At 40.1% G+C, this 60,948-nt stretch overlaps 1 protein-coding gene across 2 annotated transcripts; it reads left to right on the top strand.

Annotated features, from left to right (window-relative positions):
• The first annotated feature begins 10,854 nt into the window (after positions 1-10,854).
• On the top strand, positions 10,855-59,291 carry LOC126094529 (myogenesis-regulating glycosidase-like). 2 transcript variants are annotated; one of them, XM_049908948.1, is made up of 5 exons: positions 10,855-10,882; positions 44,841-44,993; positions 53,279-54,735; positions 57,345-57,501; positions 58,514-59,291. In XM_049908948.1, exons 1-5 carry the CDS (start codon positions 10,870-10,872, stop codon positions 58,708-58,710), a joined length of 1,977 nt encoding a protein of 658 aa, XP_049764905.1. In that variant the 5' UTR covers positions 10,855-10,869; the 3' UTR covers positions 58,711-59,291. The 2 variants fall into 2 exon arrangements, with proteins under 2 accessions (XP_049764905.1, XP_049764904.1); XM_049908947.1 differs by lacking the exon at positions 10,855-10,882 and adding an exon at positions 37,848-38,056.
• The last annotated feature ends 1,657 nt before the right edge of the window (positions 59,292-60,948 follow it).

A 60,948-nucleotide genomic window follows, 5' to 3' on the forward strand; every position in this document is an offset into this window, starting at 1 on the left:
TATTTGAGCTTTTTTTTCAATGTTTTGAAATTGTTGTGTAAGCTACAAAAATGCATATAGACGAAGAGCGAAAAGACTACAACAATAAAAATACATAAATTTAGAGACGAGCAAACATAATCATTATTTTCTCCTGACTCTGCATTTGAGAGCAATAGGAAAGTACCTAACTGGTATACTATGCAGTAGACACTCTCTTTTCATCATAATTTGTAGCTCGTTAAGTGTCACAGTACAGATGGTTGCATCATCAAGGAAATAAGACGTTCTCCGAATGTAACTTTCTCTAATGACTCAAGTTATCGGACAAATCACTTTGACAATCGAAACACGGTTACTTTGATACACTGACAAGAGCATAATAAATTCTCGCGATGTTACATCCACTTAAGTCAAATAATCCCACCACCGAATGTGATATCGATGATAAAGATTCATCAGTTAAGTAATCTATTTTGGGTTAATTTCTGTGTCAAAATGTCGAGATAAGCGCTCACTTTCTCATGTGTCATTTTATCTCCGTATCTACTACTACTATTACTATAGCGCTGTAGGCGGCTCTTACTTCGATAGCTTGCTCTGATTAAATGTAATCCACGTTCGGTGTCAGGTTGTTGCACCGTTTAATAGCACAGATATATCAAGTGGCGCACTTAAAAACAAAAGTAAATTTTTGTGTAAAAAAACCTTTCCCACGTACAACGAAGTACTGTCACCGCATTTCACGTCTTCCGATGTGCTGAAGAAAGTTTTTACACGTTGCTGATAATGTGAGAGATTTCCGCTTGGTGCAGTGCAGAGAGCTGACGCTCGTAAAACCATCTGCGTTCCAGAGTGAAAGAGGTTGAAGATTTATTGTCAGGCTGTACTCATTTGATCACCTGTCAGCACTACTTGAGTTTCCGTAAATATGTATCCCACAGTCAGTTCTTTTTATGTATAGTTCTTTCAGTCTCTGTCTGGGCTGTCACACAGCTCCTAAATGACTGTTCTTCAACCATACAGGTATTACATAAAACTAAGTGGAAAATACAAATACAAAATGATGAAAAATGCAGATTTCATTAATAAAAATTGATGATTCAGTTGCTCTGGTTAGATTGGAGGTGATCCACTCGTGGTTTGGTAATGAGTCCCAGGTAAACAAAGGGATGGAATAGAATAGCGGGAAGGAAAATGGTGTGGGATATGCGCACACAAATACTTGGCATCTAACAACATGGTCACAATCACTTTCTTCAGCTATCCTGATATTGAAAAACGTACGTGTTTTTTCCCTCAGATACATCATGGTGTGGGTTCCTGTTGTCATGTCCTAGTTCATGAACCACGGGCAACGTATGAGTGGCCAAGTAAGTGGTCCTGACAGTTGGGATACCAGTTACTTTGGAATAAGGCTGGGCATCTGCCACTTACACAGTTTGTTAAGTATGAACACCGGAGACGTCGACGATATGCTAAATGGTTCAAATGGCTCTGAGCACTATGGGACTTAACATCTGAGGTAATCAGTCCCCTAGAACTTAGAACTACTTAAACCTAACCAACCTAAGGACACCACACACATCCATGACCGAGGCAGGATTCGAACCTGCGACCGTAGCGGTCGCGCGGTTCCAGACTGAAGCGCCTAGAACCACTCGGCCACTCCGGCCGGAAACGAGATGCTATACAGCGCCAGATTTTCACATGGTGGCCAACACTAGAACTTACTTTTTGCAGCGTAAATCGGTTCCGCGTTAACGCATCAGCTTATCTACCAAGTTTTGCTGCCATACGGTAATTACAGCTCACACTAGACTTCGATGGGTAGCTTCACCTTAATTATAACCGCCTGGTAATTACGCGATTATCCTGTTTGGATTTTCCGTGGGTTTTCGAAACCTTCAGGCGAATTTGTGAATGGTGCCTACAAAAAGGCTACAACCAATTTATCTAGCTCTCAATCTCTGGTCACCTTAATGTAAATGGACTTTGAGTAGTGACCGTCTTCCCTTCTGCCTAATGTTGAGAATTCATTTGCTCCAAAATCTGAGCAAAACTCAAACAATGAGAGGAACTGATGCCGTTAGCCATTATATTACTGAGACCGCTTCACAGTGCAAGTGTTAAGTGCGATCTGGTATGTAATGCGAGCTTGGACGTATTCGAATAGCCAAGTGTTTCTATGCTGAGTGACTTAAAGTGTCCGCTATTTCAGACCATTCCTAGTACATTTTGTAATCTGATGGACAGTAGAACCAAACTGCGAACTGTGTAGGCAGTCTGTAAAGGCTATGAGCTGCCTGCCTCTTGTTTGTGTCTTTATTCCTTAAACCGACCTTGGTATATAATTAATGCCTTTCTTCCTTTCATAATAAGCTGCAACTGTATGATCACGCGATAACTAAACCTACGTCTCTGGTGCAGTAAATTATCCTGCCACGTCTGAAAAGCCACTGAATTCATTCACTGCCCAGAGGTCTCGGCTGGCAGCCGCCAACCCATCTGCCACGCCACATTTCTATTTGGCATGCCCAGATAAGTGGGACTGCATTTGGAGTGTACATCCTTTGCGTAGTTTCACATGGGGATGTATCGGCTACCAATATTTCAAGCCAGTCAACTGCCAGCGGCATGGGTAGATTGCTGATGGATTCTAAGATCTATTTCTTTCAGTAAATGTACCCCTTCATGTAAGTTAAGAATAGCACAGTTTGAAAGTAGTTACACAGTAATGCCACCGATTGCTAATGTGTCCTTAGTCTTGAAGAAAATGGAAGACATATTTAAAAGAGTTTTATATTCAAAGAGTTCTGCGGAGACCTCCTAACTCAATTAAAAGGCTATACAGTGATACTATGATGATAAAAATAAAGGCGTCCCGTTAAATTCCAAAGAAAACTTCTCGGAGACAATCAATTACCGTTGAACTGCACAACATATTCAACTGCAGTGAAACTGTTGTGTCAAGCAATGACTTAAGTGCCTAACACAGCTCGTTGAGGTTTGACCTCAAATTCAGTCTTACAAGAGAAAATCAACTTGTGAGAAAAGTGGCGTGGATTCTCAGCAATCGACTCACGCTGCACATAACAGCAGTTGGAGTCAACTGTTCAAATCAACATTCGATAGGGAACAAGTACTACCCGGCCTAAGACCCAGGAGCTGCGAGTCAAGAGAAGAATATCTTGCCCGGCTGGTGCAAGCGTCTTTTAAGCTAAGTAACAATCTCGGCGTCATTCTTTTCTTCCCAACGACGTTAAGTCTCCAAGTCTCAATACAGATGTGCCATTCTTTTCTTCGCAAGACATCAGTCTCCAAGTCGCAATACAGATTCCGGCCGTCGATCCTTTGATTTATACGAACAACCGTGTTTGATAATGGAAGACAGGAAGTCGTTATATAGGTCTGTGACTATGGTGATTACAAAAATTGTAGGCCCAGATCGCAATTTATATTTTCAAATGGATAAGGCGTTTCGGCAGACTGCCATCATCACATCGAAAACTTCTTCTCCAATTTATCACCCCCACCCCAATAGCAAGGCAGTGGTTCTTACCCCCACAGCATTTCTTTCCAGATAGTAATTAACAACTTCACCAAACACGGCTGAAATCGATCCATTGGTTTAAGACGAGCTTTCTGTCCGCTGCCTTACCAAAGTATGCACAACTGGGACATATTTCACATATATTTTGCATAGTTCACACATATTTCATCTGTATCTGTAACGAATTTCGCCCTGCAGCTTTGTTTTCACACACATTAAAATTTATGACACTATATCTTCTGAAATATGTCTCATATAAAAATATAATTTTACAGGGACATTCAGCAATATACTTGGATACTGCCTGCAGTATTTGTTGCGAATAGTGTCAGAGTAACGACGTAATAAATTAAAATGCCGTGCATGATGCATCTTTTTTTCGCGTATCTCATTGTTTGTGGCGTCATATCTCTTGACCTATGTGTCGTACCATGATATATATATATACGTGTAGGCATATTCACCGGATACATCGGAGAAATATGTTGCGAAAAGAGTTAGTTACTAAGAAGTAATAAATTTAAACGTCATGCATGATGCGGCAGTTCTTCACGCATCTCAGTGTTTATTACGTTATATGTCCTGAACTATGTGTGATGCCATGATATACTTTCGTAAGTGCATTTAGAGGCATATGTGGACACTGTCTACGAAATTTATTGCGAATAGTGTCATTAGCACAGAAGTAATAAATTTAAACGTTATGCCTGATGAGGCAGTTTTTTACGCATCTCATTCTTTTTTATGTCATATCTCCTGAACTATGATAGGTGAGTGGTTCCTTCCCCGACAGCGATTGTTGCCTAACAGTAAGTGATATGTGTACAAAATTTGGTTGATATCGGTTCAGGGTTTCAGTAGAAGACGACGAACATACACTATTTGATCAAAAGTATCCGGACACCTGGCTGAAAACAACTTACAAGTTCGTGGCGCCCTCATGGGTAATGCTGGAATTCAGTATGGTGTTGGCCCACCCTTGATGACAGCTTCCACTCTCGCAGGCATACGTTCAATCAGGTGCTGGAAGGTATCTTGGGGAATGGCGGCCCATTCTTCACCGAGTGCTGCACTGAGAGTGAGGAGAGGTATCGAAGTCGTTCGCTGAGGCATGGCACGAAGTCGGCGTTGCCAAAACATCCCAAAGGTTTTCTACAGGATTCAGGTCAGGACTCTGTGCAGGCCAGTCCATTACAGGGATGTTATTGTCGTGTAACCACTCCGCCACAGGCCGTACATTATGAACAGATGCTCGATCGTGCTGAAAGAAGCGATCGACATCCCCGAATTGCTCTTCAACAGTGGGAAGCAAGAAGGTGCATAAAACAACAATGTAGGCTTGTGCTGTGATAGTGCCACCCAAAACAACAAGGGGTGCAAGCCCCCTCCATGAAAAACACGACCACGCCATAACACCACCACCTCCAAATTTTACTGTTGGCACTACTCATGCTAGCAGATGACGTTCACCAGGCATTCGCCATACCCACACCCTGTCATTGGATCGCATTGTGTACCGTGATTCGTCACTTCACACAACGTTTTTCCACAGTTTAATCGTCCAATGTTTACGCTCATTACACCAAGCGAGGCGTTGTTTGGCGTTTGCCGGCGTGGTGTGTGGCTAATGAGCAGCCACTCGACCATGAAATCCAAGTTTTCTCACCTCCCGCCTTACTGTCATAGTACTTTCAGTAGATCCTAATGCAGTATGGAATTTCTGTGTGATTGTCTGGATAGACGTCTGCCTATTACACATTACGACCTTCTTCAACTGTCGGCGGTCTCTGTCAGTCAACAGAGGCGGTCGGCCTGTACGCTTTTGTGCTGTACGTGTCCCTTCACGTTTCCACTTCACTATCACATCGGAAACAGTGGACCTAGGGATGTTTAGGACTGTGGAAATCTCGCGTACAGACGTCTGACACATGTGACACCCAACCATCTGACCAACTTGGAAGTCCGTGAGTTTCGCGGAGCATCCCATTCTATTCTCTCACGATGTCTAATGACTACTGAGTTCGCTGATATGGAGTGCGTGGCAGCACAGTGCATGCACCTAATACGAAAAACGTATGTTTTTTTTTGGGGGGGGGGGGGGAAGGGCCCGGTTACTTTCGATCACATGGTGTATACACATGTATAAATCCATTTTTATAGTATGTACGGTTGTCACAACAGTAGAATCGCGCAGAATGAGGTCGCTTTAAGCTCTGGAGCAAACTGATGAGGCTCATAAGCACGAGGCACAAACATTAGTCATCCCCGAGAGACATGACGCTAATGCTGTATGACACCGCCTTTAGTCTCGAAAATGACCTCAATTCGGAAGCAAGAGAGTACATAGTCTTCAGGTACGGCATATATACACTCCTGGAAATTGAAATAAGAACACCGTGAATTCATTGTCCCAGGAAGGGGAAACTTTATTGACACATTCCTGGGGTCAGATACATCACATGATCACACTGACAGAACCACAGGCACATAGACACACGCAACAGAGCATGCACAATGTCGGCACTAGTACAGTGTATATCCACCAATCGCAGCAATACAGGCTGCTATTCTCCCATGGAGACGATCGTAGAGATGCTGGATGTAGTCCTGTGGAACGGCTTGCCATGCCATTTCCACCTGGCGCCTCAGTTGGACCAGCGTTCGTGCTGGACGTGCAGACCGCGTGAGACGACGCTTCATCCAGTCCCAAACATGCTCAATGGGGGACAGATCCGGAGATCTTGCTGGCCAGGGTAGTTGACTTACACCTTCTAGAGCACGTTGGGCGGCACGGGATACATGCGGACGTGCATTGTCCTGTTGGAACAGCAAGTTCCCTTGCCGGTCTAGGAATGGTAGAACGATGGGTTCGATGACGGTTTGGATGTACCGTGCACTATTCAGTGTCCCCTCGACGATCACCAGTGGTGTACGGCCAGTGTAGGAGATCGCTCCCCACACCATGATGCCGGGTGTTGGCCCTGTGTGCCTCGGTCGTATGCAGTCCTGATTGTGGCGCTCACCTGCACGGCGCCAAACACGCATACGACCATCATTGGCACCAAGGCAGAAGCGACTCTCATCGCTGAAGACGACACGTCTCCATTCGTCCCTCCATTCACGCCTGTCGCGACACCACTGGAGGCGGGCTGCACGATGTTGGGGCGTGAGCGGAAGACGGCCTAACGGTGTGCGGGACCGTAGCCCAGCTTCATGGAGACGGTTGCGAATGGTCCTCGCCGATACCCCAGGAGCAACAGTGTCCCTAATTTGCTGGGAAGTGGCAGTGCGGTCCCCTACGGCACTGCGTAGGATCCTACGGTCTTGGCGTGCATCCGTGCGTCGCTGCGGTCCGGTCCCAGGTCGACGGGCACGTGCACCTTACGCCGACCACTGGCGACAACATCGATGTACTGTGGAGACCTCACGCCCCACGTGTTGAGCAATTCGGCGGTACGTCCACCCGGCCTCCCGCATGCCCACTATACGCCCTCGCTCAAAGTCCGTCAACTGCACATACGGTTCACGTCCACGCTGTCGCGGCATGCTACCAGTGTTAAAGACTGCGATGGAGCTCCGTATACCACGGCAAACTGGCTGACACTGACGGCGGCGGTGCACAAATGCTGCGCAGCTAGCGCCATTCGACGGCCAACACCGCGGTTCCTGGTGTGTCCGCTGTGCCGTGCGTGTGATCATTGCTTGTACAGCCCTCTCGCAGTGTCCGGAGCAAGTATGGTGGGTCTGACACAACGGTGTCAATGTGTTCTTTTTTCCATTTCCAGGAGTGTAGCTGAAGCCTCTCGTTGATGATCCGACGCCATAGAGCAACCAGACTGGGAGGATGCTGACTGCTGCGTTTTACCCGCTGTACTGAGCTGTTTCAGTGACTGAGATCAGCTGACTGTTCTAAGGATCGTCATCTTCAGTTGTCCACGGACATACAAACTGGACAGTAGGTGACTCGAAGGTATTTGTACTGTGATCGGACGAGATGCGGTTTTGCCCGTTTTCAAATGATGCAGGGAGTCGTTGTACCACAAACTGAAGATGGCCTAAGACCAGGCCGAAAAGGGTCATTTTAATAAAATAACCATCCCTATATAGACTGTTTTTTCACTGATTTTATATAACTTAAAAGATCACTGTTCCCCAAAAACGTTACCAAAAATTTTGCATCGAGTTGTGGCTAGATACCTGAGTGTTCTCGAAACCAGGAATATATGACAGTTGCTTTGTGAACTTAGTCACGCCATACTCATTATGGAGATTTTGAAGAAAGGGCAACACTTAGTCACTGGGGAGGTTATTTAAAATAAATATCCTGGTTCATTGTAATCTGAATTAGTGGTCCCAAACACTAAAAACAGTAAAGAACCGGCACTGGAATGCACGTCACCTTAACTGCTGATTAAACGTTCGTCGGGCTACTGGTACAACGACTCCCCGCATCATTTGAAAACGGGCAAAACCGCATCTCGTCCGATCACAGAACAAATACCTTCGAGTCACCTACTGTCCAGTTTGTATGTCCGTGGACCAACTGATGACGTGCAGATTCACGTGCCAATGTGAACAGTGTTCTTTTGCAAGTACGACTGCAAATGTCCGCTGCATACAGTTCCCCTAGCCAGTTTCGCACGGAAACTGGTTGAGATGGACCTGAATTCACTGTCAGCAACAATTCCTGACCGGTGTCAAACCGATTGTCGTTGAGGAGGTGTGACACTCGTCTCCGATCCCTGTCGTATCTTCCTACGACCAGTGCTCGTGTGCTTTGTTACACGAGCATCATTTCTTGTAGAAACGTTGGAGAGTCCCCGTTGACATATCAACAAATTGGTCAGCTACATTCACAGTGTGGACACGGGCACGTCCGTACATAACTGCTCTTTCCTTGCATTCTGTCATCTCTCTACACCGATCCATCTTACTGCACTAATTCCATAAGTTCCACTGGTACATGTACACGACTTCACTGCCGTGTTTTACGACAGCTTGCAGGGTCACATGACCACGCGTTGCCAGTTGTAAACAGTCCATAGCGACCAGTGTGCTCTTTTAAGAATGTTGCTAATATTTTGTCTAGTGAGCTCACCTAATTAAACTGTAGAATTCCCAGTCGTGATTGCATCATATATTTTGACAGACAAACAGTTTCGGCAGTACACCCGTCATCAGACCTTCAAAAAAGCTGTGGCCAAAAGTGAGTATTCCGATGGGTAACAGTGGAATCACGTCGCTATTTGCTAGTTGTGCTATACGGTACCCTTACCAGATTAATCGATACAGTCTGTATGCGCTGCCAGTAAGGCTGTGTCACAGTGGCTCCGATAATGGTGGATTCGGCCGACGACCGACTTCTGCCGGAAACGGCCGATCTTTTCAAATCAATATGTCAGTACGTATGCGGTCACTCTATAGCCAATCTTATCAGCCGAACGTGCAGACTTTGGATGACAATCTGTGAAATTCAAATCAGTTTGTTTTCTTCCGTCAAATCGGCCGACGTTCTAGCACACAATATATAAAGCATGAGAAACTAATAATTTTAGTCCAAGAAATAGTGTGTTTGTGGCACCCTAAGGATGAAAATACTGTAACTGGGATATAGTTCGGAATCTATGGACTGAAATCGCAGGTTATTGTGAAACCTCAAATAGCCAAAATCTTTATTGGAAATTTTTGGCATAGATTATAACATCAGAAATTAATTTGTTGGGGTGAAAAGGATGGCGTATGTGCTTATACTAGACTGGTATTTTATGACAGTAGTGTAGCGATTCTGTTAATATGAAGTGGTTTGCAAATGTGGTGTACTGTATGGATTTCCACTTCCAAGTGCTTTAGGTTTTCAGAGGATCTTACGCTAGTCCGCAGCTCGTGGTCGTGCGGTAGCGTTCTCGCTTCCCACGCCCGGCTTTCCGGGTTCGATTCCCGACGGGGTCAGGGATTTTCTCTGCCTCGTGATGACTGGGTGTTGTGTGCGGTCCTTAGGTTAGTTAGGTTTAAGTAGTTCTAAGTTCTAGGGAACTGATGACCATAGATACTAACTCCCATAGTGCTCAGAGCCATTTGAATCATTTTTGATTTTACGCTACATTTTATGCCTGCCTTTCACTCATACGCTAAATAACAGTCATTGAAGGTTAACTGACGTACTTCTGCACAACTTTAAATAAGTGATTATAACTTACTTTTCTAGGTCACCACGAATTATCTGGAGTGTGTAACAAATGGTTCAAATGGCTCTAAGCACTATGGGACTTAACACCTGAGGTCATCAGTCCCATAGACTTAGAACTACTTAAACCTAACTAACCTACCGAGCGAGGTGACGCAGTGGTTAGCACACTGGACTCGCATTCGGGAGGACGACGGTTCAATCCTGCGTCCGGCCATCCTGATTTAGGTTTTCCGTGATTTCCCTAAATCATTCCAGGCAAATGCCGGGATGGTTCCTTTGAAAGGGCACGGCCGACTTCCTTCCCCCTCCTTCCCTAATCCGATGAGACCGATGACCTCACCGTTTGGTCTCTTCCCCAAAACAATCCAGTCCAATCCTAACTAACCTAAGGACATCACACGCATCCATGCCCGAGGCAGGATTCGAACCTGCGACCGTAGCAGCACTGCGGTTCCGGACTGATGAGCCTAGAACCGCTCGGCCACGGTGGCCGGCTGAGTGTGTAACAGAACGTTTCTCCCGTCATATCATATATTCGTAAAACCTGTCTGGTAATTCCTATAACAATGTCTATAGTATTCACCGTGTTCTTTACGAGAGGAAAGCTCATTCGCATGTTCAAATGGCTCTGAGCACTATGCGACTTAACTTCTGAGGTCATCAGTCGCCTAGAACTTAGAACTAATTAAACCTAACTAACCTAAGGACATCACACACATCCATGCCTGAGGCAGGATTCGAACCTGCGACCGCAGCGGTCGCTCGGTTCCAGACTGTAGCGCCTAGCACCGCACGGCCACTCCGGCCGGCCATTCGCCACTCTTTAATAGCAGAAGCCACTATGCAGCACTCGCATCCAAGCACAGAGGCGTCGTGGAATGTACATCACGCTAAGAGGTTGAAATCTAACCTACTTCATGCATAGAATAGATTCTAACCCAATCTCTACGACCCTGCAAAAACTGCGAAGGAGATCGGACGCACTATGACCACCCTATCGCCCGATGTCGGTGCCGCTGTGAACGCAGCCTAGGAGAACAGAAATACAGAGGCGCTGATATCCGGACGCGCCGCCAACGTCACAGGCAGTCCGATATAAAAAGGCTGACGCGCTCGGCGACGAAGACAGCTAGCTGCTACAGGCGTCGACATGGCGCGCGCGGGTGAGTAGACGGGCCTGCCGCGCATGGCTCCTCGCTTGCATTACTCCACAATCGGCCGCCAGGGTGTACGCATTTGCACTAAACAGGAGAACACGGCAAGCGCCATAACCTGATCTCCCAGCAACTTCGCTCAGTGGGAGAGGGGCCAAAACAAGCGAAACCGTTTCTCGGCTCATCGGTAGATAAATTTCTGAAAAAAAAAGATGGCTAAAGTTTTCGAGGTATTTTGGAGGCACCTAACGTGCCTTTTACGGCATGATTTCGTGAGATGAAATGATGGCACAGTGGTTAGCGTCGCGGCCTTTTTCTTTTTTTTAATTTTGCACCCCATGTTCGAAACATGATTATTACTTTTTTTGTTTTTCATTTGTATACCAACGTTTGTAGACGATTACTACACGAATATTTTCCAGTGGATATTGATATAACGTTGTCCTTAATAGTCTACAACTTATATAAGAACGTAGGCTTCCGTGGCCGGTGTCATAGTGATTAAAATGCTTCTGGGTATTATGCCGCGTCATTGCTAAAAACTAACAACAATAATAAACTAAAACCGACGTTTCGGCCGAATTTCCCCGGCCTTCCTCAGGGCACGACTAGTTTTGCATAGGGATAGGTGCTTCTATTTATTACAGACTATCGATGTCCGACGTCACGGTTGCCAATTAAAAGTTTTACAACCGTGACGTCAGAAATCGATAGTTTGTAATAAATAGAAGCACCTATCCCCATGCAAAATCAGTCGTGCCCTGAGGAAGGCCGTTGCAATTCGGCCGAAACGTCGGTTTTACTTTATTACTGTTGTTAGTTTTTAGCGATGACGCGGCATAATACCCATAAGAAAGTCTACAACTTGTATGCCAAACGAATGAATTAAAATATTAAAAAAAAGCACGAGAAAATTATTTGAAATTATTTTTGGTGAAATTCCCAGAGCACATAATGATTCATAATCACTTGCAAGCGCCAGTTTTATGATAAGACATCCGTCATGCATGGTTTGTCGCGAAATTATTGCCAACACACGAGATCTTCAGCAGTGTTAACGAAGTTTCTTTCCCAAGTGAGATTCGTATGAAGAAATGTCACTGTGGCAAACCTGCCTTCGCGTAATGGTCGTGATATTCGTAACATCTGTGTTTCGAGTGTTTCTGTGATAGGTATTATCCAAGGGAATGCACCAAATCTTCCTAAAGAACGAAGATGTGAAAGAAATACAAGAATTGATTTGAAAATGAAATTTGAGAATATGAAAAGATTTTAACCCCTCAGCATACCATACACACATATATTATAGGCATGTAATAAATGTATGATACTTATAGTGAAATTCAGTTGTACTTTTACAACTAGAATAACGCACTTGTATCCCTAATTTGATAAGAAACATTCTTGTAGTAACCTTCTACGGTCATGGATACGTAAATGAAAAATATAAATAAAATAAAAACAATAATCGTGTTTCGAACACGGTGCGCAAAATTACGGACTCCCGACGCCAACCACTGAGACACTTTTCCGTCTGAAAATATCGCTCGGTAAAAGGCACATTAAGTATCTCAAAACTACCTCAAAAACTCGTTTTTCAGAAACGGTCAGATGTCTACCGATAATCCGAGACACGCGTCCGCTTAATTTGACTCCTCTTCCACTGAGCGAAGTTTCTGGGAAACTACTGTGTTCCCTCGTAAGGGTAAAAATTAGCGTTACTGTTGATTTATCCTCTCTTTATTAATCGACATCCAGAAGCAAATGCACAACTGCCAACAGATGCATTATGCTTTCCATTGTGTCACTGTTCGAAGCTCCAGTGACAGCCAGTTACTATCCGCTCTTTCACTTTGGGTGTAAGTGTGCGTTGTAGGTGACAACTACAAGAATGTACTGGCTGCACACCATTCGTAAAAGCAACAGTGAAGGTGAAACCTCGTCATTGTTGGTTCAAGGTTGGTACACGATGTTACCTGCACAACGCAACAGGTATCTCTGGCGTTGAGCGGGAACCACTATGGGTAGGCAGGCTCCGATCTCCGGGTACGCTGTGGCTCCCTGATGCAGATTCCGGCAAGCGGCGTATCGGTTTTTGCAGGCTCGTCAGACGAAGCTGTTACAGGAACATCAAGTCTTGGACCAAGTGCAGCTAGACGCTAGAGTGTTACTGCTGGCGGAAATAATGGAAATTTAGTTAGGGTAACGAAATAGTTTCGAAACCAAAAGTTCGTTACTTTATTGGGTACTTTCATTGCATTGCCTTGTGATATAGTTGCCATAATTTGTCTGTTGATTGTGTCGTTGGTTGCTAATATTTTCGTCTCCTCTCATTGTTCCACATATCATATTCCTGTGCTATTTTCGACTCTTTTTCATAGTGAAGGATGGATGTCGAACGAGGATTAAGTTAACTTTGTTAATAAACTTTGTGTTTTAGTAACGAAACATTTGACTTCAAGACTATCCAACTAGCACAGAGTCAAAACTGCAGAATCGAAGCATACAGCAGCGCAAAAACTGTACTGTGCCTCCTTGTACTGTTATGCATATAGGGTGTAATGAAAATGTACGGCACAAATTCCAGGATACATTTCTCACACGTAGAATTAATCACAGGCTTGACTCGTGAAATGGCAGTGTACAGAAATGCAGAGGTGGCGGATGCCCATTCGATGTATGGATTAGCTGACACCAATGGCACTCGCGTTCGACGTTAGTACCGTGAGATACTTCCAGGACGAAGATACCTCGACAGAAATACGTTTGAAGCCATTGATTGTCGTCTTAGGGAACGTGGGGCCTTTAAGCCTGATACTCACGACCTGGGGAGGCCTAGAAGGCTGCGTCGGGATGCGATAATTCTTCATGCAGTTGACGATGACCCTAGTGTCAGTACAAGACGTGTAGTTGCAACACTGGATGTTGGCCACATGGCTGGCTGGCGAGCATTACACAGCTGTACCCATACCCTTTATAGCGTATGCAGACACTATCAGCAGCTGATTTTCCTGCACAGTCACTCTCCTGCAAATAGTTTATTCAACAAAGTGTCAACCCTAATTTTAGTGCGACTGTACTCTTCACAGATGAGGCATCGTTTCAACGATATCGGACTGTCAATGTTCACACTCGCCGTGTACGGACAGACGTCAATCCTCGCGCAACTGTTCAAGGAAATCGTCAACAAAGATACTCTGTCCATGTTTGGGCTGACATTGTTGGTGACTGTTTGGTAGGGCCTCAGTTTCTTCCACCCAAGCTCAACGAACACAGATATCATAATTTCGTAGAGAATTTTCACCTGATCTGTTAGCAGATGTGCCTTTAGCTGTGCCACGAAGCATGTGCTCCATGCACTATAACGCACTTCCTCATTTTGGTGTTAATGTCCGTCATCTTCTAAATAATAGATTCGGTGAGAGATAGATAGGTAGAGATGAACCAATTGCCTGCTCTCCACACTACATATCTAAACCCAATGGACTTTTATTTTTGAGGGCATTTGAAATCTCTTGTGTGTGTAACCCCAGTACGAGATGTGCACACCCTCTGTACCCATATTATGGAAAGGTGGGAAACCATACACAGTATCCAGGGATACATCAATGCATCCAAGATTCACTATGAGGATAACTGAGGCATGTATCAGTGCCGACGGAGGCCATACTGAACATCTCCTGTGAGAAGGAGTTGCATGTGGTATACTGGTGCGTTCTGTTCGTGTGTGTTTCCCGTGATAATGAGTTGTGGAAAATGAGTTATAACATGGAAACAAAGCGTTTCCATTCTCGTGTTCATATAACATAATTTATCCGTCTACGTGTAGGGAAGTGTTGCAATTTGTGCAGTACTTTTTTGTTCTAACCTGTATACACAGTATGAATAACCTAAACTTGCACAGCAAATATTGCAGAAATGGAAAATGGAGTTGACGCGTGATTTTCACAGAATGGATTGGTAGTCAGGGGCTTCTATTGTTAGCCAGCAAACAGACTTTGATAGACTTAGAAAGTGTATTTTTTTGCAAATTTACACTTTTTAAATGGAATAATGCCTACTGACATCAACAAATCAAAATTAGGGTAAATTACAACGCCAATGGTGTCTGTTGCAGGGTTCTGGTGTGAGTCGTTTCCGAGATATAGTGTTCTGAAGAGTTTCCACACCAACACTTGTTTGTGCCATTCAACTGCGTAGTTGCTACGTACAATGTTGTTATCTTTGCTTATAGCGCACTTGTGTGTTTCTTAAGTGCATTGCGATTTGCTAGTCAGTTAGTGTGTGACAGTCCTAGCAGTAGGTCGGGAGTGGACAATGGTTTTTATCAAGGCAGCAAAAGCTGACATACTCGTAGTGTATAGAGAGTGTAGGAAGAATACAGTTAGTCCTTGAACTTGTATGTGGAAATATGTCCAAATACACATCAACCATCTCGACAGTTATTTATCATCTTCCTCAACAAGTTATGTAAAAGACATAGCATAACACCTGGACAACGTAACAGAAGGAAACGAGTGGCCGCAGAAGAGGGAGAAATTAATGTTCTTGCTGTTGTTGCAGCTGATTCGCTCGTTAGATCCCATGCAATTGCACGATGAAGTGATGTGAGTCAGGCAAATGTCCTACGCGTTCTTCATCGACATCCATCCCTCTCACATCTCTCTCATCAAGAGCTGCATGGAAGCGATCATGGGAATTTGTGAGAATCGTATTAACTTCTGCACATTGCATTAAGACACGATAGTCTGCTCCAGATGTATCATATATCTTGTTTAGTCATGAAGCCACATTTACAAATCATGGCCAGGTAAACAGTCGTCAGGTGGAACGTCGGCGACCATGGGGTGTAAACATGTGGTGTGGGATGTGAACAATCAGCTCACAAGCCCGTTTTCCGTAGATGGAACACAGAATGGCACGTAACTATCACAGGATCCTAACAGATCACCTTCCACGAATATTAGAAGACGTTCCTCTGCAGAATAGGAGGAACCTGTGGTACCAACACGATTGCTGTCCGTGCCACAGTGCACAAAGTAATACAACATGTCTTCAGGAATTGTTTCCAAATCGTTGTACTGGACACAGAGGACATGTACCATGGCCAGCACATTCTACAGGTTTAACACCTGTAGACTTTTTGCTGAGGGAAAAGTTGAAAAACGCTGTCTACAAGGACATACTAACTACACCCTATGATCAGCAACGACGTATTACTGCAGCCTGCTCGGACCTCTCTGCTGATATGCCACCACATATGCAGCAGTTATTCTATACCAGACCGGAAGGGTGTATTGCCACTGCCAGGGGTCATTTTGAATACAACCTGTGATGCTCAGTTGTCTCATTACTTGTCAGAATCCGCATAACTAGTGTATGTAAAAGTGTTGGTTTGGGACTTTTCCAAAATACGATATGTCATAAACAACTTGCTCTAGAACCCTGAAAGAAACACCACTGGCATTCTACCAGTAATATACCCTACATCTGGTTTTTTTAATGTCAATAGGCACTGTTCTATTTAAAAATGTGTATTTTTGGACAAAAATACACTTTCTAATTATTATTACACTCTCTTTATTGGATAACAATTCAGGCCCCTGCCTACCAACCCCATTCTGTGAAAACTGCACATCAATACAAATTCCATTTCTGCAGTATTTGCAGTGCAAGTTCTAGGTGATTCACCCTGTACATATAATTCCTTTTGCATGGAGGCCTGTAGCTTTCGCAGTTTTTCAGATGAAATGTTGGTGGCAGCCGCCATTTCCCAAGCTCGGACACAGCCTTCAATAGCTTAGTTGAACAACCAAGCTTCAGTGAATGTTTCATACAAATTTTCATTGCCAAATGTGTGTACATCTATATCTGCTGTGGAAAGGTTGAGTAGAATAAGCATGTTATTAACAAATTAAATAAAATTTTAAAACCATACAAATTTGCCAAGAAGGGTGTAAAATACAAAAGTGTGGGTTTTTGGGACAATGGTCTGTGATAGACAAAAAATAATTACAGATTTGTTATTTTCCATCAGATATATACAAGAAACATGTATTTTCACCTAAGAAGATTTTTCGTATTGTACAGTGCAATTATAGCAGTTATAGACATGCAAATCAGCTTTTTTCAGAAAATATTATACTAGTTTGCTAGCAAACCAAAGCAAGTACAGCTACATCTTCATCAGTAACCACTGTGACATACATTGTAGAAGGTACTTCATATTACATCACATATTAGGTTTCTTTCCATTCTATTCATGTTTGGAACACAGGAAGAATGACATGCTAAATACTTTTGTAGTGTTAAATTTACATTTTGGCTTGGGTATTTCCTTTTTGCTTTATTTCTTTCAGTCATCTTCATACCTGTCTTCTTACCAGCTGTAGCCTCGATGATTAGTCTGCCATCCCAGTTCTCCATGTTGTGAAAGCCAGAACAGTATATGGTATTATTTAAAACCTTTAATGTGTCGCATCTCGTGTTATCATTAAATATGTCTTTGTTAATTTATCTTCTGGTTAAAATTCTTTATCCTTTTTCAATATGACACAAACTTTATAATTTGAAGTAAATCAGGTTTGACTGATGGATTTAAAGTGATAAATAAATGGGAATATTTAAATTTATTGTTAATGGCATTTGCAGAGCAACAATACAATTATAATGCCAGGGCCAATTTGACTGGGCATATATATGACTCAAGATGAAGAGTCCGCTTTATCTCACTATAAACGAAATCTGTAGGATGCAGCATGTTATCTTGCATGGAGAATCATCATCAGATATAGAAGTAATTTCGGGAGTTCTCAAGGGAATTGCTCATGTTGTATATTAACGACCTTGCAGTCAATATTAATAGTACCCTCAGACTTTTTGCTTATCATACAGTTATCTATAGTGAAGTACTATCTGGAAGAAACACCATAAACATTCAGCCAGATCCTGATAAGATTTCAAAGTAGCACGGAGATTGGCTACTTGCTTTAAATTCTAAGAAATATAAAACTGTGCACTACACAGAACGAAAATACGTAGTATTCTATGATTATAACATCAAAGAGTCATAGTTGGAATCAGCTAACTCCTAAAAATACCTAGGTGTAACACTTTTTGGGATATGAAATGGAATGAGCACATAGGCTCATTTGTGGGTAAAGCAGATGGTATATTTCGGCTTATTGGTAGAATACTGGGAAAATGAAAGCAATCTACAAAGGAGATCGCTTAAAAATTACTCATGTGACCTATTCTGGAAAACTGCTGAAGTGTGTGGGTCCTGTACCAGATAGGACTAACAGGTGATATTAAACACACAGAGAATGGTACCATGAATGATCACAATTTTTTTTTGTCCCATGGAAAAGTGTCACAGAGGTGCTCAAGAAACTGAACTGGTAGACTCTTGAAAACTGGCATAAGCTGTCCCAAGAAAGCCAATGTACAAAGTTTCAAGAACCATCTTTAAATGATGATTCCAGGAACATGTTACAACCTGCTACCTATTGCTCACATGGGGATTATGAGGACATGATTAGATTGATTACAGCACACATAGAGGCATTTAAAACATCATTCTTCCCTTGCTAAATATGGGAATGGAATGGGAAGAAACCCTAATAACTGGCACAACGGAATGTGCCCTCTGCCACACATTTCACAGTTGTTTGTAGAAAATAGATGTAGATGTGTGCAACCAATGCCATGTCAGCATGGCGAGTTGATCACCTCTGTTTGTATGTTCGGCTGTGGATTGACAACTTGCAGCATTCATCCCCCACGTCTCCCAACTGTGAAGTGGAAAACCAGGCAGCTCCATTCTGCATCCCTTTTGTGCTCCCAGCCTAATACCTTTTCAGCTAAAGGTCTGCCTGGCAGCCAACGTGGCGTCATTGCCATTGCATATGGCGTCTGTTGTCTGCAATGATTATCTCATAGATGAGGCATCAGTGTAATATTAGCATTTTGCAGTTAGACAAGGAGTACACTGTCATATGCTTAAATACTGAGGTATCAGACTGTCTGAAAGTCCATCCAACATTGAATGGAAAATCAATATATCACAGACTAAAGAAAGACAACAGACTGAAGATAACTGTGTGTAGAGTAGTCCGACGTGCCCCTGCAGACCAAGTTGGAACACTTTATGTGAAGTGACATGTAAAATTACTTGTTCTCAGGCATCTCCTGCTCCTTGTTTCACTAATCGATCATTCATTACCCTCATCTCACACTGTTTCATCTTCTCTTTCTTACCATCCATCCAGTGGTTGCACATGTTTAGCAGTTGTCTTCCTTTTCCTTCCACTCTACCCTCGAGGGTATTGAATTTCCTTTCATGTCATCCTTGTCACTGGTGGGCTCAGTTTGCAGTCTCACCCAATGAAATGTCAACACAGCGTAACCAAGCCTCCTAGTCGTCACATGAAGTGACAAAATTTCCGCCCTTGTGAATCGTGAACCCCTCAGTGACGGCTTGTAGCATGGGTAGGAACTACTGCTTTACTCCCACATTGACTATTTACTGGGACACCTCACAGCATTGGCTGCTGGGTTCCAAGGGATTGCACACTGGATTTTTCTCATGGAGACCATTAGAGTTTGCTCAAGATTGATGGAGAAAAGTAAGTAAACTATTTTTTATCTGAAAGGTAATTGCCTAACTGTTAATATGTCTATCCCACTGAGAGACCAGATGCCTAGATATCTAGTGCCTTCATGGAAAATTTTTCGTGTTTGCCTATGCAACTATTACTATACCCAGGTGTACAACTCATCATCTGAAGCAAATTGATGGCCTTGAATGTACTCATCAAAGCATCAAAAATACAGGAATTGCACAAGGAGAGATTGGTGCTGTATTGAGGATGTCTAAAGTCTTCCTAGCGAAACTTCTGCTGCACAGTCGAAACAAACTTGGCAACAGGAACAGGTGGTCGAGCATTATCCTGCAACCGAATGCTGCCATCTGTCAGCATTCCTGGGCATTTGGTCTTGATGGCACACTTCCAGTTTTACAAAGTGTTCAGCTGGCCGTCACATCACATCATGTCATGGCACCGTCACATCAGGGTATATTCACACTGTCCGTCACATGTCATGTCAGTTCACTCAGCCCACTACTGGATGGGGAAAGTGAGATGATGAGTGATACATAAAGTTTGAGTATACAAGTAGTATTGGAATTGAGTAACTAACAAGATAAGATTTATTAATGGCCAAAGCAAGCTTTATAATGTATATTCTCGATCAATATAACGTGATAAAGTGCTGAGAAGGAAACAACATTTCAAAACATCGACATTTATTTGCTAGTGAACATATATGCATAAAAAACATAAAACAATATTTACAAGGAGATAAACAGAACCTCTTTACCTTGTTTTCTTGTCTTAAATTACTAAGAATATCATAAATAATTGTATTTTTCTCCTTCATTAAAAACTACTATTTCACTTGAAATGTTATTTAATGAAAATTGCTTCATCAGCTCTATTCTATTATTTTCCGCCTTCAGATGTCTGACTTCGCTTGTGGAAGAACACTCAATCAAAACACATTTAAGTCGTCAATGAAGTTGGCAATTTACCACAAGAACAAAGCACAACAGAATAAAGATTAAGAACAAACAAAAGCACGAAATCCACTGCTATGAGGGAGCACGGCGAAAATAAGTTAACTTCTGATGTTAGCAGGCGCCAACGACGTGAAAAATTTCTTCCTGAGAAATTTTGACATGGCGTGATGTGATGTGATGCTCCATTGACAGCCTGTGTGGAAGGTGCAATTTGAAATGCAGTGTGGAATGACGGCCAGTGTGAATTGCCCTCTACTGACTTTGGAAGTTAACCACCTTTACCAGTGGTCACTCATATCATGACAGCGGCTTTCGTGTTTTTGCGTCTTGTTAATCTTTATTTTACCATTTCACTTTTGTGACACATTGCAGTGTTCCATAATGGCTTGGGTTTTTTTCCATGAGTGTTCTTCCACAAGAGAGGTTAGAAACCCGAAGCCAAAACATTCATTGGTTTTACAATACTTGACAGAGGACATACCCATACTGTGTAGAAACAAGAACATGAATTAATGAAACAACCTGAATTCAATAAAATTTCTTGACAGTGGAATAATCACATCTGTTAAGGGCAACAAATGTTTTCGAAACTACCACAATGGATAAGGTAATGGTACTGTATTATAAACATAGTTTGATGTGAAACTTCCTGACAAATTAAAACCGTGTGCTGGATCGAGACTCGAACTCGAGAACTTTGCCTTTCGCAGGCAAGTGCTCTACGCCTCACGACCCCTCCTCCCAGCTTCAATTCCGCCAGTACCTCGTTTCCTACCTTCCAAACTTCAGAGAATCTCTTCTGCAAACCTTGCAGAACCAGCACTCCTGGAAGAAAGGATATTGCAGAGACATCGCTTAGCCACAGCCTGGGGGATGTTTGCAGAATAAGATTTTGACTTTGCATAGGAGTGTGCGCTGATATAAAACTTCTACATCTACATCTACATCCATACTCCGCAAGCCACTTGACAGTGTATGGCGGAAGGTACCTTGAGTACCTCAATCGGTTCTCCCCTCTATTCCAGTCTCGTATTGTTCATAGAAAGAAAGATATTTAGTATGCTTCTGTGTGTGCTCTAATCTCTCTTATTTTATCCTCATGGTGTCTTCGTGAGATATACATAAGAGGGAGCAATATACTGACTCCTCGGTATGTTCTCGAAACTTCAACAAAAGCCCGTACCGAGCTACTGAGCGTCTCTCTTGCACAGTCTTCCATTGGAATTTACCTATCGTCTCTGTAACGCTTTCGCAATTACTAAATGATCCTGTAATGAAGCGCGCTGCTCTCTGTTGGATCTTCTCTATCTCTTCTATCAACTCTATCTGGTACAGATCCCACACTGGTGAGCAGTATTCAAGCCGTGGGCGAACAAGTGTACTGTAACCTACTTCCTTTGTTTTCAGATTGCATTTCCTTAGGATTCTTCCAATGAATCTCAGTCTGGCATCTGCTTTACTGACGATTAATTTTATATGGTCATCTTAAATCACTCCTAATACCTACACCCAGATAATTTATGGAATTAACTGTTTCCAGTTTTTGGCCTGATATATTGTAGCTAAATGATAAATGTTGTGGACTGGCCCGACAGCCAATCCACTATGACTGGTAGCCGAAAGCCACGCGTTTAAGCTCATGCAGGCTGGCGTGAGGTCTGGAACAGTTATAGGAGTTGAGTCTAAGAAAACAGGTACGTAGCTGGTGGAATACTTAACTTTAATCCACAATTGGTGAACATCTCTCTTGACGGTACATGCATCACAAGATAAATATCAAATGATAAAGGCGCCTTGCTAGGTCGTAGCAAATGACGTAGCTGAAGGCTATGCTAACTATCGTCTCGGCAAATGAGAGCGTAATTTGTCAGTTCCATCTCTTGCAAAGTCGGCTCTACAACTGGGCCGAGTGCTAGGACGTCTCTCTAGACCTGCCGCGTGGCGGCGCTCGGTCTGCAATCACTGACAGTGGCGACACGCGGGTCCGTCGTATACTAGAGGACCGCGGCCGATTTAAAGGCTACCACCTAGCAAGTGTGGTGTCTGGCGGTGACACCACAATAAAGAATCTTTTTTTCTAGATATTCGCAGCACATTATACTTGTCTACATTGAGATTCAATTGCAATTCCCTGCACCAGGCGTCAAATCGTTGCAGATTCTCTTGCATTTCAGTACAATTTTCCATTGTTACAACCGTTCGACATACTACAGCATCATCCACAAAAAGCCTCAGAGAACTTCCAATGTTATCCTCAAGGTCATTTATATATATTGTGAATAGCAACAGACTTACGACATTCCCCTGCGGCACACCTGAAATCACTCTTACTTCGGAAGACTTCTCTCCATTGAGAATGACATGCTGCGTTCTGTTATCTAGGAACTCTTCAATCCAATCACACAATTGGTCTGATAGTCCATATGCTCGTACTTTGTTCATTAAACGACTGTGGGGAACCGTATCAAACGTCTTTGAGGAAGTCAAGAAACACAGCATATACCTATGGCCCTCTGAGTCTCGTGGACGTATAGTGCGAGCTGGGTTTCACACGATCGTCTTTTTCGAAACCCATGCTGAATCCGACAGATTTGTAGCCTCCAGAAAAGTCACTATACTCGAACATAATAGGTGTTCAAAAATTCTACAACTGATCGACGTTAGAGATACAGGTCTATAGTTCTGCACATCTGTTCGACGTCCCTTCTTGAAAACAGGGATGACCTGTGCCCTTTTCCAATCCTTTGGAACGCAGCGCTCTTCTAGAGACCTATGGTACACCACTGCAAGAAGGGGGGCAAGTTTCTTCAGGTACTCTGTGTAAAATCGAACTGGTATCCCATCAGGTCCAGCGGCCTTTCCTCTTTTGAGCGCTTTTATTTGTTTTTCTATCCCTCCATCATCTATTTCGATATCTACCATTTTGTCATCTGTGCGACAATCTAGAGAAAGAGCTACAGTGCAGTCTTCCTCAGGAAACAGCTTTGGAAAAAGACGTTTAGTATTTCGGCTTTTAGTCTGTCATCGTCTGTTTCAGTACCATTTTGGTCACAGAGTGTCTGGACATTTTTTTTTTTTTGATCCACCTACCACTTTGACATAAGACCAAAATTTCTTAGGATTTTCTGCCAAGACAGTACATAGAACTTTACTTTCAAATTCGTTGAACGCCTCTCGCATAGCCCTCCTCGCACTAGTTTTCGCTTCGTGTAATTTTTGTTTGTCTGCAAGGCTTTGGCTATGTTTATGTTTGCTGTGAAGTTCCCTTTGCTTTCGTAGCAGTTTTCTAACTCGGTTGTTGTACCATGGTGGCTCTTTTTCATCTCTTACGATCTTGCTTGGCACATACTCATTTAATGCCTATTATACCATGGTTTTGAACTTTGTCCACTGATCATCAACACTATATGTACTTGAGGTAAAACTTTTGTGTTGAGCCGTCAAGTACACTGAAATCTGCTTTTTGTCACTTTTGCTAAACAGAAAAATCTTCCCACCTTTTTTAATATTTCTATTTACAGCTAAAATCACCGATGCTGTAACCGCTTTATGATCTCTGATTCCCTGTTCTGCATTAACTGTTTCAAACAGTTCTGATCTGTTTGTCACCAGAAGGTCTAATATGTCATCGCCACGAGTCGGTTCTCTGTTTAACTGGCAGATTAAAAGTGTGTGCTGAACTTGGAACCTTTGCCTTTCACGGGCAAGTGCTCTGCCATCTGAGCTACCCAAGAACGACTCACGACGTGTCCTCACAGCTTCAGTTCTGCCGGTACCTCGTTTCCTACCTTACAAACTTCACAGAAGCTCTTCTGTGAACTTTGCAGAACTAGCACTCCTAAACCATGTCTCCGCAACATCCTTTCTTCCAGGAGTGCAAGTTCTTCAAGGTTCACAGAAGAGCTTCTGTGAAGTCTGGAAGGTAGGAGGTGAGGTACTGGCAGAATTGAAGCTGTGAGGGTGGGTCATGAGTCATCCTTGGGTAGCTCAGATAGTAGAGCACTTGCCTGTGAAAGGCAAATTTTTCGAGTTCGAGTCTTGGACAAGCAGGAAATTTCATATCAGCGCACACATCGCTGCAGAGTGAAAATCTCTTTCTGGAAACATCCCCAAGGCTGTGGCTAAGCCATGCCTTCGCAATATCCTTTCTCCCAGTAGTGCTAGTTCTGCAAGGTTCGCAGAAGAGCTTCTCTGAGGTTTGGAAGGTAGGAGATGAGGTACTGGCAGAATTGAAGTTATGTGGATGGGTCGTGAGTCGTGCTTGGGTAGCTCAGATGGGTGAGCACTTGCCAGCGAAAGGCAAAGATCCCGAGTTCGAGTCTCGGTCCAGCACACAATTTTAATCTGCCACGAAGTTTCATAGCGCACACACCGCTGCAGAGTGAAGATCTCATTGTGGTTTTATATGTTTGTGTATATGTATTGTCGCTAGCAAATGAATGTATATGTTTAAGACGTTTGGACCACACGTTTCCTATTATTTTACCTCTTAGCATTTTACCTCACAAATTTTATCGAAAACATCCATTATAAAGCTTGTTCTGGCCAGTAAAAAACTTCATCATTGTCATTTCCTGAAATCCGATCCTATATTCCGATTTTTTTATCACAGATGGCATCCAATCACCTCACTTGCACCATTTAGTACTGCTTTAAGCAAAGTGACAATGTATTGACGTTCTGTTTAGTGTGAAACACCACCAGCTGGTGGTGCTGTAGCCTGCTGTTCCATTCCATTGACATGCCCCACTTACTATCGACTACTCCGCTTTTCCTGAAGTTGAAGAATCTGTAACAACTTATTATAATCAATGATACGAAACTGCTGGAAAAATGATTATATGAGAGTGTGGGTTCTAGTAAAAGTAATGCATGCATAATATAGGTATCATTCTAATAACGGTTTCGGTGAGAATTATAAACAAAAGATTTCATAAACACATACCTATAGTTGTACAGAGTCTGTATTTCACTGAGTCCTGAACAATCACATATTAGTCCCTCCACAGTGGTACCGATAAGGTATTTCTCTGTGAAATGCAATGTACATTCAGAATGTGTAGCTCATTGGGTTGGTTGATGACAGAGAAGTTTTGTTGACTGTAACTGGTTGTTTATGTGGAGTATACACGAGTGATCTGAAATCCATACTCTTCAGCAGGAAAGTTAGCTTGAGTCTGCCAATGGAGATGGTCTTCTGACCACCAGGTGTTTCAATAATAAAACGTTTTTTAGGGTGTGAATGTAGCAGGTATGATCCATCATACGTAATCTGTAAAGGTTTTCTCTGTGCATCATGTCTTATGACTATATGTGAAGAGGTCATGTGATCAGGTTGGATGCAGACAGACATTGTAGCACGATGTCGAACTTTAATTGGTTTAACCAACGCTATCTGCTGTTTAAAGTTGAAAATAAAAGTTCTAATGTCACACTCCACTGGTTTCAGATCAAAAAAGTTGACTCGAAGTCTGTTTGTTATGCCATAAGTCATTTCTGCAGTGGTGTTCTACTCAAGAAACACTTCAGTGCAGAAATCCATTAAAATTTGTAGAAAGACATTGGAAAGTCAGGCTCTTAACCTTCGAGTATACGCGCTGTTTCTGGTAATGTACAGTCACATGTGGGGTCTAGAAGTACCCCAATAGTGTTTAGGTTTGCTTACAAGTAATTACTGGAAATAACTTGGAAATTTTTATATTTACATAATAAAAGACAATGTATTTATTATTTAAGTCGTTTATTGTGCTTATATTAATCAGCCTTATCAGAAACTTTAAGCCATTTACAAAAACATGTCATTTTGGTTTTCTCTTTGTACAGCTCAATTAAAATTACATAATAATCAACAAATACTAACTTCTAACTAAACTTTTTTTTATTTTGTACAGAATTGGAGCATAAAATCAAATGAAAATTATAAAACAGAAAAAACTAACAAGACAAAAAAATGACACCACATTACGTGCCTAAAAAATCATTCGTTTCCTTTGGCTTCACAGAACAAACAAAAATTGATTGCCTTTGAATGAGGCTTACAGACACATTGTTTGCAAGTGTGGCAAATATAACACCTTTGCTTTTTAGAAGCACTAGTACCTGGCTCATCTGCATTAGGCTTTGAAAACATTTGTTCTCTCCCAACCGATTTGCATATAATTTCCTGTACGTATTTGGCCAGCTTTGGGTTATTTTCTAATCTCCTGCAAACCTATGGCTTTACAAGACTCATTGCAGTGGACTTTATGTATTCTCCTCTGCTGACATTTTTATTTGGATTAGAACTGACCCAAAGAACATATCTGTTAGCAAGAGAAATATTCAGCATTGCAGCAAAGATTGCATTTGGCCATCTTCTTGTTCTACGTGAGCAAGAGTAATTTGAGCATTTCAATTCCAAGGCATCAACTCCTCCCTTAGTCGCATTGTAAATGTCTATAATTGCAGGTTTCTTCAATTGTTGATTTACAGACACTTTGTGATGCATTGGAGACAGTAAAACTACACTTTTATACTTCTTTGGAACGAATGATACCAAGGTCTTGTCCCGAACAAGTACAAATAATGATGATTCAGTGGGTCTTCTTTTATCAAGCAAAAACTGACGAGGAATTTCTCGTTTGTTTTTTCGTACAGTACCCACGTATGTTAGTCCTCATTTCAATAATTCGTCTACTAACTCAACAGATGTAAACCAACTGTCTCCAGAGATATTCCTATGAGTTCCATACAATGGCTCTGCAAGTTTTAGCACATCTTGTGTTGGCACTGCGAAAGAGACATTTCTTTGGGTAAGCGGTTTTCCAGAGTATATAAACGGATTACGTAAGTAACGAGTTTTCGCATCGCAAATACACTTCATTTTCGGGTCATACTTTCCAGGTTTACTTTTGATAAACATTCTGAATGAGCACCTTCCTCAAAATTTTGCCAACATTTCATCAAATGTCTCTTCCAATAAAATTAGTCGCCCATAGCGATCTAACATTTTCATGATTTGACTTGAATATCGACGTAAACAGAAGTAATCCAAGGTAAGCTCGTAACTCACAGCAATCAATGTTGTTCGCATAATACGGTCTTAATAATGGAGGTGAATACTTGTCCTCAAGTTTTTTTGTTGGAACAGTGCTCGATAGTCTCAATCACATCATTGGTAAATAATAGTTCCCAACTCTCTACAAGCAGCAGGTCCTTTCAGTCCCACATGTTCTCGTACAATATTGTGCTGTCGTACACGAGATGAATGTGGGGCAGATTTACTCCATTTGAATCTGTTCTTACCGTAAAAATAGTTCCCTGAGATTTCTTCGTCTTCTTCACTAGAAGAAGAGCTTTCAATTAGCTCCATCTCTGAACCAGAAAGGTGTTCACTGTGTATCGAATCATGATCACTGATGTGATCAACATCTTTGTCTGGGTCATTTAGTTCTGTGTCTTCACCTTCTGAGTCAGTGCCTTCTTCGAATAGTCGTGCAATATCCTCATCACGAAGAAAGCGAGTCATTGTTGTAACTGTACTGAAATAAGAGGAAATTACTGTATTAGCATATTGTAAATAAATACTACGTAAAAGCATATGTGGGGTCTACAGGTACACCAACAATGAAAAACAGGCACTTACTGTTGCGAGAGCGCCGCGCACGTCCACCTATTGCAAGAGTCAGCGGCACACTGAAAGTACCTACAATGACGAATCTGTAGTGCGCCAACAATGGAAATTATAAACCAAAAATGTAGCGTGGGGTTGTAGTTAAAGGTTAATGTTGTCTTGATGTTGTGATGCCACCTTTCAACTTTGCCGTTTGATACTGAATGGTAAGCAGTGGTTTTGATGTGGTTTATAACTAGGATCTTTGTGAGATGAGTGACCAATTGATACTCAAACTGCCATTCTCTGTCAGTTGTGATGTTTGGGACTCCAAGCTGTGCAACATTTTCTCCAAAGACGTTTTTCAGCGGAACTACCTTTACACAGCATGTAAAACCGCCAATTATTGAAACTTCCTGTCATATTAAAACTGTGTGCAGACCGAAACTCGAACTCGGGACATGGGCACATGCTCCCCTTTCTTCCAGGAATGCTAGTTCTGCAAGTTTCGTGGAAGAGCTTCCGTGAGGTTTGGAAGGTAGAAGATGAGTTAATGCTGGAAATAAAGCTTTGAGGAGCGGTCCTGTGTCGTGCTTGGGTAGCTCACCTGGTAGAGCAGTTGTTGCAGAAGGCAAAAGTACCGAGTTCGAGTCTCTGTCTGGCATAAAATTTTAATCTGCCAGGAAGTTTCATATCACTGTACACTCCACTGCAGAGTGAACATTTCATCCTGTCGATTATTCTTAAGAGACAGGTGAAGCATTGAGGCAAGGTAGTGGTCGAAATAGAACTAGATCAAGATGTGTATGTGAGAAGTGGCTGTCAGCTTCACTGAAAGCAACACAAACACTGGTTGTATGTTTATAAATTTTTGTTCATTGATAGCGAACACATGTTTTCACCTGCAGTTTTGTATGTTGATTCGCCAATAGGCTTGCATAGTGGTAACATTGGTTCCCATCAGATCACTGTAGTTAAGCACTGTTGGGCTTGACTAGCACTGGGATGGGTGACCATTCAGGTCTGCCAAGCACTGTTGGTAAATTGGGTGCACTCAGCCCTTCTGAAGCCAGTTGAAAAGCTACTTGACTGAGAAGTGGCAGCGCCAGTCACAAAAATTGACAGTGGCACGAAGAGCAGTATACTGACCACATGCCCTCGATATCCACATCCAGTGACGCCTATTAGCTGAAGATGACATGGCGTTCAGACAGAACCATCAGACCTTTCGAGACTTGTCGGTCAGAGAGTTTTATACCACTTTTCAATGAAGACCAGATGAAATGTTACCAAATCGAGATTACTGTGTCTTTGATGTCACTGTGAAAAAATCATATAGTGGGAGAAAGACATGTTGTCGATAGGATGGAGGAATGTATGGCCTGACTTTACCTGCAGAATTATCACAGAGTACCTTTGATTCATCAAATAACAATATTGTTACAAACACTAATGGTAAATAAAGCAGCATTTAGTTTCTGAACAAGATCCTGGACATGAGCTTTCCACAACAGCTTACTATCTATCCGAACGCCTAGGAACTTGAACTGTTCTGTCGCCGGCCGCGGTGGTCTAGCGGTTCTGGCGCTGCAGTCCGGAACCGCGGGACTGCTACGGTCGCAGGTTCGATTCCTGCCTCGGGCATGGGTGTGTGTGATGTCCTTAGGTTAGTTAGGTTTAAGTAGTTCTAAGTTCTAGGGGACTTATGACCTAAGATGTTGAGTCCCATAGTGCTCAGAGCCATTTGAACCATTTGAACTGTTCCGTCTCACTTATAATATGCCCATTCTGTCTGATCAAAATATCTGTTCGTGTTGAATTGTGAGTTAGAAACTGTAAAAACTGAGTCTTACTGTGATTTAGCATCAAATTATTTTCCACAAGCCACGAACTTATTTCATGAACTACATTATTTGATACTGTTTCAATATTACACACAAGATCCTTTACTACCTAGCTGGTGTCATCAGCAAACAGAAATATTTTTGAATCACCTGTAATACTAGAAGGCATATCATTTATATAAATAAGAAACAGCAGTGGCCCTAGTACCGACCCTTGGGGAATGCCCCACTTAACAGTGCCCCATTGGGAGTGAACATCACTACCACTCTCAATATTGCGGAGAATTACCTTCTGCTTTCTGTTCTTAAAGTAAGAGACGAACCAATTGTAAGCTACTCCCCTTACTCCATAATGGTCCAACTTCTGCAGTAATATTTTGTGGTCAACACAGTCAAAAGCCTTCGTTAAATCAAAGAAAACACCTAGCGTTCGCAACCTTTTATTTAATCTTTCCAAAACCTCACAGAGAAAAGAGAATATAGCATTTTCAGTTGTTAAACCATTTCTAAAACCAAACTGAACATTTGACAGCAAATTATGTGAATTTAAATGCTCCAGTAACCTTGTATATACAACCTTCTCAATAACTTTAGCAAACACCGATGGCATAGAAACAGGTCTAAAATTGTCAACATTATCCCAGTCTCCCTTTTTATAAAGTGGCTTCGCTACCGAGTACTTTAATCGGTCAGGAAACCGACCACTCCTAAAGGAAAAGTTACAGATATGGCTAAGTACTGGGCTAACATACATAGAACAATACTTCAGTATTCTGCTAGATACCCCATCATATCCATGAGAGTTCTTCGTTTTTAGTGATTTAATTATTAACTCAATCTTCTCGCTCTTGTCAGTGTCATGGAGGAGCATTTCAGTTAACAGTCTCGGAACACTTTTTTCTAAGAGCGCTATATGATTCCCTGTTGGGACTAGGTTTCTATTTAGTTCACCTGCTATATTCAGAAATTGATTATTAAATACTGTACATATATGCAACTTATCAGTAACACGGACATTCCCACTACACACTGATTCTATATGCTCGACCTGTCTCTGCAGACCAGCCACTTCCTTTACGACTGACCATATGGTTTTAATTTTATCCTCAGACTTAGCAATTCTATCTGCATACCACATACTTTCTGCCTTCCTAATAACATTTTTAAGCACCTTACAATACTGTTTGTAATGGGCTGCTGCATTTAGATTTTGACTGTTTCTAACGTTTTGATATAATTGCCACTTTGTTCTACAAGATATTCTTATCCCTCTAGTCAACCACCCAGGCTGCCTGTTTGTGCTACTACCCTGTTTTGAACGTTCTTACGGAAAGGAACTTTCAAAGAGCACGAGAAAAGTCTTGAGAAAAGCATTATATTTATCTACATCTACATCTACATCTACATTTATACTCCGCAAGCCACCCAACGGTGTGTGGCGGAGGGCACTTTACGTGCCACTGTCATTATCTCCCTTTCCTGTTCCAGTCGCGTATGGTTCGCGGGAAGAACGACTGTCTGAAAGCCTCTGTGCGCGCTCTAATCTCTCTAATTTTACATTCGTGATCTCCTCGGGAGGTATAAGTAGGGGGAAGCAATATATTCGATACCTCATCCAGAAACGCACCCTCTCGAAACCTGGCGAGCAAGCTACACCGCGATGCAGAGAGCCTCTCTTGCAGAGTCTGCCACTTGAGTTTGTTAAACATCTCCGTAACGCTATCACGGTTACCAAATAACCCTGTGACGAAAAGCGCCGCTCTTCTTTGGATCTTCTCTATCTCCTCCGTCAACCCGATCTGGTGCGGATCCCACACTGATGAGCAATACTCAAGTATAGGTCGAACGAGTGTTTTGTAAGCCACCTCCTTTGTTGATGGACTACATTTTCTAAGGACTCTCCCAATGAATCTCAACCTGGTACCCGCCTTACCAACAATTAATTTTATATGATCATTCCACTTCAAATCGTTCCGCACGCATACTCCCAGATATTTTACAGAAGTAACTGCTACCAGTGTTTGTTCCGCTATCATATAATCATACAATAAAGGATCCTTCTTTCTATGTATTCGCAATACATTACATTTGTCTATGTTAAGGGTCAGTTGCCACTCCCTGCACCAAGTGCCTATCCGCTGCAGATCTTCCTGCATTTCGCTACAATTTTCTAATGCTGCAACTTCTCTGTATACTACAGCATCATCCGCGAAAAGCCGCATGGAACTTCCGACACTATCTACTAGGTCATTTATATATATTGTGAAAAGCAATGGTCCCATAACACTCCCCTGTGGCACACCAGAGGTTACTTTAACGTCTGTAGACGTCTCTCCATTGATAACAACATGCTGTGTTCTGTTTGCTAAAAACTCTTCAATCCAGCCACACAGCTGGTCTGATATTCCGTAGGCTCTTACTTTGTTTATCAGGCGACAGTGCGGAACTGTATCGAACGCCTTCCGGAAGTCAAGGAAAATGGCATCTACCTGGGAGCCTGTATCTAATATTTTCTGGGTCTCATGAACAAATAAAGCGAGTTGGGTTTCACACGATCGCTGTTTCCGGAATCCATGTTGATTCCTACACAGTAGATTCTGAGTTTCCAAAAACGACATGATACTCGAGCAAAAGACATGTTCTAAAATTCTACAACAGATCGACGTCAGAGAGATAGGTCTATAGTTTTGCGCATCTGCTCGACGACCCTTCTTGAAGACTGGGACTACCTGTGCTCTTTTCCAATCATTTGGAACCTTCTGTTCCTCTAGAGACTTGCGGTACACGGCTGTTAGAAGGGGGGCAAGTTCTTTCGCGTACTCTGTGTAGAATCGAATTGGTATCCCGTCAGGTCCAGTGGACTTTCCTCTGTTGAGTGATTCCAGTTGCTTTTCTATTCCTTGGACACTTATTTCAATGTCAGCCATTTTTTCGTTGGTGCGAGGATTTAGAGAAGGAACTGCAGTGCGGTCTTCCTCTGTGAAACAGCTTTGGAAAAAGGTGTTTAGTATTTCAGCTTTACGCTTGTCATCCTCTGTTTCAATGCCATCATCATCCCGGAGTGTCTGGACATGATGTTTCGAGCCACTTACTGATTTAACGTAAGACCAGAACTTCCTAGGATTTTCTGTCAAGTCGGTACCTAGTATTTTACTTTCGAATTCACTGAACGCTTCACGCATAGCCCTCCTTACGCTAACTTTGACATCGTTTAGCTTCTGTTTGTCTGAGAGGTTTTGGCTGCGTTTAAACTTGGAGTGAAGCTCTCTTTGCTTTCGTAGTAGTTTCCTAACTTTGTTGTTGTACCACGGTGGGTTTTTCCCGTCCCTCACAGTTTTGCTCGGCACGTACCTGTCTAAAACGCATTTTACGATTGCCTTGAACTTTTTCCATAAACACTCAACATTGTCAGTGTCGGAACAGAAATTTTCGTTTTGATCTGTTAGGTAGTCTGAAATCTGCCTTCTATTACTCTTGCTAAACAGATAAACCTTCCTCCCTTTTTTTATATTCCTATTAACTTCCATATTCAGGGATGCTGCAACGGCCTTATGATCACTGATTCCCTGTTCTGCACTTACAGAGTCGAAAAGTTCGGGTCTGTTTGTTATCAGTAGGTCCAAGATGTTATCTCCACGAGTCGGTTCTCTGTTTAATTGCTCGAGGTAATTTTCGGATAGTGCACTCAGTATAATGTCACTCGATGCTCTGTCCCTACCACCCGTCCTAAACATCTGAGTGTCCCAGTCTATATCTGGTAAATTGAAATCTCCACCTAAGACCATAACATGCTGAGAAAATTTATGTGAAATGTATTCCAAATTTTCTCTCAGTTGTTCTGCCACTAATGCTGCTGAGTCGGGGGGTCGGTAAAAGGAGCCAATTATTAACCTAGCTCGGTTGTTGAGTGTAACCTCCACCCATAATAATTCACAGGAACTATCCACTTCTACTTCACTACAGGATAAACTACTACTAACAGCGACGAACACTCCACCACCGGTTGCATGCAATCTATCCTTTCTAAACACCGTCTGTGCCTTTGTAAAAATTTCGGCAGAATTTATCTCTGGCTTCAGCCAGCTTTCTGTACCTATAACGATTTCAGCTTCGGTGCTTTCTATCAGCGCTTGAAGTTCCGGTACTTTACCAACGCAGCTTCGACAGTTTACAATCGTCTAGTGTATCAGCGCTATAATCATCTTGCCACTCTTGTTCCTTGATAAGGTTTACAAAGGTCTCTATAGCAACTGGATCAGCTTTCCTAAACAGTTGATGACTATATTTAACACGTGTTGCAGCACAAAAATCTTTTAGAGTTAAAATTTGTGCATCATGATCTGAAAGGCCATTTACCTTTTCGCTAACAGAATGCCCTTCTAGTAATGAGGAATGAACAAAAACGTTGTCTATGGTTGTTCTACTGTTCCCTTGCACTCTCATTAGAAAGAATACGATTTGCATAAGATTATATGAATTAAGGAGGTCTACCAGCATCCTTTTCCTTGCACAATCACTTATAAAATTAATATTGAAGTCACCACATATAACTAACTTTTTGTATTTCCTATAAAGTGAACCAAGTACCTCCTCTAGCTTTAGCAAAAATGTTGTGAAATCAGAGTCTGGGGATCTATAAATAACAACAGTTAGAAGTTTAGCCCCATTAAATTTAACCACACCTGCACAACATTCAAACACCTTTTCAGTGCAGTACTTTGAAACATCAATTGACCCAAATGGGATGCCGTTTTTCACATACATGGCTACTCCCCCACACCGCAAAGAGCTCCTCGAAAAGCTATCAGCCAACCTGTATCCTGGTAAAGGAAGCCTCTGAATTATCTCCTTATTTAAGAAGTGATCAGATATACCAATAATTTCAGAGTCAACATCTATAAGCAGTTCACTAACAGTTCTCTAATACCTTGTATATTTTGATGAAATATACTAATTCCCTCATTACTAGGATACGTAAGCTTTGTAGAAAGTGGTTACTTTGTTAGAGAGACTTCCCTTAAGCAGGAATACCTATCAGCTGACTTCAGTCTAAAAAAGGTGCAGCTCTAACACCCACTACTGCAGGAATTTTCCCATGAGTGATCCCACCACCCCCACCTATGCTGTCACCTAAATGTTAATGGCTTGAGGTCTGTGAATATTGTGAATTCCCTGGTTTCCAAAGATAACGAAAATGTTTGACTGCTGAACACATAGCGAACAATTCATGGTCATAAGTATTATAGTTACGTTGTGTGTTGGTGACAGATCTGGAGAAAAATACAAGTTGTTTACATGTTCCTTTTCTCATCTGGTGTAAAGAAGCACCTATAGCAAGAAGTATCATCCATCAAAATTAAGGGAATATCTGTTGCAGTATGAGCAAGCTGAGATGCATTAGTTAGATGTTCTTTTAACTTATTGAACGATCTGTCTGCTTCTCTGGTCCGTGTGACATGGCGATTATCATTCCTCATAGTGTTTTTGCACAAGTTAAGCAAAGGTTGTTGGCTTTCTGCAGTATATTCTAGTATACACCTGTAGCAATTCATCAGTCCTAAAAAACTACTAGTTCTGCTACTGTTTCAGGACGAGAGAAGTCCTTGATTATTTCACTTTTTCTTCTAATGATGAAATTCTTTGATGTGGCACATGATAATCCAAGAATGATATGTCTCTCTCCCCAAAATACGTGTTCCCACGTTAATGTTAAGATAATATTTATCCAGCTGTTGAAGAAGCTCTTGTAGATGTATTACGTGTTCTTCATGTTCTTAAAATCAACCAAAAGACCATAATGAGTCAAGAAATCGGCACCAGTCGTTGGCTGGCAAACATCTGCAAGAAGAAATGGCTATGAAAATCTTTGGCGAAGGCCTGTTTAGAGGATCAGTAGTCTTTTACTATACTGTTTTCGTAATAGAGTTGTGGTTTCCGAACGTTTCTGTTATCTAATACTGTTGCTGGCAATACCTAAACGTGTGTTCCGGGGTCGACCATAAACGGAAATGTTTGTTGCGATACACTATGAACTGCCGGCGATATGATACAGTTTCCTCACTCTGTGAGAAAGAATACGATTTGCATAAGATTATATGAATTAAGAAGGTCTACCAGCATCCTTTTCCTTGCACAATCACTTATAAAATTAATATTGAAGTCACCACATATAACTAACTTTTTGTATTTCCTATAAAGTGAACCAAGTACCTCCTCTAGCTTTAGCAAAAATGTTGTGAAATCGGAGTCTGGGGATCTATAAATAACAACAGTTAGAAGTTTAGCCCCATTAAATTTAACCACACCTGCACAACATTCAAACACCTTTTCAGTGCAGTACTTTGAAACATCAATTGACCCAAATGGGATGCCGTTTTTCACATACATGGCTACTCCCCCACACCGCAAAGAGCTCCTCGAAAAGCTATCAGCCAACCTGTATCCTGGTAAAGGAAGCCTCTGAATTATCTCCTTATTTAAGAAGTGATCAGATATACCAATAATTTCAGAGTCAACATCTATAAGCAGTTCACTAACAGTTCTCTAATACCTTGTATATTTTGATGAAATATACTAATTCCCTCATTACTAGGATACGTAAGCTTTGTAGAAAGTGGTTACTTTGTTAGAGAGACTTCCCTTAAGCAGGAATACCTATCAGCTGACTTCAGCAGACTTCAGTCAGGTGAGTAGCGTACTAGTTCTCCGTCTGAGCTTTAGCGGACTGTTGAGAAATAAATAGACATGGCGGTTGTTTTTTCTTCGTATACTGTTTGAGTGTGTAATGATATCAGCGCACGGAATGTTTCTGTGCACGCCGTGGTGATAACGAACTGCTTCTCGATCGTGACCCAGTTCGTAATTTCTGAATCTGGATCGTTAATTCCGAAGGCTGTCTTTCCAGATGGGAAAGTCTATCATCTTGAGACATAGACGAAACATTTTCCGTACTATATACGAACTGACGGAGCGTTGTAACACCCAAGATTTTGTCGGTCACAGAAACCATTGCTTCGAGATTTACGTCTTGACTAGCTGCTAGTAAAGAACGTGCATTGATTGGTAGTCGGTTGAAGAAATATAGTTCTTAAAGAGTCATCGGTTACTCGCGTTTCGACAAGAGCACGCATATCTCAGAGCAAAGTAGATGATTTCTTATCTCCTAGTTCCACTTCGGTTAGCAATTTTTCGATTTTATTTAACTCTGATATTTCAAATTCTGTAATAAGACGTGTAGGATTTGGGAAGCTGATAATGGTTGCGATATAAAACCTGAAATTGGTGCAGCAGTTTCGCTAGCAAGTGATCTCAAACTCTGTGATCACGTTGCTAATATTCAGGTAATAAATTGACTCCATTTGCAACAAACATATCTTTATATCTTTCGTCAGAAAAGTGGTATTTTCAATGCCATCTGCGATATTTCCATACCGGTGTCGTTCTATAATGAGTATGCTATACCAAACATATTAAAATTGCCGCAGTAAAATTGAAATAATATTTTTATTGACAGTCACAATGGGAAAGATAAACAGATAAACAAAAGACTAACTGCTCAAATGCATATACACAATTTTTACAGAGCTTATATCACAGTCTAACATGTTGGACTGTGGTTTATATATTGCAAATTCGGCTTACGAAATCAACTTTGAGGGCCCCAAAACGGGGTGATTGTCCCATATAGCCAGAATGGCATTTGGAAAATAACAAAAAAAAAAAACGAAAACCAATACCCACCTGTTGAAGTTACGTGGTGTAGGTTGACCGTATGAGAGACTTATTTAACGTAATGCATATTACTTAACAAAAGAATCGTTTACTTATTGAACTCAAAATCTAGCAGTCTAATATATTTGTCTGGGATCTCTTCATTCAATCAAACTGAAAACAAAATCCACTGAAAATATTATATATATATCGATAGTCGAGTAGCGTTGACAAGTGAGATATCTTCACGTAAAGGACCTATGTTTGTTGTGTTACGTTTTTTTCGTTATCTGTCAACTTGAATATTAGAAATTTCATAAAGCGAAAGTACTCAATGGACAGCAAATATGAAGCACTGCCAACAGTGCCTTCTGCATCTGTTTTCCACGACAATGGAAGCCTATTTAGGCATAAAAACGCTGGGGCCGTTAGAAAGCAGAAATTGTTGAAATGGATTGGTGGGTCAAGAGGAATTTACTTTTTACACTGATTGTTAGCGTTTTTAGCCCTGTCGTCTTAAACTTAAAATGTGAAGCTTAATGGCTAACGCACCTGCCTAGTAAGTAGGAGACCTGCCTTCGATTCCCGGCCTTGGTACAAAATTTAACTCACCACTTGTCTGTGTGCGTAAAATCTTATCTCTAAGAGACTAGTAAAGTCTCTGAAATTGTATCTTTTCATTTATTATTTTATTAACTATACCGTTTTTTTTCGCACTTTCTGGGGATGCCGACGGTATAGGAAGACTGTTCACACCACACATTTGATACAGTAGAATCTCTTAGGAAAGTCTGCCGAACTCATTTTATGTATCTCAGTTTAACGCTGTACATAGTTGCTGCTGATAATTTTTACGTGTTACCAGAGAATTTCCGTTGTTCGGCTTCTTTACATCCTTACTTTTGTTGATAATCAGTTCTGACGATATCAGGTACTTGAATACACCGTGATCCATGCCAGTCCTAATTGTTCATATGGAATCGGGAACCCGTTTTGTGTATTCTGCCAATAACTAATCCATGTAACAGGTTCAATGGAAATTGCTATGTCTGGAAGGGGGCCAACGATCCATAAAGTACGCCCAGTGGTACAGTTTTTAGTGAAAGTATTTACAGTTGAGATTAATAGAGAAAGTTCCTAGCGTTTTTATTGACAGATAAAGGGGAAGTAATAATAGCCAATATATTATTTGTGACAAACTAAAATTCAGCGGATGACAAATGTACCTTTGCACACATTCTACAGGATATTGTAAATGAAGTGGAAACAGCCTAGTTTTGTAAAAGATACAACGTACATTTTTCAGGTGTTCACTGACTACCAACACTCTGTGCCAGTAAAGAAATGTAAATAACAAGTTGCTCTTAAAATTTTGGATTTAGGCTTGAATAATCTGCAGTGATGCTATGAAAAGTAACATTTATTAGTTTAGGCAGGAACTGTTCAGTGAAATGTGCTACTTACGGTGAGATGCTAATACATTGTCAGTTTCATGTAAGTTCATTCTTATGTACTGTGGTAATTACCCAAAATTTTTAATGAGAGGTATAGTATAGTGTATGACATACTGTTCAGGTACAGTATCAGTATTAGAAAGAAGCAACATTAGAACCATGTTCACCGGAGCAATGTCCTTTGTTTCCATACAGTGTTTCAGGTAAATCCCACCCTTGTTATTTTCACAAGTCTATAGATGATTTCTTCACTCTACATTTCTCTTCAAAACTATTGCTCAGTAAGTGACCAGACATTCCTACCTACCTCACAACCAGTGAATAGCTGAATCTTTCCTTCTGCAAGAACTTGTTGAGTTGAGCTTATGCTCCGTGTTTGATAATTTAAATGTCAGCAGGAACTGATTAGGGAAAGATCTAAGCAGTTTCACGAATGCAAAAAGTCGTCACTGTAAAAGATTTTAGGTATGTTGTAGCAGACAGTTAAAATATCACCAGTCTCAATCACTTCCTTATAATTTGCTTTTGTACATTTTATTCATTAAGATGGGCTATTTCTCAACTTTCATTGGTAGACTGTCAGTAATAACACCAGTCAAGATGCACATGCATCACAATTATCTTCTGAGAAAGAGTTGGTTTTTGCATCTAAACATCATGTGCTTATTCTTTGCCGAAGCAAAGATTTTGTTTGAGATAGTGGAGGAAGGGCTACTTCTAGTACCACAGTGTTCATTTTTTGGTGAAAGCAATGTCCTAAAACTTTTAAATACTTCTCAGACACAGTATGTCACTTCTTTATTAAAATACTTCCAGTTTAGACCATTTTTGGGCATTAGGAGTGACATGAATTACAGGTCATGCAACTGGACACAGTCATTTGTATCAAAATCACTGTTACCCATTAGCTGTATCAAAATTATGAAATATGGGAAAGCAACAAAGTTAAACATGAGGCAACATGCAGTGATTTTGGTAAGGAGGGTTATGCTATGACACTGAATGGGACAGTAAACGGTATCGAAAGGGGTCAGGGCTATAGTGTGGAAAGTGAACTGGTAGAGACAATTTCAATACATTAAATAGCTAATGATGATTTTAATACAAATGATTATGTATGGCCTTTATTAGTGTCATTCTTAGTGTCTGATGATGGTCTGTTGTTGGACATTTCAATAAAGGAGTGATGTATGGCTATAATACAGTATCATAGTTTTTAAACAATGCGCATTGTTCTAGGGGGCCTCATAGTAACAGCTGCATGTGAGAAACTTATGGAGAAGTGCACATACTATTTCAAATATTATTCTTGCACTTTTCTTCCATACTTCCCAGTGTGTAGTGTTTAACAGCTGCTGGTACAGGTCCATACACTCTACTTTCGGAAGTCAAATCACTGAATATTTACTGTATCATCCTTTATGTTTCTGCTTGCCAGTGCTGCATTGGAGTTGAAGGGGACATAATGTGGTTTGATACAATAACATTCTAGTTATCACAGTGGAGCAAGCCAATGGTACATTATTGAAATGTTTCATCATATGTTATGCAGAATGTGTCTGAAATGTTTTGTCGTAGTCTTTCATGTGTTTTGTTAAAAATTTGCCATTTAGTTCTTGTGGGTGGCTTGGTTCGTATTATTTACTAGACATACACTACCTTACAAAAAAAATGAAACACCCAAAAAGGGAAGAGGAAATGAAACTTCATGGACTGAGAGGGTATGTGATGCTATTTCAGTGATGAAAAAATCGAGGCAGATTTACAAAAACTTTGGCTGTATCAGCCCACTTATTAGTATAACATTGCAGCTTCCTCTGGCCTGAATGCGTGCCCTGGTTCAGTTGGTAGCATAAAGCCATTCTATCCTTTCCTGAGGCAAACTGGAAAACAATTATTGTAACTGGTGCTAAATAATGCCACTGGGAAAGAGTTTATGTCCAAACTGGTCCCACATATGTTCTGCCAGGGAGAGATGTGGGTATCTTGCTGGCCATTGTAGTACTTCAGCATCATGCAGACAGTTCACGGAGACACATGACGTATGGGTGAGCATTGTCCTGTTGAAATATGTCACTGCGGTACTGACACATGAGAGATAGTACATGAGGATGCTGGATTTATGTTACATACCCGTTGTGCCATGAGAGTTCCCTCAATCACTATTTGAGTAACACCACTTTGTCTCTCCATAACATTGTAAGAATGAGACCTCTCCCCATGTCTCCTCCATATTTGCCGACAGTGATCATCAGAGGTAGTGCAGAAATGTGATTCATAAAGACAATGCAACACCCTCCATCAGCAGTGCATGCTTTCCCATCACGGCACTATTCCAAACATAGCCATTTGTGTTGTGGTATTAACTACTGTCTATGCATTTTGCGATAGTTTTGTAGTCTTGCTGCTGCTAGACACCCACCAGTGCTGTGGGAAGACATGAACTGTTGCAGTGAGTCTATTACCTGTTCTCAGATGTCAAGCACAGATGTGAAGGAGTGCTTCTGCTTCCTACACAATATGTCAATACTCCCACTGGTGGTAAGATGTGGTCAATTGAAACCTTGACGACACGTATGCCTCCCCTCAAGTTCCCATGCAGTTTGTCAGGCCACTATCGCATTTGAATGCCCCACAGATCTGGATACTGCATATTTCAACCAGCCAGGCAAATGAAGTTCCACAGTGATGTTCTTTTTGAACTCTTTTTCAGGTGCTGATAACACTGTCTCACATTAGTTTGCAGCATCTCCACATATTTCACTGTGATCACCCAACATCTGGCACTGTTTGCACCTCTTATATATCCTACCTGGCAACAAAGCTAAACATGAACAGCACAAGCTCTCTGGTGGCAATTCTACCTGTCATAGAGAATTGCAACTATAATAATTTTCACACCTGCCAGTGGTGTGTACGTGTACAGGTTTACATCGACATCTGACCACGTGTTTCGAGTGCCTCACTTTTTTGTGAGGCAGTTTATATAGGTCTAGTGAAGATGGTGAATGTATTCAAGAGCGTGATACCGTTGTCCTTCAATGATTCTTTTTTTTTCCGCATGTACTGTCGATTGTTACCTTACATCCTAGATGAGAATCCCTAATTTCCAACTTAGTCTGATATTTTCAAGTTTTTAATGTGTCTGAAGGCTTGAAAACAAGAACAACCCCAATCAAAACTCTATTCTAGTGGCTGTGCCATTAGTGTGTCTGTTTATGTTTTGCTAACATTTTGTCTTATTAGTGATATCACCCATTGGTCATTTCTTGAGGCTTTAATTTCCACAATATTAATGATGTTATTGGAACATCAGTGCAGTATCACTTTATTTACTAATCCCATGTTGATGAAGTAATGAAATTATTATTCAAATATTTGTGATGTTTATAGGTACTGAATATCTTTCCTGCAAGATTCTTGAAGTTTGGATGTAATGTAATGTATCCACAGTCATGTATGATAGTGTCTAGAATCTTATACATACAAAGAGGTATATATTTGTTAGTTTCCAGCTGCTGGTGTTATCTGACTGCTGTTAAGAATATGCAATGTGTGTAATGTCAAAAGCTTACTTTCTATGTACAGCACATTGTTGAAAAGGGATTCTAAAACTGTGACAAAAGAAGGAAATTAAAAGAGGATAGATGAGTGACAGTAGGAATTCTAGAATGAATGAAGGTAAAAAAATGATGATGATAAATTTGAAAAACAGTCTTAACTCCAAGAAAAAAAAATAGATGTACTGCAATCAAAGATTTCAAATTCAGCATATTTAGGGTTCAACCTACAGACAGTGACAGATGGTTCACTACTTTAAAGGGAGCAGTATGATTAGATATGAATAGAAGGGATGCTCACAGATGAGCACTTAGATCATGGAGCTCTAAAAGAATAAGGAAAATTTTGTGCAGAAACAGAGAAGTGGATGTACAACAGCAAGAGTATGGGTTAAGAAATCTCTCAAATCCCAGAAGTGAAGGAGCTTCTTTTCCATCCCCTTATCAAAGCATTCATCCTCTTATAATTTTTGTCCTCTCCACAAGACTGAACCTGTAGGTCTCAAACCGTTTATTATTATGTGCTTTGATCATGCTAACACCTCTATTCTGCTACATCCATATACATAGCCGTCTTATTAGATATTCTTGTTGATAAAACATCAGTGCAGTTTTTTTTTTTTTTTTTTACAATGCCATTACATACTGAATACATTTCTCTCCCACCACATAGTAACTATCCAATTGTAAATATAGTCATGGAGGCAAGAAAGACCTATCAAGGAGAAATTGTTTCAGTTTGTTTTTAAAGTTGTTTCTGCTCTGTGTAATACCTTTCATTTGGTGCTGAGATTATCAGATATTTTTATGAGAGTGTAATTTCTTATTTTGTGAACTGTTATTCATGTATGATCAAGGTCACTTTTTTTTTTTTTATTTCTAGTATTCCACTTGTGAATGCTAACATTTTCAGATTGTGACCAGTGGTTATGACAATCTTCCTAACCAAGTAAGTCAAACTCAGACATTTGCAAATGTTCGTATTTAATTTGCCGCCTGATGCTCAGTTTCATCTCTCAGAAAGTTTCAATGTGAGATACAGTATTTTAGAATAATAGAAGAGACATATTGGTAGGGCAAGTTAATGAGTTGGAGAACAACCACCTGTGTGAAACACTGCTTTGTTTTTCCACACATGATATCTTGAAAATAGTTGGCATAGGTGGGCAATTAAGTTATGTTTTTCTACATTTCCAAAAGATAATCACCACTTCATCAAATTGTCAACTAATAGCCAACAAAGAAACAAATATGTGATCGGCTCAACAAATTTTTGGCTGATATGGCTTAGTATATATGATAGATCTGGGATTCATCTGCAGGATAGTGAATTTTTTTAGGCTCGTTTGTGTGCCTGTTGACGATGACTAACACCTGTATTATTTGGTGAGTCGTTATTATTACTCCTAATTTATTTACATTGTGCAAGAACTTTCCATACCATATTTAAACTTTCAACTGCTATCACTAGCATCCATGCAGTATTCTGAATGAAGGGTGTGGCAACAGACTGATCTAATCTGTAACAGAGCCCACTGTCTAGATTAGTTTGGATGGTAATAGTTCTGTTCTGGATTGGTAAAGCCAATAAATATGATCAAAAGCAGCATTCCTACAGTCTTGTACAGTTTAGTTAGTGATAAAGTGACAATTAATGCTTAACAAATGAGCTATGCATGTTTCACAGAAAGTTGCTTTGTTAATGATTTCAGCAATCAAAGTAAATGGATGGCCTATACCAGTAACTCCTCTTTATCCAAAGATAATCTATTATTTCCAGTGTTCACATTATGTATTTCGTATACTTACTGTAGGCATAAGATAAAGGAGATTAGGGTGCATACCAAAGCATAAAACTATTTACCCTTCACTTGATGTGAAAATGAGTATGAATGTAAATGGCTGGTATTCAAACAAATTGCCACCCTTCATGCACTGCACTTTGGCTTGTAAAGTACACACATAGGTCTACATGTAAACATTGATTTTGTATTTACTAAATTGTTGAGCTATTTCTTTGAAGCTAAATATGAAATTAGGTCATCATCCATTGTTCAGTGTGCCATATTTTTCTGTGCAAATTGGTAAATGTTACAATTATTAATTTTCCATATTACTTAATAGAAATGTGAAACTGTACTGCCATACGTGTAAAATGATCAGATTTATGGATTGTTTCTGTCATGCATTATCTCTGTTTTTTAATTGTATGCTTTTTTTCTTTGCAGGCATTCTTTTTATTGTGCTGACAGTCTTTGGATGTGCATTTTATCGGATTGTTGCAGAAACCAAGCATTCATCTAATTTACTACAACAAAATGTCTTCCATCTTTTGTCTACAAGGAATTCTGCAAAAATCTATATGTGGGATGTCTCTGGTGGTAATAAATTGTTTTGTTTCACTCATTTTCTTTCTCCAACTTTCATCTTATTTTCGTATCTTCAGGCTTTGTGTCTGATCAAAGTTACTGCCTGTAATGAATAAAGTGGTGTCTGTACCATTATTTGTGCATATTAGTCAATTATTGGGAAAAAGAAAACACGTTCTACGGATTAGAACGTGGAATGTCAGATCCCTTAATCGGGCACGTAGATTAGAAAATTTAAAAAGGGAAATGGATAGGTTAAAGTTAGATATAGTGGGAATTAGTGAAGTTCAGTGGCAGGAGGAACAAGACTCTTGGTCAGGTGAATATAGGGTGATAAATACAAAATCAAATAGGGGTAATGCAGGAGTCGGTTTAATAATGAATAAAAAAATTGGAGTGCGGGTAAGCTACTACAAACAGCATAGTGAACGCATTATTGTGGCCAAGATAGACACGAAACAGTAGTACAAGTTTACATGCCAACTAGCTCTGCAGATGATGAAGAAATTGAAGAAATGTATGATGAAAGAAATTATTCAGATAGTGAAGGGAGATGAAAATTTAATAGTCATGGGTGACTGGAATTCAAGAGTAGGAAAAGGAAGAGAAGGAAACATAGTAGGTGAATATGGATTGGGGCTAAGAAATGAAAGAGGAAGCCGCCTGCTAGAGTTTTGCACAGAGAATAACTTAATCATAGCTAACACTTGGTTCAAGAATCATGAAAGAAAGGTTGCATTAGAAGGTATCAGATAGATTATATAATGGTAAGACAGATATTTAGGAACCAGGTTTTAAATTGTAAGACATTTCCAGGGGCAGATGTGGGCTCTGACCACAATCTATTGGTTATGAACTGTAGATTAAAACTGAAGAAACTGCAAAAAGGTGGGAATTTAAGGAGATGGGACCTGGATAAACTGAAAGAACCAGAGGTTGTACAGAGTTTCAGGGAGAGCATAAGGGAACAATTGACAGGAATGGGGGAAAGAAGTACAGTAGAAGAAGAATGGGTTGCTCTGAGAGATGAAGTAGTGAAGGCAGCAGAGGATCAAGTAGGTAAAAAGACGAGGGCTAGTAGAAATCCTTGGGTAACAGAAGAAATATTGAATATAATTGATGAAAGGAGAAAATATAAAAATGCAGTAAATGAAGCAAGCAAAAAGGAATACAAACGTCTCAAAAATGAGATTGACAGGAAGTGCAAAATGGCTAAGCAGGGATGGCTAGAGGACAAATGTAAGGATGTAGAGGCTTATCTCACGTGGGGTAAGATAGATACTGCCTACAGGAAAATTAAAGAGACCTTTGGAGAAAAGAGAACCACTTGTATGAATATCAGGAGCTCAGGTGGAAACCCAGTTATAAGCAAAGAAGGGAAAGCAGAAAGGTGGAAGGAATATATAGAGGGTCTATACAAGGGCGATATACTTTAGGACAATATTATGGAAATGGAAGAGGATGTAGATGAAGATGAAATGGGAGATACGATACTACGTGAAGAGTTTGACAGAGCATACATGGAAGAATACTGGAGATATTAGAAGGTATCAGATAGATTATATAATGGTAAGACAGATATTTAGGAACCAGGTTTTAAATTGTAAGACATTGGAGTCGAAACAAGGCCCCGGGAGTAGACAACATTCCATTAGAAATACTGACGGCCTTGGGAGAGCCAGTCCTAACAAAACTCTACCATCTGGTGAGCAAGATGTATGAGACAGACGAAATACCCTCAGACTTCAAGAAGAATATAATAATTCCAATCCCAAAGAAAGCAGGTGTTGACAGATGTGAAAATTACCGAACTATCAGTTTAATAAGTCACAGCTGCAAAATACTAACACAAATTCTGTACAGACAAATGGAAAAACTAGTAGAAGCCGACCTCGGGGAAGATCAGTTTGGATTCTGTAGAAATATTGGAACACGTGAGGCAATACTGTCCTTACAACTTATCTTAGAAGAAAGATTAAGGAAAGGCAAACCTACATTTCTAGCATTTGTAGACTTAGAGAAAGCTTTTGACAATTGACTGGAATACTCTCTTTCAAATTCTAAAGGTGGCAGGGGTAAAATACAGAGAGTGAAAGGCTATTTACAATTTGTACAGAAACCAGATGGCAGTTATAAGAGTCGAGGGGCATGAAAGGGAAGCAGTGGTTGGGAAGGGAGTGAGACAGGGTTGTAGCCTCTCCTCGATGTTATTCAATCTGTATATTGAGCAAGCAGTAAAAGAAACAAAAGAAAAATTTGGAGTAGGTATTAAAATCCATGGAGAAGAAATAAAAACTTTGAGGTTTGCTGATGACATTGTAATTCTATCAGAGACAGCAAAGGACTTGGAAGAACAGCTGAACGGAATGGATATAAGATGAACATCAACAAAAGCAAAATGAGGATAATGGAATGTAGTCGAATTAAGTCGGGTGATGCTGAGGGAATTAGATTAGGAAATGAGACGCTTAAAGTAGTAAGTGAGTTTTGCTATTTGGGGAGCAAAATAACTGATGATGGTCGAAGTAGAGAGGATATAAAATGTAGACTGGCAATGGCAAGGAAAGCTTTTCTGAAGAAGAGGAATTTGTTAACATCGAGTGTAGATTTAAGGGTCAGGAAAGTATTTGTATGGAGTGTAGCCGTGTATGGAAGTGAAACATGGACGATAAATAGTTTAGACAAGAAGAGAATAGAAGCTTTCGAAATGTGGTGCTACAGAAGAACGCTGAAGATTAGATGGGTCGATCACATAACTAATGATGAAGTATTGAATAGAATTAGGGAGAAGAGGAGTTTGTGGCACAACTTGACAAAAAGAAGGGACCGGTTAGTAGCACATGTTCTGAGGCATCAAGGGATCACAAATTTAGCATTGGAGGGCAGCGTGGAGGGTAAAAATCGTAGAGGGAGACCAAGAGATGAATACACTAAGCAGATTCAGGAGGATGTAGGTTGCAGTAAGTACTGGGAGTTGAAGCAGCTTCCACAGGATAGGGTAGCACGGAGAGTTGCATCAAACCAGTCTCAGGACTGAAGACCACAACAACAACATTAGTTAATTGGTAAATTGGCTCTACGTGGTGACGTGGGTTATGTCAAAGATAAATAATTCAGAACAACAGTATAAAATGAGCATTATATGCAGTTTTCGGTCGGACAGAGTGACATTCAATATAATGATGTTTTCAGGAGCCACCAGATTCTGAGAGCATATTTGATGCAGCACTTATGGTGTTGGCAATTCTTGCATTGCGTGCCGATGTTGGCAATTCATTGACTCTAGTCATAGCCAGTCAGGTGACAGTATACACAAAGTCAGTGAGAAGTGCTGTATCTAATTCTTTCTTTTGGCAGAATATATGAATTTATCACATTTGTTTTTTATATAGAGAGTACCAGAATAACATTAACTGGTGTGGTTATTCTGAACTTGAAGGTTAGATACTGATTCTTGTATTTATTTGGTGAATGGGAACAACTAGATATGCTAATTGACTGATACTAAACAAACCCTAAGACCTAGGTTAGGTTGGAATGTGACAGATTGCTTGTGAATTGGCTGAGCCAACGATGTCAACACAAAAATGCGATTATCATAATATATTGGTGTGTAGTGTGGTGCATGATATACATTTGCCCTTCCAATGACTTACTTGTACATGTCTCATTTCTGCTTTTGGCCAAAAATTGTGATGATATTAGATTCTAATCTAATAAGGCAAGAAACAATAGAAAATTATGAGTGAGAATTCTGGTTCTGTACCAATAACTGACTGGCAATCTGCTGTATTCATTTAGCATCATTCATCACACAAAAGCTATTAACAACATTGACATGCCACACAACAGGCATGACACCCTAGGTGCACTTTTACCTAGACAGCCAATTCATGTGGTTCAGCAGTTCTGTCTTAATGGCTCAGGGAGCAAATGTAGAAACACATCTATTATTTTGTGACTGTCCTATTTCCTATGTTACTGTACACCTGACAGCACAAAAAGTTTCTGTGGAAAACTGCACCAGAGTGGAAATCCATTTCAGACTGGTGCCAATGAAATGCAACATGCCTTGTCCCAGATAGCAGTGAAAACACACAAAAGATGAGTTATTACTTAAGATATTACACAAAAATGATCCTGTCTATTCTATATCTATTCCAAGAACACACAAAAGCTCTTTTTCAAATAAAAGACACTGTCATTAGCTATAAATACACTACCCTTAATGGGGAAGTATTTCCAGGCTGTTGCTTTAGCTGAATGGCCAATGTAGGCGTTCTGTGCAAAGGGGCAGAGACTTGATTCCATTATAAGCTGCAACAGATTTCCCCCCCCCCCCCCCCCCCCCCCACCCAGTCATAGGGTACATGAACTATATTGAGAAGATATCTCTCAGTGTACTCTTGCCAACTATATGCTATATCCTTTGCTTTTAAATGTGTTGAACTCCTGACCACCAGTCTTCCAATGTTGGTATCCCACGAAGGGATATCACTTTTTACGACTTGATGTGTTAAATTCATAAGCTTGGTGGAGTAATATTGTGAAGCATTCAAGGGCCACCTGGTATTTTCTATGACTTTATCAAGTCAAACCCTGAAATGAGACCCCCCCCCCCCCCTCTCACTGATATCCTCCCCATACCATCCAGTGTCACCTCCTGTCACCCTTCTAACTTCACAAACATTCAATAATCAGACTGTATGACAGTCTGAAACCATTATGCGTATCCCAAAGTTTGTACTCCCGCAAGTGTTCCCGCTGTAAGACTTATCCCTTGCACCCACCCATTACCACATATTGTAGCTTACCATTGGTAAATCCTACAATATTAAAGGCAGAGCAACTTACAAAATGACACATACTGTTCATGAAATATATTGTGTCCACTAAGAGGCTTTCTATATAGGGATGGCCACCAGTTACCCTGGCTGAGCACATGAATGGGCCACAGAACTGTCTGTATCTGCGACAGGGTGTCCTAATACTAGCTTCCCAGAACTCTGAAAATGGAACGTGTCCTCCAACACATCCTTGCACTCTGACGTCATCCTGGACTTAACCTCTGTTAACACATTTATTTCTCTCTTTTTTTCCCCATTACCACTTTTTAATTCTCTTCCTCCCTCCCCCTCGCCCCTCCCCCTTCCCCCCTCCCCACCCTCTTTCTTTCTCTTTCTCTAGGTGTTACTTCTATTATTTCTTTCTCTTTTGTGTAATCCATTTTTTACTTCTCACTCCGACCACATCATCCCTTGATTCCAGCTGGCAGAGTTTTTGCCAAGATACTATCTGTGTCCTCTCTCTCTGACATCCAGTCTCCCCTCATCCTTAGAATAGGTGAGTCTAAGTGATCTGCCCTTCTTCTTATAACCGTCTTGATCTTATCCCTCTCCTCTCCTTGAGTCAAGAACTATTATTTGTGAAAGCTAGGATAGTGTCATGTATGTTAATATGTGTGTATTGACAGTACTGGAATTTTGTATCCTGAAGGTAAATTCTGGCCAGAAATTCTTCGCCATAATTTAATAACTTTTTTTTTAAAGGTGAATTTTATTTTTGATACGATTTACCCCATTACAGGATCACCTTATCTGAAGTGAACCATTATTTTGGAGTAATTCATCATGTTAGATGCATGTGCCAGTAGCAGTCTTCAGCATTTATTGGCAGTCTGACATGGTGCATTATGTCTGTCACTGCACCTTTTGTTAAACACGGTGCGCTTGAAACATAATACTGCATTTCCTGGTTTGAGTGATGGGGCTTGATGCTGACTGCATATGGTTGGACTGTAAAGAAAATGTGGGACTGCCAGGGAGGATCTCTGTAATAATTACTGACTATCAGTTAACATTTATTCAGCAAAATATTTATTCTGAATGGAAGAATGTAATATTTTTCAATGAACCAGTACTTTTCACAGTGAATGATGGTCCAGTATGGATACATAGGCTGCCTGGTCTCTGTTATGACCCACAAAATATACCCTGTAGTCATCTCTCAGTGGTTATACTCGTATGTCTAACAGTTTGGGGCTGGATGTGTTCCCAAATATTTGGGATTCTTCAAAGGATAGATAGCCTACTTGATGCTATCCAATATGTTCATATTATGGATAATGTTACAATCCTATCAGGGTGACAACTATATACTAAATCTGTTTCTGGCAGGATAAATCAGCAATATGCATGTCAGCTGCGGTGCAGAAATGGTTTTCAGAACAGGATGAGATTTCTCATTTTTACTGATATCCTTCTGCAGTCCCATTGAAAATGTGTGTGGAGATGATATGGTCTATGCCAGAAAATTGGCCTGACTCAGTGCTAAGAAGTGACAATGATCTTTAAAATGTTGTCCTCGGTGCTTTGGACAAGGTGACAGCAAATAAGAGATTTGTTACTTGCATCAGACTCACTCAATCTCAGGATGCCAGATGCTCATTGACGTCAAAGACCTTTGGAGAGGATATGAAACGGTAAAGAAACCATGTGCTGTGATCTGAATCCCACCATTGTGCAGTTGCATGTCAGTCACCAAACTACAAAATCACTATGAGGTGTGGTCAGAAAGTAACAGGAAAGTTTTGTTTTTCTTAAAGAATCTTTATTTATTCATCAACATAAACTTCAAAATAATATCTCTGAAATATAACACACTTGTGCCAGCGTTTTTCCCAATCTTAGAAGTGCTTCTGGAACTCACTTTTTGTTATGGTATTTAGCTCCTTCAACAATTCTGTTTTTAGCTCATCAATGCTGGAAAACAATGTCCTTTCATTGTTCTCTTCAGCCACAGAAAGAAGTCATAGGGGGCCATGTTCAATGAATACGGTGGCAGAGGCAACATAACGGTTTTCTTTTTTGCCAAAAAATCATGAATGAGCAGTGAAGTGTGAGTGGGAGAATTATTGTGATACAATTTCAATGAGTGGTTTTGCCAAAATTCTGGTTCTTTTCTTCAGATTGCTTCACACAAATGGCGCATAACTTCCAGATAGTATTGCATATTTGCCATATGACCATAAGGCAGGAACTCGTGATACACCATCCGATTGTAATCAAAGAAAACAGTGAGATGAACCTTCACAAGTGATCAAACTTATCAAATTTTTTTCGGTCGTAGCTGTTCAGGCAGTTTCTATTGGGACAATTCGGCCTTGGTTTGAATTTCATACCGTTATATCCAGTACCTGTTACAACATTCTTTAGAAGTTCTAGACCACTGTTTACTTCATTCAGCAATTCCTGAGCGATGTGACAATGTTACATTGTTTGTAGTCAAAATTCAATAATTTTGAAACAAACTTTGCTGTTACAAGCTTCATGCTTTTAATAAAAAATAAAAAATAAATAAAATTAAAAAAAGCATTGCTTGCCATTAGGTAAAGGATAAGCTGACATCATCAGCAACCTCTCTGATGGTGATTTGGTAATTTTCCAGAACAAATTTCTTTACGTCTTCCACATTGTCGTCGGTAATTGATGTTCAGGGCGGTCGTCGTCATTAATGTCTTCTCAATCCTCTTTGAAATGTTTATACCACTTGTAAAGTCTTGTTTCATTCACAGCAGATACACCAAAAGCTGTAGTCATCATTTTGAATGTAATATTGCACTTTATTCCACTTTTCAAGCAAAATTTAATGCAGATTCTTTGATCCATCTTTTTCAAAAGTAAAAATTAGTCATGCACTAGAAAACGCTTATAAACTTTTTAACTGTCAACATTATACTAAATACTCAAAACAGCTTAAAATACATACATACATCAGGAACATTTGTAACAAGATAAAAAAAAATTGGAAATTGGATGTATATAGCCCTTGAAATTAAAAAATTCCCTTTACTTTTTGATCATACTTCGTACACTAAGTAATGTGATATTCCAGCATTCCTTACTGTTGTTTCACCGTTCATTCCACCTCACAACTTCAAATGCCTTTTCCACATCTGAAATCCTAGGAATGAGATGGAGCAGATTTGATTATGCATTTTTAGAGGCTTCGTGCTGAATGTCAATAAAGCATAACTTCCTCATTTACACTCATCAATTACAAGTCTCTATTTTTATGAACAGTAATGTGTAGTCTGTAACATGTTTGGCTGCTGTGTAACATGGTGGGCAACCTCCAGTTTTTTGTGCTGTCAAATGTACTAAGAGTTTAAACTTCCTCCCTCCATCCCTCCCCCCCCCCTCTCTCTCTCTCTCTCTCTCTCTCTCTCTCTCTCTCTCTCTCTCTCTTACAGTCCTTAATTATATGTTTTCACTCATCTACATATATTTCATTTTCAGCAAATGTAACACTGCTCCTGCAGAATCAAGTGACTTTCTCTGAAGATGTTGGAAACCCAGTTTCATGTGACAACAGTTCTTTTGATCTGTGTCTGAAATGGGAAAAAGAAGGCAGCAAGCTTCCAAATGCAAAATTAACTTTAAGGCAGTTCCAGATAAGTGAGGGTGTTGAATGCCATAAATTAAATGTGTCTGCTGCTTGGAATGCAGATATAACATCTTGTGTGTCCATAACAGGAGAGCATCTGTATGGTGGTCCAGTTTTGAAACAATCTCAGTACTGGCCCAGTGAGAAAAATGAAATGCAGAATGTGCCACGTGCCACTGGACAGGGCACAATTAATGGAGTTGCAGAATCATTCTGGATAACATCTGGAGGAAAAGTTTTTTATGTTCCACGTGATGTTCCATTGTTTATCTCCCAAGACAGTCGCCAACTTTGTTTTCGAAGCAAACTTGCGTCACCCTACCTCCGAGATACTGAAACCACTGTTAATATGAAACTTTATTACTGCCAGAGCAATGATGCACAGAAGCTGCACAGGGCAACAGTTAAACGTTTCTTGGGGCTTCCATCAGGCATTCCAGACAAAGAAATGATACAAAACCCAGTGTGGTCTACTTGGGCCAGATACAAGAGAGAAATAAATGCCACAGTTGTAACAGACTTTGCTGCTCAGATAGCAGAGTATGGCTTTAACAGGAGCCATTTAGAAGTTGATGATCGGTGGGAAAGTTGCTATGGTGATTTTAAATTTAATGAAGGATTCCCAGATCCTGGACAGTTTATTCAAGACCTCAACAATAAAGGTTTTAGAGTTACCTTATGGGCTCATCCATTTGTCAGTACTGTATGTTCAGCATATTCTGAAGCAAAGTCAAGGAACTATCTTGTGAAAAATCTGGATCAAAGTTGGGACAGAACTGTATGGTGGAATGGAATTGCTGGTCTTGTAGATTTCACAAATCGTAATGCAACATCTTGGTGGAATGGGAAACTAACAGCTTTAAGAGACAACTATGGAATTGATGGTTTTAAATTTGATGCTGGTGAAACTTCTTACATGCCTGGATCTCCAGAAGTTGGACACCTTCAGTCTCCTATAAGACTGCAGCCAAATATTTTCACTTCACAGTATGTGGAAAATGCAGCGTCACTTAGTAGAAATGAATTGATGACTGAATTCAGAGTAATGTACATGAATCAAGGTCTACCAGTGTTCTTGCGAATGTCAGATAAAGAATCTACCTGGGGTTATGAAAATGGCTTGAAGTCTTTAATACCAACCTTATTATCACTCAATATTGTTGGGTATTCATTTGTTCTGCCTGATATGATTGGAGGAAATGGATATAGTACTAAACCAAGCAAAGAACTTTTCATACGCTGGTTGCAGGCCTCTACCTTCATGCCTTCTCTTCAGTTTTCATACACACCTTGGGATTACGATGACGAGGTAAGTAAAACTCATTTTTGTGCCATAACTAGCTGATGATTGTCTTCCAAAGCCCAATTCCTTATTTGCCCCATTCTTATATTAGATAGGAAAAGCAATGAAGTCTTTGTGTTGGGTAACAACAAACTTAGTTTTTTAAAAATGTTTTTAATAGTGTACTGTAAATACAGTGTACTATTTGTAAAGTAAAATATTTTATAAATAAATTGTAATCTAAAGTTACATAAAACTATGAATTGGGTACTAATAGTGGTTGTTTCCAATTACTTTTACACTTCATCTCTTTCTTGATTCCCTAGCAGTGTGCCAGGAGTGTCTTATCCCCACTAGCTAATATAACAACAAAAATAATCAATTTTTGAAAATGTAATGTTATTGGCTAGATAAAAAAATGTGTTCACCAAGTGGCACCAGGAGAAAACATCTATGAAGGTATTGAAATCCGCTAGCTTTCAAAGCCAGGGGCTCCTTCTGGCAGAAGGGTTGAAGAGGAAGGAAGGAAAAGGAATGGTGAGGTTGTGCATGGCAAAAGGGAACTTGGATTGAAGGGGGAAGCATGCTTGGGAAGTCCATGAAGTTGTGTGTAACACCTATGCCAAGGTGGCATACATGGTTAACCCACTTGTCTAGTAAGCAGGAGACCCGGGTTCGACTTCATACAAATTTTCATTTGTCACCAATCAAGTCTTTCATTGCCCAAATGTGACAAAGATTGGAATTTCTCCATTCTGAATGCCTCATTTGTGTCCCTCATCAAACCCTCCGATACTTCTTTAAATAATTGGCTGAAGTGCTCAAACTGATAACTGTGATTTATTCAGCATTTAAATGTGTCTTCTTGTGATAATCAGCAACACAGGTGGCCAGATGTGAGCCCTTTCCCTGCCCCCTTCCTCCTTCAGTCTGTTTCTGATTTCCTTACTGCTGCCTTCTGTAGTGCCAAATAGTACCACAAGGTCCAAACTACTCAGAAACTCCAAAAAACCAGATACATTGACCAGCCCTAGTCCATTATCATTCAACACTGCTTCTGAGGCTAATGGTAGAACTGTGTTTTATGTTCCCTTTGCTGGTATATGTATGATACTAAAGTGGGTATCCAATCAGCGAGTTGAAAAAGAAAATAATGTCTTTGCTACGTTGGATTGATCAGTATGTACTATTTGATTAATGACTGCACTTAAAATTATTCAACGCTTTCATCTGATAATACAAAAGATGGGTTCTTAATATTGAAAATAATGTCTCATACAGATAAGAAGTCACATGGTGTTAAGGTTAATAGATCATAATGAACTAAGATTGCCTTTACTGATGACACAGCTGTAACATGTAGAAAAGGATCAACGCACTGACAATTGATCCAAGTGGTCAACATTAAACATTCATATCTGGAGAGATGGTTGGTGGGGTATTTATGAATAAAATTCAAGAGTATTTTGCTATAAGTCTAACCAAGATATGTCCCAAGCAAGGTTGTCAGGGCTATGAAAGATCACCCATGCAAAGAAAACTCCATCACAGATTTAAATGAAATCAAATCCTTGTTGATAAACTGAAGCTGCCCGAGACCAAAACAAACAGGTGAGAAATGCAAACAGCATTCATTTAGTTCAGAAAATAAAATGTTGCATACCAGTCATCCAAAAATAAGTTTCAACTTGTGTAGCAAGTAAATTGATCAAAATTATCTATACATTCACTCAGTTGTCATACACCAAAATTGGAAATAATACAGAAAAAGACTTCAATGACAAATTTAGTCTTGTGAAGTTCTTTCCCTGCAGAATTTTTTAATATCATCCTTTCTTTTAGTTATTACAAGAATGTGGAAATGACAGATGTTGAGGTAAGTGCTTTTGCAATAGCAAAAAATTGCCGAATATCACTCAACAAAGGAAATAGATATGGACCTAATAAAGTATCTGTAGATTATGTGAAGGAACTTACTTTCCTCATAGTTGTAATTACCATGCACATTGGCTAGCACACTAGACTCGCATTCAGGATGATGATGGCTCAAACCCAGATCCGCCCATCCTGATTTAGGTTTTCCGTGATTTCCCTAAATCACTTCAGGCAAATGCCAGGATGTGTCCTTTCAAACGGCATGGCCAACTTCCTTCCCTAACCTGACAGGACCAACGACCTTGCTGTTTGGTCCCCACCCCCAAATTAACCAACCAACCATAGTTGTAATGTGTGCTAGGTCACTGGAGCAATGAAGAGCTTCAAGAGTGAAATGAATAAAACTAACTTAACTTATGACACACAGCCATTGATATAATTCAAATAGTGCTTTGTGTATTTAAACCTAATTGTAATAAAGGGCTACAGGTTTGTTTTGTTTCAGATATTCTGGTAGATTTCAGTACAATTTAGTGGTCGTAACAAGTGCCAACAAATTGATCAACATAAAAACATATTGGGGCAGTTATTCGCATTGATCACAGAACTTCTGTCTATAATTCTGGATACAATATCTTTCAATTATAACTTCTTTACTGTTCAGTCTGTTAAAAATCAGAGGAGAATAACTGAATGTTTCTTAAATGTATTGCATTGTTTGATCTGCTGTGCTGTATGTTATGTATTTCTCTCTTTAACAGACAGTAGAAATTGCAAAGAAGTTTACTAGCCTTCATGCAGAGTATGGAAATATGATCATTGATTTAGCAGAACAGAAGGTTACGAATGGAACACCTATTAATTTGCCAATCTGGTGGCTTAATCCTGCTGACGCAACTGCACTTGGAATAGACTCAGGTTAGAAAAATGTTTTATCTTAAGTTAATTGGTAACCATAAGTTATTGAGTAACCTGTTAAATTGTGTGTAATTCATGTAGAGCACATGAGTACTTGAGGAATTTTGAAAAAATGCATGTTAAGTTGTGACATTGATGCCCATCACTGTTGAATAGTCAATACTTTCATGAAATAACTGATTATCCTATAGCTGCCTCTTCTTTCATTTTTTTATATTTTCCATTGTTCTTTTGAGTGTAAATTTACAATGAAACTAATAGCAGTGAGTACTCTTAAATGAACTGAAACCAAACAAAGTGGGAAAGAAGTCTACCTACTAGGGGACAGTAGCAGATTGAAAGAGCCAATTGGATGTAGAGAGACACATAAGTTTTTCGTGTGGAGATTTCTTTAATTAGTGAAATTGGAGGGGGAAGGATAAGACAGTTATGTATGGCTTTGGTTCAATGGAAATATGGGGCAAAGAACAAAACTGGATTTAATGCTTGATTTTCATCTTGTCCTGTAGTATCTCCCATGTCCATGTTGGACTTTGCTGTATAATGTTGAAAAAGTGTCATTTCCTCCAACATTTTATGCTCTGCTTCTTACTCACTGCTTCCCATCACTCTTCCTTTCTCCTCTCCCCTCTCACTATTTCCTTGTCCTCCTCCTCCTCCTCTTAATTAGTCATCATTGTCATCATCATCATTAATATCACTCTTTTCAAATTTATGTGATGAAAATTCATTGGTTCTGATTTATCTGAAACCTTCTTATAGACATGTTTATTGGTCTTTTGCTAGGTAAATATTTTTTATATCTTTATGTAGTTTTTCAACCACTACCTGTGACATTTTCCATAATTTATTTTGATTTTCTCTCTTTTCCTGCCTTTCTCATAACATTTTATAATGTTATTATTTTGAACAGTACATGAGGAGTAAATGGAACATACATTTGCATTTGAAGGTATTGCAATATGCCTTGTATATGTTTACAGATATTTGAAAAGTGTGTTACCCGTTTCAGAATATCTATTGGGTGAGAATTTGCTTGTGGCACCAATACTAGAAGAAGGAGCAACAAGCAGAGACATATATTTACCTGTTGGAACGTGGGAACAGAAAGTGAGAAGTGATGCAACAACTGTTATTACTGGCCCTGCATGGATCAGAGGTTATAGAGTTGAACTTGATGAGTTAGCGTATTTTGTACGCGTGTCATGAATAAGTTCATACAGTTGTAAAAATATTTAAATTTGTATGCAATGTATTAATCGTTCACGGAGAGTTATGAGCCATAGTAGTGCAAACAGCCACATGAAATGTGTAACACTTATTGTCAGGCATTCATGAAGTTGTATGTTCTGAAGATAAGGAAGAAGAGATAAAGATCTTTTCTCTAAAGTGAATTCTCTGGTTCAGTTATATGAACCTATGATGTTGTTTAGCCTGTCTGTAGCCCGTAATTTTGGTCACGTTGTCTCTCTTTAACGTAACTTTTACTTTAGTTTCATATTTTTAATTTTGAGAGTATAATTTTATAAATTGCTGATTCTCATCAAAAGTTGAAGTGTTTGTCATGCATTGTGTTAAATATTTCATGGTGTTACACTTTCAGTGCTCTCTTATATGCTTTTATTTTGTGAGTTGAAACTTGTATGCATATTTATACACTGTGGAATGCAAAGGCTGTGAAACTTGGTGTTATACTGTATACATTGTTATTATGTTACTAAGTTTGTATACTGATATTAATGTCTGAATTATTAAACCTGCCTTTCAAGTTTGCTTGTTGCTATCTTGAATTGTAGTTTTTATTTTTATTGCACAGTCATATTTTTTACAAATTTTGGATTGTTGTTATGTCATTAGCAGGTCAAATTACTGCAGTGGAGTTGCTGTAATTAGATAAATGAAATTTTTATCAACTCTTGGAAAGGATAGAAGAAACACATTGTTCTGCTTGTTGTTTTCACAATGTATAGCTTGTTACAAATTATAACTTCCTTAAAGTTTTCTAGTTTGCATAATTATAATTTATTTACACGTACAGTATATTCCAAATGAGGTTCACAGTTGTTAAGTGCTGGACTCGCATCAAGGATGAAGGTACTTCAAACCTCCCATTCGGGCAACCAAACTCATGATTTTCAATATTTCCCTAAAACGAATAAATCAAATGATAGGCTGTTTTCTGCAAAAAGGAAGTGGCCAATTTCCTTCCCCATCATACCAAAATCGAAGCTTGTAGTCCATCTCTAATGCACTCATTATCAGTGAGACATTAAACCCAACACCTCCATACTTTCATTGACAGTATATAAGTAAATGGATCAATATATTCATTGGCACTAAAAAGTGTACATATAAATAGTTTGTTTGTCGAGCATCAAGTTCTACAATGCACCCATCAAATAGATCGTACTGTGTTATATATCAGTCAAATATCACTGTACATTGCAATGCCAATTTTTCTGTTTCGATTTATTTATACAAATAATGTGTAACGTAAGTACATATGCCCTGCAGCATAATACAATTACTGTAGGAGCATGTTCAAATCATTTAACCATATGATTTATTTCCAATAAAATACATTTGTCTTGATTGTATTTTACTGAATGACACACAAGTTCAGCAATAGTCTGTGAATTTGCCATAGATTGAGAAAATTTGAGTGCTGAATAGTAAGAATGATTATAGTTTTCCATAAAAATACATTGTCGTTTCTAGATACTCCTTTACAGTCAGAATTGTTTCTCTTTCGTGAGTAAATATGTGGATTTCAGATTCCATAGCGTATTAATGAATTTGTTGGGACCATTTAATGCAAAAGGATGGTGTTGACATGTGCAGTGATCAGAAAATTGCAATCATTAAGATCTAAATACTATACAAAGAACAGTCAGCAGCTTTAAATTATGTGGAGCAAATATGTGAAGCCACCACGTATAAGCAGTAGAAATGGGGTTAAAGACATTGAAGAAATTGTCTTGTGAATAGGAAGGTCATTAGAGACAGCTTATTTTCTCAGTTAGGTGAGCACAAATGAAGGATTTGATCATGTGGGTATTGAAGAGAGAATCCTTACGTTTGAATGAAATTGTTTCAAACAATCAGAAACATAAATTAGTATTACCAGGCTGGAATGTGAATCATGATACATCAAATATCCATTGTTTTAATCAGCTTTGTCATTTGTATTTATAATTGTGTGCATTTATTTCTTTGGCTGTTTGATTGATCCATGTTTTTGTTCTTTATATTCCTTGCAAATGCCAGATTTTAGTAGACCTTATGTGGTGATGATATGAAGATAATTAGAGATGGGGTCTGGAAATGCCTATGGTGTTTTATTGTGCTGATAATTTATATTGTCTCAACTGTAGTAGGAATAAACGGACTAGACAGGTGCTTTCTGACAAGTTCATTTTTTTTCATCATAGTATGAGTGTAACATTT

This window comes from Schistocerca cancellata, chromosome 8 (genome assembly GCF_023864275.1).
Source record: "Schistocerca cancellata isolate TAMUIC-IGC-003103 chromosome 8, iqSchCanc2.1, whole genome shotgun sequence".
NCBI lineage: Eukaryota > Metazoa > Arthropoda > Insecta > Orthoptera > Acrididae > Schistocerca > Schistocerca cancellata.

Coding starts and splice junctions, on each gene's coding strand:
- LOC126094529 (XM_049908947.1), top strand. CDS start 37,933: ATGGACAGCAAATATGAAGCACTGCCAACAGTGCCTTCTGCATCTGTT. Junction 38,057..44,840: donor GAAATTGTTGAAATGGATTG/GTGGGTCAAGAG, acceptor TTTTCTTTGCAG/GCATTCTTTTTATTGTGCTG. Junction 57,502..58,513: donor TGCACTTGGAATAGACTCAG/GTTAGAAAAATG, acceptor TACCCGTTTCAG/AATATCTATTGGGTGAGAAT.